This window comes from Spea bombifrons, chromosome 10, assembly GCF_027358695.1.
Source record: "Spea bombifrons isolate aSpeBom1 chromosome 10, aSpeBom1.2.pri, whole genome shotgun sequence".
Taxonomy (NCBI): Eukaryota; Metazoa; Chordata; class Amphibia; order Anura; family Pelobatidae; genus Spea; species Spea bombifrons.
In genome coordinates, this window is record NC_071096.1 from 4,872,302 (window position 1) to 4,933,249 (window position 60,948).

At 42.9% G+C, this 60,948-nt stretch overlaps 4 protein-coding genes across 4 annotated transcripts; 2 read left to right on the forward strand and 2 right to left on the reverse strand.

The window, feature by feature from the left end:
* Positions 1 to 18,249: 18,249 nt before the first annotated feature.
* Positions 18,250 to 33,499, reverse strand: IFTAP (intraflagellar transport associated protein). The gene is made up of 7 exons (XM_053449603.1): positions 33,477 to 33,499; positions 29,926 to 30,074; positions 26,877 to 27,031; positions 24,708 to 24,779; positions 24,353 to 24,425; positions 21,112 to 21,224; positions 18,250 to 18,462 (listed from the first exon to the last, which is right to left on the reverse strand). Exons 2-7 carry the CDS (start codon positions 30,071 to 30,073, stop codon positions 18,346 to 18,348), a joined length of 678 nt encoding a protein of 225 aa, XP_053305578.1. The 5' UTR covers position 30,074; positions 33,477 to 33,499; the 3' UTR covers positions 18,250 to 18,345.
* A 493-nt stretch (positions 33,500 to 33,992) lies between these two features.
* Positions 33,993 to 35,551, forward strand: RAG2 (recombination activating 2). The gene has a single exon (XM_053449595.1). It carries the CDS (start codon positions 33,998 to 34,000, stop codon positions 35,549 to 35,551), a length of 1,554 nt encoding a protein of 517 aa, XP_053305570.1. The 5' UTR covers positions 33,993 to 33,997.
* Positions 35,552 to 40,755: 5,204 nt separating this feature from the next.
* RAG1 (recombination activating 1) lies at positions 40,756 to 47,446 on the reverse strand. The gene is made up of 2 exons (XM_053449593.1): positions 47,399 to 47,446; positions 40,756 to 43,909 (listed from the first exon to the last, which is right to left on the reverse strand). The coding sequence occupies exons 1-2, from the start codon at positions 47,418 to 47,420 to the stop codon at positions 40,764 to 40,766; spliced, it is 3,168 nt and encodes a 1,055-aa protein (XP_053305568.1). The 5' UTR covers positions 47,421 to 47,446; the 3' UTR covers positions 40,756 to 40,763.
* Positions 47,447 to 52,794: 5,348 nt separating this feature from the next.
* Positions 52,795 to 59,616, forward strand: TRAF6 (TNF receptor associated factor 6). The gene is made up of 7 exons (XM_053449594.1): positions 52,795 to 52,954; positions 55,692 to 56,019; positions 56,977 to 57,127; positions 57,536 to 57,694; positions 57,955 to 58,026; positions 58,355 to 58,432; positions 58,617 to 59,616. The coding sequence occupies exons 2-7, from the start codon at positions 55,724 to 55,726 to the stop codon at positions 59,523 to 59,525; spliced, it is 1,665 nt and encodes a 554-aa protein (XP_053305569.1). The 5' UTR covers positions 52,795 to 52,954; positions 55,692 to 55,723; the 3' UTR covers positions 59,526 to 59,616.
* The last annotated feature ends 1,332 nt before the right edge of the window (positions 59,617 to 60,948 follow it).

Genomic DNA, 60,948 nt, shown 5'->3' on the forward strand with positions numbered 1-60,948 from the left:
CAATAACCTCTTGTAGATGTTCTCTCCATAAATACCCTCCCTTGCCCCGAAATGCCCTGCGTATCCCACTCCAAACCCCCCTCTTTTTACTCTCTCTCTCGCAGCAGAACCGCCTTGGTTCTATCTCGTTGTCACCTCTGAGATATGACTTTATATCCCCTCCATGTTCGAATCTTTTGTGGACATAATAGAAAAATCCAAAGTTCTCTCGCCGACGCGGTAAAGATTGATAAATGTTATTGATTTTGTGCGGAAAATGTTAATGCGGGGAAAGGGAACCCAATAAACCAGGCTCAGCATTAGGAGCGATTATTATCCGTCTCTCTGACTACCTTCTGATACGTTCCGACGTAATAACACGGGCATTTCTCAGAATGTCAATTACTCCCTCCAGAAAATAGAGCTGCAAATAAACCGTCCATCATTATCATTGGCCGACCGTGCGCGAGAAAGGACAGCGTGAGTCATCTACGCTCTGGCTCTTTTTCTTTCTTCTCCCAGAGACTACTAAGTATCGAAGCGACGTACCCGGATCCAACTTACCGATGGGGAAAAGGTCACGGAACAGTCATGGGGGGTAATTGCCGAGCTATGACAGGGATTCGGTGGAATCGAGGACGGCTATCGCGTAACCCCATGAGTGCTGCTCGTATATACGATCTGGAATCGCCAGCCTCTGCTGACTACAATCCCCATTAACCCCACTCGAGGCAGCCACTACCGTTCCAGTTGATATGGACAGCCATTCCCATCATGCCCAGCAGTGACTGTCAGCACGAAAACCCCCCAAAAAGGAGGCATCTTGTGGCATCGAGCCGCCCAACATTAAAGTACGATGAGAGGGAGCCTCTGATTAACTGCTGTGGTTTCTGCTTGGTTACTGAAAGGATGATGAGAGTTGTAGTCTACGGCGGTCCGATTTTGCCTTTTCCCAGTTGATACTAAAAGGGGTTAAAATGATACACAAAGAAAAAAAGATATCAGAGAGAAAGAACGTAATCATAGATCATTTTAAAAGAATTGTCATTTGCATAGTGAGCCGTTTGCTATGTGTTTCCATGGTGCATAAAACTAGGGTTATCTAAAGAAGTTTTACTTTACTAAACCGCAGAAACCGCCTTTCAGCAGAAGTGGTAGAGGGTAATACAGCGAGGGGATTTAAACATGCGCGGGATAGGCATACGGCTCCTGAATCTAAGACGAGACCAACGACTGATTAAGGTTTGAGTCTTTAGTCAGCAGGAGAAACGGGCGACTAGACGGGTGGCCGAATGGGGCCGATCGGCCAGCAGGCTTTTAGTTGGTGAGGACACTCAAGATGGCTTCTCAACGTGTCCTCGATGGGGCCGTAACTCTTTCCAGGAGACCTCACAACACGAGGGCGCCCGGCGTCCGGAGTCACCGAGACATTTAACTCTTTGATGGTATGTTGGCATCGGCGCGGTAATTCATCGCTATGCCCCACCGGGCCCTGACCTTTACCGCGTGGGGGGGCACCGTATTCCAGAGAAACCATTAGATTAGCGTTAAGAAGCTGCCCGCGGCGATGTTTGGCTGACAGCAAAAGACTCCGGTGGAAAACGTATTATGTGAACTTTCATGGATAAGAGGCGAGAAATTCCCAGCGCTGCAGTTTCATTTTCATAATTCCCACGCAGCTGACGGCAGAGCTGAGAGCGCTCCAGCTTTCTGCATAAACGGAGACCCACGGGGCGAGACGTTCCTCCAGCTGCCGGACGGAGAGCCGCGGGGCGAGAAGTTCCTCCAGCCGCCGGACGGAAAACCGCGGTGCGAGACATTCCTCCAGCCACCGGACGGAGACCCGCGTGACGAGACGCTCCTGCAGCCGCCTGACGGAGACCCGCGTGACGAGACGCTCCTGCAGCCGCCGGACAGAGACCCGCGGGACAGCCCGCTGGGCCAAGTCAGCGAGCGGCAGCAGAAATGGGATCTTCAATGAGATCATGGCAGGTGGAGAACCTGGCCCCTTATTTTAGGGACAGGCTGACAGCTGCTGGGATGACAGCCATCTGCTACATACCTTCCAACAGTCCCAGTTTATGCAGGACAGTCCTGATTTTCAGGTGCTGTTTCTCTGTCCTGGGTAACTGCCCCACTGTCATGCTTTTGTGGGCAATGGGGGTCATGGGTCAGTTTGAGGTGTGGGGGGGTATGACGCGAGTGGAATGCTACAATAAATACCCCTATTCGCCAGATATTCGTATTACATATCGCTGCTACCCCAAATTGTCCCCCAAAGACAGTCCATTGCCCAAAATCCCTTATTCCTCCCCGATGCCCCTCTTTTTCTAGGAGCTCAGAATGTTTGCTGGGTATGAGGATATTGCGGTGTTCTACGGCCCTAAAAACCCCGATAATGTGTATAGAAACAGCAGGAAACAGCTTTATAAATTAAACGGGGCAAATAAAATAATCTATAATAAAATAATAGCACAAAATCTGTTAATTAATCTCCGCAAAGCCCCGCCCCCAGCAATGCCTCAAACCACGCCCCCCCAAAAAAATTTGAAATGGCATATACTAATATAATTCTAATATAAGATATATGCGCATTATTATTATTTATGGCTATTATTTTATAGCGCCACCCCGTTGTACTGCGCTGCAAATCCACAAACATTTATACGGCATATAATATAACCTCCGTGTGGGCTGTTTAATTTTTGCTCTTTTTTTTTGGGTCCAAAGCATTCGGATCCGACGATGCGTTCGCCGGCGTTTCCTAGGTGAGAGCACGGATTTCTCTCGGCATTAATGAAACAGGAGAGGAGTTAAAAATGACAAGTCCTAAAATAACGCGTCATCGGAAAGCTAAAGTGTTATGAGAGGCAGAGGAGAAATCGCAGTTTAGAAATTTCCATTTTTACCTTTTCTTCGATTAATCTGCCTTTTTTTTTTTGTTTTGCTATAAAGTTATATAAAACCTGGAGAAATTCTGATATATATACCATATTTGCTCGATTATAAGACGACCCCCCAAATTTTAAATATTAATTTAGGAAAAAAGAAAATATAAGACGACCCTATAAGAAAAAAAGTTTTACTAGTAAATATTAATTCATGTAAACTATTTCTTCATATTTATTAAAAACTATGATTGCGAAAAATGTATGTTTTGTCTTTATTTCCTTTTATTTGCCAACCTGCCCCCAGTTATGCCTTATACCGCCCAGAAATGCCTTATACCCCCCTATTTGCCACTCTGCCTCCCAGATATGCCTTATACACCTTTAGGCCACTCTGCCTCCCTGACATGCATTTTAACCCCCTATATGCCCAGGGCCGGACTGGGACTGAAAAGCAGCCCTGGAAACATTTGGAGAGCAGCCCCATATAGTTTATCTCACGATTGAGCTCTTATACCCACACGCACCCCTTATACACACTCGAGTCACACTATTTGTTGTACAAATAACTATAAAACATTATTTTTATCATATTATTTGTATTAAAATACCAGAAAGCAAAACTGTTAAAAGGCCCTAATAAATGAAATATATTACACATAATGGAATCAAAACATTTACTACTCCAAACATTTTTAGATTTAGACATTTTTTGTTTTTATTTCCTTTTATTTGCCAACCTGCCCCCCCAGTTATACACATCTGCCCCAGACTTGCCACTCTGCCTGCTTTTAGCCCCCTATATGCCCCTCTGCCTCCAGAAATGCCTTATATAGGCATTTATAGAGGCAGAGTGGCATATAGGGGGTTAAAAGGCATTTATAGAGGCAGAGTGGCATATAGGGGGTTAAAAGGCATACCATGGGGCACTCCAGAAAAGCCTTATACCCTCCTATATGCCACTCTGCCCCATGATATGCATTTTAACCTCCTATTTGCCACTTTGCCTCCAGAAACGCCTTGTAGCCCCTATATGCCACTCTGACTCCAGAAATGCCTTATACCCCTATATGCCACTCTGGCATTTAGGGGGTTAAAAGGCATATCATGGAACAGAGTGGCATATAGGAGTATAAGGCATTTCTGGAAGGAGAGTGGCATATAAGGGGCATAAGGCATATCAGGGAGGCAGAGTGGCATATGGGGGGCATAAGGCTTTTATATAAAAAAAAATATTATACAGTTTGTTAAAAAAAATAAAATTGTTTATTTACCTTCTACTTCTTCCACTTTGGGGCTTTTTCATCCTGGCCTCCGTCCTCTGGTAGCTGCAGGCCGCCGTTTTCTATGCTGACAGGATGTCAGTGACAGGACATCCGGTGCTCCAGCAGTCTGAGTGTGAGGGGGCGGAGCTTTCACCCCTCACGCTCCTCCCATCACTATGCGGCCATCAGATTAATGGAAGTTTAATCTAAACGGCCGATGCGTGCTGACCCGCCGGCCGGAGCTACTTTAATTCTTTTTTTTTTTTAATTGAATATGCCGGATCGGCTTGCCATATAAAGTAAAATAAAAAAAAGTATTAAAGTAGCTCCGGCCGGCGGTGTCAGCACGGATCGGCCGTTTCGATTAAATTTCCATTAATCTGATAGCCGCATAGTGATGGGAGCAGCGTGAGGGGTGAAAGGTCCGTGCGAGGGGGCGGGTCTTTCACCCCTCACGCTGCTCCCATCAGTAGGCGGCCATCGCACACGGCCGCTGAGTGCTGATGCCGCCGGCCGGCACTGCTTTAATACTTTAATAAAAAAAGAGTTGAAGTAGCGGCGGCCGTTTAGATTAGATTTCGGGCAGCCGCCCGGCCTACGAATCTGCCGGCCCACCGGGAAATTTCCCGGTATCCCGGTGGGCCAGTCCGGCCCTGTATATGCCACTCCCCCCACACAGAAATGCCTTATGCCCCCTATATGCCACTCTGCCTCCCTGATGACTGTTATTTGCCAAAAAAAAAAATAAACAATGCACTGGGATTTAGGGGAAGCTGCAGCTCCAGAGACATTAAGGCCACATGACAACCATGCCCCGCACAATGTATTTTTATACAAAACAAGTTTGAGATGCTCACCAGGAATGGACGGTCGCTTCATAGCTTGTCCTACGGTGCGTCCCCCGCTCAAGGAGCATCTCAAGTTTTGTCTCAGGGGCAGTCTAGAACCAAAATGTGAGGGTTGTTGCTTCCCTCGTGGAGGACAAATCTGCCTCACGCTGTCGTTCTGGACTGCCCTTGGGGCAAGAACCGAACTGGTATGTCGATGGAGATGTTGCCTCTCCAAAGGCTCAACTTGAGACTCACCGTAGGACAGGCTATGAGGCGGCTGTCCGTTCTGTTTTGTATGGAATATATTTTTTATATCCTTCAAAGCACTAAGTTGAATCTAAAAGCCCCAGTTCTAAAGAACTGCAGAGATCACAAAAACGGGGCGACCATGTGAGAGCCACGTACTTTCCCAAAATACCTGACTAGTTTGGGTCTATCGTTGTGCGACTCAATATTACTTCTCTATTGTTATTTTTTGTTTATTTTTTGCTTTTGTTGCCTTTCTTTTCTTTTTATTGCTAGTCTCATATTGGATTTTCGAGGCAGAGAGGGAAAAAAAAAGGGAAAATGTCCAACATCACTTTAGTTTGGAGAATTGTTAAAGGCCACACAGATGCCCCCGTTCACCTCTGGAGTCGGGTAATTGAGTAACGGAGAATTGAACTGCCTGACCTCCGAGAACCGGCGAGTTACCCAGGCATTCGTACTTGGCATAGACGGAAGGAATCGCAGATTAGCCTTTTCTATCACGAGCAGGTCTCTGCGCCGTCAAACTCGAAGGTCGTTACATGTTTATCTACTTTTTTTTTTCTCTCTCGGGCTTCTTTTTTTTCAGCGTTCTGCCCAATTCTAGACTTCTTCTGTATCGATGATCCTTCAAAAATATATCTGCGTCTACAGTCAATGGGAAAAATAATCCAACGCTTGCCTATAGGATCCTACGAGTTGAGTAGTAACTTTTTTATGGTCATTGCTTGGTCGCCAAAGGTTTAGAATCAAGTCGCCATCGAAGATCAGGCCAGGCAGACTTCAATGATTAAATTCCCGTTAAAAATAGTCATTCTTGTTTTTTATTGAGGCCAACGTTCCTGTCTCTGGGCCACCTCGTATCAGAGAGTTCCTAGAGAGTTCCTTCTTCATAGAGCTGGGAAAAGGAAGCCCTTGGATTAGACGGTCCGCCGGCCGTAGTCCTTCTCCGTGGTCCATATGTTGGCGTATAAAGGAGAGCCTCCTCCGAGCTGCTACATGAGATAAAATGTAACGACAAAGCATTTTGGGCCCGAGTATCCAGCCTTCTTATTCTTATTCTCCACGACCGCCTTAAGGAACATGAAACGCGGAAACGTCTATAATACTAAAAAAAAATCATCTGTATTTTGTTTTAATTGTGCGAGCTGTAAAAACGGCTCGTTCCTGGAAACATTCATCACAAAGCATCGCACAAAGACTCGCGATATGGATTCCGTTCCCATCTGCTTAACATTTTCCAAAAATGAAGTGCTAACGAGCAGGTTTACGGCACTAACATCTCCGGCGTCCTTCGCTGGCAGTAAAGAATCACATTATTTATATCTGAATATTTTTTGGCCGCTTTCAATCCTCGTTAAGGGATGTCCATCAGAAAGGTCCGTCTTCCCGCAGTCACTTGTTCTACCATCTCCTCCTGTGTTTAGAGCTCTGTCTCTATGTATATTATTTTAACCTGACATATAAACCTTATTACATACCTTTTATTATATCCAATAAGATACATTATCCTACATATTTAATAAATAACAATTTCTTACATATTATTTCAGATTCCTAAATTTAAAGGGACACACGAGTGTTTGTAGGGTCCTACAAACATGCAATGCATTTGAATATACCGTGTAAGAGCAGAAAAAAGGGAGAAGCTGTAGCTGCAGCGCTGCAGCTTCCACCACCTCCGTATCCTGACTGTTCGTACCACTTAAGTGAAGCTGGAGGCAGCAAATCAGTGGCAGCAACGCTCTCTCATTTAAATAAATGGGAGGAGTTTCCACGCATGCGCCCAACAGACCCCTGCCCGCAGCGTTGGCTGATTCAGCCTTAGTGCTGATTGGCCATAATTATATCACGTGACAGGAGATGGGTTCGGCCGAACGGAAAATAGCTGGCGGGTGGGGGGAGGGGCAAATGCATTTGGGGAAATTCTGCAAAATCCCCCCAATGCATTGTCGAGGGGTCCGCAGCATAAATTTAAAGGGGTCCCTGAGCTTTAATATGCATTAAAATAATGGCTGTAAAGTCCCGTTACGTTGCCAGGTACCTTTGGTGTCTCTGCAGTGCTTCCTCGGGATATTAGGGAGTAATTCCAAAGCGAGATCGCTATAAAATCTTCTTCATAACACTATATAGAAGCGCTATTACCCCACGTGGAACGGATATAAATCTTCCTTCAATGGCATTAATGTTTCAATTTTCTACACCTGGCATCAGATAAAAAAAAAAACGCTTTGATGCAACGCTTATTAATTCCAAGTCTTTTTCCCTGCAACATTCGTAAAAAATACTGCAGTGGGGCCGAACGTATTATCCAAGAAAAAAAGAAAAAAGAAAAATGATGTTTGTACTCGGATTCTGGGCAAGGTTCTGCTATTATGTCATTAAACCGCATCAATATGTAATCCTGTTTAGTGCAACATAATCATCTGACACATTCCAAATGACAAAATTCCAGCAGCGTGCCAAAAAAAAATGTATGCGCTTATTTTTAGCAGAGAAACTTAACGCCGTCGTTTACTTACCAACCCCCGGCTCTAGACTTACGGAATATATGGAGGTGGAGGAATCCAAAGTGGTTGGGATTATAGATGGAAGATGAGCCAGGCCTGTTGGGTTTTTGTAGACCAAACCTTCCTGTCACACCATACGGCCGTATATCGCTGCTACGTCAACCCCAAGTTTGGGGAGTCCTGTCTGATTTCTCATGGCTTACCAAGGACCAGAACGCTCCCCAAGGAGCTGAACGCTCCCCAAGGAGCTGAATCAGTGGGACTGAAGCGTGTTAACCCAACGAGGCCTTCAAAGGAGCCAGTGATCCAGTCCTAGACGGTCCCTCAACGGGCCGGTTCCGGGGCAGATCCCAGCGCAGCCTCCATAGACTACATTGTAACCTTAGCCTGTAAGCTTCGGAAGTCCAGCGTATGCCATCGCAACCTGGCGTTCTGTGGCTACCAGTTGCGGAGGGGACGGCTAGGAGTACATTGCCGAAAGGAGGACTCCCGTTGGTCTAATTATCCAATTGTCCCTTTCCGGACGGTTAATGAATCTACACCTACAAATGAAAGGAATGTTGGCAAATTATTCCTCAAGCTTCAGAGATATGACGAGCTGGAGCGTTTATCATGATTAAGAGTTTCCAGCTGGATGGCGGAGGCATATTTATGAACGATCCGCCATGGAGGGTTCCCAGTAGTGGTGTTTGCAGACTATGTAAGCTGTATTTATGTGCAGAGCTGCTAATCCACGCTCCCAGCACCGTCCTTGTAAATCTCTTCTTGTCGAAGGATCTAATTCACTGATTGTCACCCACGAGATACTTTATAAAACAACTCGGAGAGCGAGGCGCAGCCAAGTGTTCCAACCGCATCTCCAGAGCTCTGTACCGTCTCCAAAGCTCAAATCTGTGTTTACTGGACTGTATAATGCCGGAGAAAAAAGAAATTCAGAGGCAAAGGAGCTAAATGTACAGTGCGGGTTAAAGCAGACTAATAGCTATATAGCTGGGGAACGACGGGGATCACGCAAGTTTGCAATAAGCTGGTGGTCATTTGAAGGACCGCATTTGGTGGGTCACTCACAGTCAAATGTTGACCTTCATGGCAACGTTTGATGAAAGTTACTTGTATCAATGATCAAAAATGGGTAATTTTTTTCCCCCTAACAATCCTAATATATAAAATCTGGAATCTTGATTTCTCATTGGTGCCCCCCTCAAAAAAAATTATTTAAAAAAAAAAAATTTAAGGATGTGGCTATTAGTTGAATAGTCAACTAGGAAGAAATTTGCTTACGGGGGTTCCAATGAACGTTTCCACAAACGTTGGCCAAACTCCAACGTCCAACTAAAGTTTGGAGCTTCCACCCGTCCCAGTGCTTGAAAGCTATTTATATAGTTTGGAAAGTTCTTTAGAACTTATTTAGATTTTAAATAAGGTTGTAAACCCATTATTATTGGAGCGTTTAAGGCTGTAGAACCCTGCGATACCCTCATACCCAGCAAAACATTCGGAGCTCTTAGAAAAGAGGAGGAAAGAGGGACATCAGGAGAGGAAAGAAGGGCATCAGGGGAGGAAAGAGGGACATCAGGAGAGGAAAGAGGGGCATCAGGGATTTGGGTTCAACAAAGAGTGGAGAAGTGTCGTTGACACTTCAAATGTATGTCCAATCAATTGAAAGTGTAGCATTTTTCACAACCTGCGCATGTAATTATCACCGTCTGTACAATTACTCCTACACTCAGACGGTAACTCCGTGTGAATCTGTGGAATGTTAGATGAAATATAATAACCTATACTTATACTCGTGCTTCTGAGACAAATTGAAAGAGGGTGTTATACCAAAGGCAACGGGGGGGCTACTCTCGTTTACTGACTAGCATAAAAATATAATTATCGGCAAAGATACCCCTGGCCACGTATCTTTCTGCGCCGTCTGCTCTCCATCACAAGCTCCATAAAGACACGGTTAGATGAGTTTGGGGTGGAAGAACCACACAGAGCCCTGACCTCAACCCCTTCGAACAGCTTTGGGACCGTCTCGTCCAACATCAGTGCCTGATCTCACAAACGCTCTACTGGATGAACGGGCAAAAATCCCACAGAAACTCCCCAAAATCTTGTGGAAAATCTCTCCAGAAGAGTGGAAGCCGTTACAGCTGCAAAGGGGGGACCCACTTTAAAGTAATGTCTATGTATTTAGAATGTGATGTCATCAAAGTCCCTTTTGGTGTAATGGTCAGGTGTCCCAATACTTTTGTCCATATAGTGTATACGTGTTGTCGCTGTGGAAACCGGGCAGGGTTTAATGTTCAACACTCAGTGTTTTAGGTCCAAGTGTTTCCTAGCTTCACCCCCCCTCTATCTGGGTATGGATCGGGGGGGGAGATGGTGGAGCTGAGAGACGGGCATCGGGGCAAGTGTGGATGCTGACTGGCGTGTCCCTTTAAAAAATATTCACAAATGTATCAAAATGTTTAAAATGTATCAAAATAAACATGGAAAACCAACACAACCGTCTTTGCTTCGCCCCCCAGATCACGTCCCCACAACGCGCCGGTCCTGAAGAAGCCAACCGCTAGCCATTACGGGAGATTTTAATCTCTCGGCGTCCTCCGAAAACCTTCCTGCGTTATGATTTATGAATTTGGGAGTCGGGGGGATTGACAGTTTGCAATCTAACGTCTTTCGCTTGTTCCAAGTTCCACCAACAGCTGATTGAAATGTCATCGAGCGCAGCCGAATCCCGCCGTTTTCACTCCTTCTCCGCTTCTTTTTTTCGCTGCTGGTTTGAACTTGCTCACATTTTCTTGGTTCACTCATGAAGTGTTGCATTTTGGTGACAGCATAATTCTTCTCTTTGTAAATGACTTCTTTCAAACCAAGGTTGACAGGAATGGCACGAGATAAAATAGCTTTTTTTTTTTTTTTTTTTCGTTAGCAATTTGCATTTCCCAGCCATTTGTAAGCAAGGAGAAAATAGAAATCTATGAAGTGATTGTTCCTTTAGAGATATGAAGATGGACGGTGGGGAGCGGGTGGGTGAGGAGGGGTATCAAGCATGCTAAGAAACAGCGAACTATGACTCTCATGATGCTAAGCCGGCGTGATGTCACTCCAGTTCCTTTGGTCCCGCAGCTCCACGAGGCTCATGCAACCCCCTATCAATGTACGGCAATGATTGTGAATAACGGACTTAACCTTTCCTAATAACATTTTCATCTATTTTTTTTTTTTTTTTTTTTTGCTCGGTTCAATTTATGTAGAAAAAATGCATGAAATTTCACTGAACAGAAATAGAGATTATCGTTTGTGTTACAAAGACAGGTTTTACTTTCAGAAAAGCCGACATATTTGTTTCTGGACAATCCCGGTATCTTGGGATCTTTAATCCGGCAGACAATCTTGTGACTGGCAACCTCTGTCTTCCTATCTGCTAAACACCACAACCCCCATAATGCTCAGCCAGAAGTGTGTGTTTAATACATGATCTATCTATCATCTATCTATTTATCTATCTATCTATCTATCTATTAAACTATCTATCTATCCATCTATCTATTAAACTATCTATCCATCCATCCATCCATCTATCTATCTATCTATCTATCTATCTATCTATCTATCTATCTATCTATCTATCTATCTATCTATCTATACATTTATCTGTCTATCTATACATTTATCTATCTATCTATCTATCTATCTATCTATCTATCTATTTATCTATCTATCTATCTATCTATCTATCTATCTATCATCTATCTATCTATCCATCTATCTATCTATCTATCTATCTATCTATCTATCTATACATTTATCTATCTATCTATCTATCTATACATTTATCTATCTATCTATCTATATCCCTCCCTCCCCTTTCTCACCTTACCTCACTTATCTCTCACTCTCCCTTCTTTCACTCCCCTCCTCTCTCTCCGCTGCAGTACTGGAACTGCAGCTTCTCATGAAGGTCATTATTTCTTTATTTTTTTTATTTAGATAAATGCGTTAAATGTTGTTTGGTGAGAATCTTGTCTGATTCACCGCCGTGTCACCTATAGACTCCCTTACGAAAGAGAAATCGTGTCATAAATTTCACCCGAGGGGAACGATAGGAGGAAGCTTGTGGTTTCTGTCTCTGGTGTGTGAGAAATACCAGAATGACTCAGTAGAACGTCTGAGGAGAAACTCATTCAGGTTGAGTTGACAAGAGTTTCCTCCAAGTTCTTCAACTCAAGAAAACCGATCGTTGATTGTGAGAAACTCCAACAACCATCGGTGGTGAGAAGGGTTAAACTGAACTTTTACAAGTTTTACTGAATATGGAAACTTAAGGAACAGTAAGGAGGCTGCTTTGGAATGGAGTCGGGTGAAACATTTTGAAAAGGTTCCTATGGAAACTACTTCAGACATCTCATATTCTCTCCCGCTTCCATAGATCCTCACGGTTTCCTCCAGCTGATGTCACAAATCATGGAACTGTTCCTGAAATGACGCCTGCGCCGTGACATCACAGTCATTTACATGACATCACTCATGACACAAAAAAGAGTGGATATCCTGAAGCAAAAACACAAGGCGCTTCTGGTAGGTGTTAAAGTTTTCACCCAGGTCTACATGGGACCTCGACACCCCAACAAACTAACTGGGCAGGTATGGCAACAAGGTTCACCCCCTCTTTAAAAACACCTGCATACCTGTCGATATACCGTACATTCACGTATAAACCCTCTATGTGTAGCATGTTAGTGGTCCTCCGGGGGCCGAGCTGGACATCCCTTCTATTTGACCTTTAAACAGGACTATCCTCCAAAACGTGCTCTCCGGGTAAACCAAACATCTTGCGAAGGGGTTAAAGCAATTCCCTCCCTAAATAGGATCATAGCGGGGCAGGAGACTATTAATGGCACCCGGTTGCCAACTCTACAAGTCTAACCACCAGAATAAGCCGGGTGGGGGGTATTAAGATAATTATTCCTGCTTGCCCAAACCGCACATTTCTTCTCCAATAATGCTGAGCGCGCTGTAACAGCAAGCGTTCGCAGGCACAAGCGATGGCGCTCGGCCCTGCTACACGCTGTGGCTATTGGTGCAAAGCCGCATGCTGCATCTGCATTGAAACACAGCGCAAACACTATTATCCGCTCCAGCATTTGGCTTCATTCACTACAGCCTCGTGCTTTACAATTTCGCTTGTACGGAATTCTTCTCAAAGTCCCCGGGGTGTTCTTGTAGAGACCAAAAAAAAAAAAAAAGTGTTTTGGTTTTTTTTGTCTTCTTTCTTTCTTTTACAGTAATAACGAGAACAACTATGATGTTAACTAATTAAAGCGCGTTTTCTGTCTGCCTGCGTTCAGAAAAGCAGGGGCGCCGCTGCCGAAGCCGAGCGATGGTCACTTGGCCTATTAACACGCGGTGCGCTGCTGCGCCCTAGTGGAGAAAAGCCGCATAACGGCTGCAATCAGAATTCTGCCGGCTCTGGGAATAATCAGCGGATTAAGTCACTTTACTGTATGATTGGATGCAGATAAAACTGAAAATATTGCGACACGTTTTTGACATGATTCTTACTTATGACCAATTTTAGGAATCGTTTGCAGAGCTGCGGCGCTCCAATCCGCCTTTCAGACCGTACAGAAAGCACATTCAGTAAGCGAATCGCTAAAACCGCTTTGAAATAGGAAGCATCGTTATAAAGAATGCTCGTAGCGATGAATAGTTTAATGGTAGTGGGTATCGGTAAACTTGCCGTTGAACATTTACATGAGATAAAATATCTGGTTTTTTTTTTTTTCTGGTTTAAAGATGCAGTTCCACTTTTACAATTAAAACCAGCCTTCCCAGAAAAAAAATTCAATCGTGTATTATATACATATATATATATTTATTTTGATATATAATTATTATTATTTATGTATTTTTTTTTATTTTTTTTTGCCAGGAACACTTAATAGTCATGTGACACAAAAGCAGGCACTGATAGGTTGTTGTCACAGAAAGAAAGTTTCTGTGTTTTTATGGGTTTAAACCCATAAAATGACAGATCTATTAAGGTTTCTTTGTTTTAATGTTTTGTTTAATTTATTAATTGTTGTTTAATTTTATTTATTAAATCTCATTAAATATGTTATTTTGTGCTAGCTTGAGAGTTGTTAATTTGGTATTCGTATTTATATATATATATATATATATATATATATATATATATATATATATATATATATATATATATATAAAACTCAATTTACAAATCAATTTTATGGTGTCTCCTTTTTTCAAACAAAATACATACAATACTAGGAAAGAACAAGAAAGCAATAAACATACAAAAAAATTAAATCTTCCTCAAATCGGACCAGTTTACCCCAGAATTCCTCTTTCATAAACCCTGTTTTTTTTTCTCTGTTCAAAGAAAACACAACTTGAATTTGGACATAATGTTATTATTGTGATTTGGCCGACCCACACATTGCCGAGCAGCGTTTTATTTCCCAAACTATAATTATTTTGCACAGGAACCCATTAATTAGCATGGGTGGCTCTTTGTGTTTAGTTATACAGCAGATCCGCTCTTTATTTTTACATTAATCCCTAAATTCTACAGGATATTTTTATTTAATGAAAATACTCATTACTGTCAATAAAATATTAATGTTTTGGTATAGTAAACATTATACACATTTATTTCATTGCAACATTTTTTTATTTCTTTTATTCAGGACCTTTTTATATATAAATTACAAGAAAATGTGCATATGGTGAGTAACTAAGGAAACTGAGAAAAAAATAATTCAAAGAAATGAAATCTTGCTGTGTTTTTAAGACTCATCTAAGGAGCTGAAATCAAAGGAGCTTAAAGGGACTCTTTTGCCCGCCATCTGCCCTCGGAGACTTCAGAGGTTCTCCTCCTTGGAGGGTGACCTCCCCCCCGGCTTTGGCCAAAGGGCGTTAAGGGACCACATATATCTATTGGGGCAAGCGTGGTCCCAGAAGATGAAGGCTAGGGACCCGGGTCCCCTGTGGCCATAATGGACACCATGGCAAAAAGCACCATCATCTTGTGATAAGGGGAAGCCCAACACTTTGGGTACCATGAGAACATTGTCTTCTACCAGAGAATGTATACCCATACGAAGAGAAGTGTAGCTGCCGACTGTCTCGTGTTAATTGCCAGCCACTAGGCAGGTGAAGACTGATGTCTGATATGACTGTCCCTTTAAGAGTCTAGTAGCTGTCACTGTATCGGGCAAGGTATGGTTCTGAAGACCACGCTTTGGATTCCACTTGATATTACGGCACTTTTCCTTGTAGAACACCAGCAATCATTGATTGAAAAAGGGTGAATGCAAGCTGCATCGCTCGAGTGCAAACAGATCGGATCAGTGTAACGCTGTATCCCCGTGATAAAGTGCTGACGTCGGGGATCCCATTAATTACTTGATACGAGACTGCTCCGTTCCATCGGAGCTAAAATGCAAGCAATTTGCTTCCGCATGTAATCAGGGAACAGTACGGCAAAAGCCAGCTAAACATTATTGGCCATTATTTTTCATGCGGAAAGTTAATTGATTTGATATCGGGACGCACGTAAATCAAGATTTATAAACACAGAGCTTGTCAGGCTACGGGGATTTTTATGACCTGGTAAGGGGGATGAAATATCGCAGTCATATTCACATGTTCCCTGGGAAGAACATAACAATCAGTTTAGGTTAAGTGTTCTAATCAAGAATTCTGTAACAAAAAGTATTCAATCAATATTTACATAAAAAATTGCAGGGGGATCCAAAGCCCAAATATTATTATTATTATTATTATTAAAACCACTCCTGATGGACCAAAAATTATTCGGACATTATTTCAGTCTTCCGCTTCTCCTTCCTCGCTGATCCTTTCCTCCAATCTTGGGAGAGGTAGTCCCCGTGGGGTTCATGGAGGTTCCGTCCTGTTGTGGAATTACTCAGGAGAGGAGAGAATACGTTCAGCAGAGCAGGAGAAGCGGAGCATCAGGGAAGGAGAAGCGGATCTCTAAGGAGGAAGACGGAGGAGCGGAGCAGGACATGGAGACTGACACATGGAAAGGGTTGCTGAAGAAAGAAGGGAGAGATTGGGTGCGAAGAAAGTGAGAGAAAAGAGAGAGAATTCAGCGCTTTCGCCTTCGTTTTTGTTTTGTTTTGTTGGGGCATCCTCCCCGTTTACAGACAATTAAAATTTTTACAACTCTGAATATTATAGTTTTAAGCGTTGGTGTTCCCTCGTAGCTTGTAACATGACCTAATTAATGTAAGATCAGCTCCTTTTATGACGTTTGACAGATTTCTAAAAATAATAAATCTAAGAGGTGCAAAAGATAAAGTACCCAAAACTTTCTAAAAAAAAAAATTTCTAAAAATAATAAATCTAAGAGGTGAAGTACCCAAAACTTGAAGTTTGTTGGGAAAAAAATAAGGTATATAATAAAAAAAAAGGTGCTTTTAGTGTTAACTGCTGTGAACAGGACCAGTTCTTAAACGTATATTTATTATATAAAACAAGCCTATGTTTTATAAATATACCCCACCGTTCAGGAGTTTGGGGTCACTGAGCTGTTTTCATGTAAAACAAGGACATTTCTGGCTGTAACAAAATTGCAAAAGGGTTTCTAACGATCAATTAGCCTTTTAAACTTCAACTTGGATCAGCGAACACAACGTGCCATTGGAACACAGGAGTGATGGGAGTGATAAAGCGCCATTGGAACACAGGAGTGATAAAGGCCATTGGAACCCAGGAGTGATGGGAGTGATAAAGGGCCATTGGAACCCAGGAGTGATGGGAGTGATAAAGGGCCATTGGAACACAGGAGTGATGGGAGATTCCATTAAAAATCAGCCATTTCCAGCTACAATAGTCATTTACAACATTAACCCCGTCTGTGCTGGATTTGTAATCCATTTCATGTTATTTTAATGGACAAAATTTGGTTTTCTTTCAAAACCAAGGACATGTCTAAGTGACCCCAAACTTTTGAATGGTGGCGTATATATATTTGTTCCAATCTTTGCTTCGATTTGATACGTTGTCTCATTGGATAGCGTTTAGCTATGATTCTGAATCAGCCACTTCATGTCACAGCTGGCTCTTGGGTTCCAACCACATCTCAAACTGCCTCAGGAACTCGGTAAACCAAACTCTTAAAACCTCGTATTATGCGAAAAGCCAACGTCTGCAGGCAGCGAGGTGTTTGTGCGAGCACTTTGTAAACATCTGGCAGCAATTCCATGACCTTTCACCCAGGGAATTACGACCCAAACGTCAAAGGGGTGAACAAACCCAACATTTGGTTTGGTTCTGCTCACCTGTGCCAACCGTCAGCCGACCACAACAAGGTCTCCATCAACGGGAATGCCCTCCTTATCAACAACGCTCATCTCTGAGGTTCATCTCATCAGAGATAAGAGAGCCTACATCTAAACACGCACCGAAGATCAGCTTGTTATGTTTCAAATCATACACACTTAAATTATTCCAATTTTAGTCCATTGGAATAAAATTAATTTTCTACTGGAGCATTAACCCCAGCGCTGTATAAAGTAATGTATCTCATCGATGAATTTAAACTTTCTTAGTCTGCAGACCGTCATTGCTGTCCGTCATGGGATATTTTGAGTGACTTTCCTGGCTCAAACGCCACACTGAGCTGCTGCTTTATGGCAATGCTAATGAAGTCCGTTCCTCCATAGACCTTCATTAGTCAGAGGGTCCAGTTGGGTGGTTAAGACTGAGGTATTCTATTGTTTCCCACAGGCAGTTTGATAAGGAGTCAAGGTGTTTGTCTAGTAGATTGGAAAAAAATATGGAGCAAAAACTACAACTGGTTTAAGAATAAAACAGAGCAACATTTTTTTATTTTGTTTTTTGAAAACATTTTTAATCTGATGCTAGGAATATTTTTTTTAAAAATTTTTAAATTGACTTGAAAAAAATAAATTCACATAAAAGAGTCAACCGGTTGTAATTGAAATAAATAAAATAAATTAAAAAGTTATTAAAAAATAATTAAAAATCCAAATTGCAAAAAAATAAAAATTGAATAAAAGATATCGCAAACCAATAACCTTTAACGCTCTTGTGTTTAGTAAGCTCTTAAGTTTGAATATTTTTCTAATCATGTTTAAGGATTATGTAGAATGCCTGTGTCTTATTGACATTATGCGCTAAAATGCTGTCAAATAAATACCCTTGTTTCCCATTTTAATTTTTTTTCTACTTTATTAAATAGGTCAAGCTATTAAAAAAATAAAAAAATAAAAAAACACAAAAAAAAACATAATTATTGATAAAAAAAATATGTTTGTGGATGAATTAACCCATTGTGTACAAAAATATAGAAAAATAATAGTGTTTATATACCTGTCAGCCTGAATCAGGGACATCAGCTAAAGAAAGCCGATTGAAACCTAGCCAAATACTAATTGCGTTATACGAACTCAATATGGAAGGAATTCCTTCATCGGTTTAATTACATTGTATCCGCTGCCGCTGTTGGATTCAAAACACAGGCTGTGAATTTTGGGCTTTAATTTTGAAGATCGGTAAACAAAGAAAAATACATTTGGTCGGGAAGAAGAAATCCAGTTTTCGGTGGGTTCGATGGTTTTCAGCTTTTTCTCCTCGTTTTCAGGAGGTCTAGCTCAGCCTGAGAAAACTTAGGGCTCAGAACCACGCGATCGTAATCGAATCCTTCGTCCAAGGAGAACGATTGAACTTCGTCAGTCTGCATTTGATCAGAAACGGTTCATAAGGGTTAAAAGAAGTGGTGGAAACACTGATAAATCAAAAATACAGGCGCGTTCGACATCTCCTGGAGGTATCCGTTACCTTCGGTGATGTTTAGTGGGACTCTATGGTACCATAGCTCAGCTCACCATAGGGACTTGTACAAGATGTAAGGCCGCAGGTGACATAAAGTATCAATAATTAACAGAAATTGATACATAAATCATATTTCCCATCAAACTGGTTCATACCCAACGTGGGGTTTCCAATAAGTAGCTTTGGAAACAATGTTCCCCATTTGGCGATAATCAGTTGCCCTTCCAGCCCAACAATGTTTCCATTTGCTCATCACGATTGAAAGCGGAATACATTTCGGAGACCAAATGCTCCCCAAAGCTACTGCTGCCTCCTAAAAGTGACTTAATACAGGGTCGTTGGGTCTATGTGTCCCCCCCCCCTCATACCTCCATCGAGTAGGACACTATTTTAGTGGGTCACGGCAAAAGCTTCCGGAGGTTTCTGGTGTTGACCCAGAGAACTTCACCCGGAGATCTTGGGGTCAAACCCGGAGAGTCCCGTGCCCTGGTGGTCCTGTATAGGTTCTTAAAGGGGACACTCATGTGTCCCAGGGAGCCCCCGAAAGAAAGACGTACATCTTAAATACTTTATTGCATTCTTTAAATCTACCTTTAAGTAGAAGCTACAGTTCCTGCCTCTTCTGGGGTCCGATGACTCATCTTACTGATTGGCTGCTTGAAGCAGCCAATCAGTGGCAGAAAAGAGCTCCCATTGAAATCCATATAGGGTGGGTGGGCAGTCAAATGCATATGGGGGATTCTGTAGAATGTGGGGGATCCCATGAGAATTTAAAAGGACCATGCAGCTATCACATGCATTAAGTTGCGTATTTTGGCTGAAATGTCCCTTTAAACTGATCTTGGTGGTGACCTCATGGACCGCAGCAGATCGACGTGCCGACAGTTACATTCCCTCCGTTAATAAATACAAGAAGTATATCCCAAGAGAAGGAGAGCGGCAACCGGATGAAACCCGCAATTACTCGCCACTCCGGCCACACACAAGAATAATAGCGCAATATGAATCAAAAAGCCAATCTTCTCCTGGCGTAAAATGTTTTAAATGCCCGCTATTACCGCGTAAACGCAGCGCCGCTAATTATAAAGAATACCTCTTACACTTAATAACAGTCCGGGGAAAAAAAGAGAAAATCAAATGGCCGCCATATGAAAATTGTCTATTTATAAATAGCGCATAAATCCGTTGGTAGCCGAGCCCCGGTATTATTATGCAGACGGGGACGCAATAAACTCTGCTCTCGAAATTTATGAACCTCTCCGCACAGCTTTTGGAAACACTTCATCTGCTGAGCTTTGCACACAGAAAAAAAATGGATTAGATTAGGCCGGATAGAACGGGCTACGACGCAGAGAGAAGCCGTGCATGCGCGGCTAAGCAAGTGAAAGGTGCGGAATTCTACCGAATAGAACCCTGTGAACCCCTGAGAAAGAGGCAGATCGGGATAAAATGTACAGTAATCAATCAGCGAAAACTTAATGGGGAGGAATAACACTGTAGATCCTGAAAAACAGGGAGTTAAGATGGCGGCTCCTACGGAAAGAGCATAAATATTACGTGTTTTATTACATAAACACCATTATCTAAGTACAGAACGGTAAAGCGCAGGGTTTGCGGAAAATGATCCGGATCTGATATTTTTCCCCAAAAAATTCTACATTTTAAAAATCAATATATTAATAAATTAACATTAATAATTAATCAGCGCATTAAATTCATTAACTAAATGATGTAGTCCCATTATAAAGCAAAAACACCTTATGGCATATAAGATCCCTAATTATAGTATGTTGTACAATTATTCCTCCCCATTAAGTACTTTCTCCAGCTTTTATTGGGTTAAAGAAAGCAGTGATGAAATGCGTTAGCCACCTTTCTGGCAGTCAACGGGTTAAACAACTCGTGGTTTCAGCTTAAGGTTCTTAAAGTGAGACAAAATAGCACCCGGGCGCTCCAGACGGAGGGCGCGTTATAGGTTGATTCGCTCGCAGCCGGGGAAGATATTGTACATACATTTGCATATTTCGAGGAGTATGTGTTATTCCGGAAAGCCTCGAGGGACACCTCGCTGGTCTCACATTTTTATTTTCTGTCGGCTTTCAAAACATCCTAAAGGCCAAAAGGAGATGGCGCATCCTTCACCGCTCCCAGGGGGCTACTGAAATGCTGCGGCTCGAAGCCCCCCGGGGGAGAGAGAGAGAGAGAGAGAGAGAGAGGTGCCAGACGTACCCACAGCTGCAAAATGCTGAAAGAATAGCAAAATCTCCCCCCTGTCACAATAAATCAAACACGTATTTAGGGCATAAACACCTCGACGACGCGTTCATCCCACACACGCAGATAGACCCTCGACTACTAACAAGACAGAGGCGCCGGCAGATCTCCTGCTATGTCCTATACTTGCCAATAACAGGTCGTCGTCGTCGTCGTCATAACGCTAGCGTTGGAAGAAGCATTCCCAGGTTTTTCTCCGGCCGCGTTTCTCCTTCTCGGGGAGAGAAAAAAACTCAGCCGCGACCTGCTGGAAAACAAACGGGGGCGCTCCGCGTACCTGATGTGCCGGAGGACTCCGCCGGTTCACCGAAGCGCTCTGGAAGTCCAAGCACGTGCTCCTCGAGAATGATGGATGGTAAAATGCCACCTCTGCCTCTCCCGGGAGCAGTTCTGTAGGAGATAAACAAAAGTAATCGGCCTCATAAGTCTCATAACTCCTTCAATTTGATATCAGTCGTAGGGAGGCGCGAATAGATTCTTTCTTCATCGTGTCTACAGAGGCATTCGCAGCACCTCCATAACTCAAAGGCTCAAACAGACACCCAGGTTTTGCGGTCTCACATGCAGTCATTGCCTAGGCCACCAAATTATAGAGCTTCTTCACCAAACTGACTCTTTCTTCCAGAGCGAAGAAAGAGGGACAGGAGCGATAAGACTCAAACCGGCTTCTTCTGTCTTGGTTGAACTTGTGTTTAGTTGACCAATCAACTGCATGACTACGTAAGACCATCCTGTGTGGGTCGGATACGATGGCCAAGTTCTTCTGATTTCTGCGTGTTATTCAAGAAAACCGTACGGTTTATTTACACACCTCCCCCGGTTCTTCTATGAGAAGAGGTCTGGGGAAACTCTACAAGTGTTCGTGTCCACCTGGTTCCTACTCAACAACGAAGACTAAGCTCGGGAGCTCGTCCCGGTGAAACGTTTAAACATTCTTAGTCTTTACATTAAAAGAATAATCCCAGGTCGGACCAACTGAGGCTTTAGTGTTCCTAAACTACTATGTCAGCAAGACATCTCATAAAGGTATGTCTTAGCTCAGGAGCTTCTGAAGAAGGCCAAGCGTTGAGGTTCTTACAGTAAATCGTAACAAGTTGAAGATTCCCTTCGATCCAGAACACTATGAGCGTCAACAACTATATCTCTAAATGAATTACATCTGATGACTTCATAAAGTAACAGCGTCTTCTTAAGAAACGTTAACACGACGATTGTCCCCAGTCATGGCCGCAAGAGCGGAGCGATCAGACGCGGTTTACAGGAGGGACGCATCTGGAAGAAAAACATCTCTGCTCTAAATTTAGACCGCGTGACAGTAAATAAAAGTCTCTAATCTGCGGTCTCCTCTCTGCCTGGTGATGTTTAATCAAGCGACTCCGTCAGGCATAAAACGTGTTTTGTTTTGTTTTTTCTGTTACCGGGATCGGAGCGATGGAGAGAGACACGCGGAGGAAGACATTTCCACGCGGGATCATTCATTCGTCTCCGGTGTTCCGGAATGGGGCAAAGAACGGCAACGCTTGATACATTGGCTCTTCGACGCATGATTAACATAAAGTGTCAGGTGTCCCAATAAAACACGAGACCCGTTGATACGTTATATGTGCAAACGCCTCGTAACGGAACGTTAACCAACAGCAAACACATTATGATTAAGGAGAATTCAGTAGGATCTAGCGCTCCTTGGAGAACCATCACGCGTCTTATCCATCAAAGTAAACTGCCGTCTCTCAGGGCGGGGAATCCTCAGCTCCCTATTGGCTGTCGTGGCGTAAAAACCCATCCAGAAGCCAATAGAATTGGCCCAACGTAGGACATGGAAGACCCAGGAACATCTCCTGGACCCTTCAAGCGGGGTTAGGTCTCAAAACTCCATAATGAGAATCCCTACAGTGTTATTTAGGACCATGGACTATACTTTTACACCCAGATGCTCTCCCTGGCGCGGTTTGATTTTAACTTTGGCTGTATGTACTATCTGTTAAATGATGGACGGAGAGAAACCAGGTCAAAAGCGGAGCCGGGGCCAAATAAGCAGTTGTGGAGATTCCAGCTAAATTCATTGGCGTCCATTAATTATGTAGATCAATTACCATGATCAATTACCGTGATCAATTACCGATCTGCCGGCAAATTCCATGTTTTCAGCCATCAGCACCCTCCATGTCTGGCGTTATGGATCTATACTGAAGTTGTCTTCATAGAACTCATGAACAGTTGATTATTTTTTTCTTATATTTTTGTGGTTATTGGCTAATTAAACATCTTAATAAAGGTTTATTGACTTTTCTACCCCTTTGATAAATATTCCCTCTCTCTCCCATTGAGACTTCTCCTTGGGGAGAGCCGCACATCGAGGGTCTGTAGAAAGTAGCTGTATCCCCCGAAGTTAGCTGTAGGCGCTTCTGCGGCACAGACCCCGCGATGACTCTAATTAGGCTGTTAATTACGTTCTCGGTGGAGGTGATTAATGAGCGAGAGAAGCGCTTCGCCTGCTGCCAATAGCGGCAATGAGGGAGACATAATTGAGTAAGTATTGACATCGGATGCTAGACACGATTTGGAAATTATGTTACCAGCTCCAAAACGGAAGCTGAACCGATGGCATTGGGACATGACACGGCCGCAGAACATACAGACCAGGTTCTAGCGGGACCCAGATACTACCTCCAGACAAAGAGCTGACGTAGGAAAATATAACAATAAAATACACATTTAGCTAATCTTGCGTATTTAAAAATGATGTGGTGCTTTGGGGGGCACTACGCATGCGCACAATGGCAATGCTTGTCCTAGAGGCGTTAGTCTGCTGTGTGCCATCAAGGTATAAGGGGGTAAGGCGTCAGACCTTGAGGAGGCGAAGAATGAAAAAGCAGAAAGGGAAGTGTTATAACTAGCCTAGAAATGTCCCTGTATTTTTAAAGAAAAGCATATTTTATATTAAAATAACATGAAATGGATCAGAAATCCAGCGCAGACGGGGTTAATGTTGTAAATGACTACTGCAGCTGGAAACGGCTGATTTTTGGAAAGGCCCTTTATCACTCCTGTGTTCCAACGGCCCTTTATCACTCCCATCACTCCTGTGTTCCAATGGCCCTTTATCACTCCCATCACTCCTGTGTTCCAATGGCCCTTTATCACTCCCATCACTCCTGTGTTCCAATGACCCTTTATCACTCCCATCACTCCTGTGTTCCAATGGCCCTTTATCACTCCCATCACTCCTGTGTTCCAACGGCCCTTTATCACTCCCATCACTCCTGTGCTCCAATGGCCCTTTATCACTCCCATCACTCCTGGGTTCCAATGACACGTTGTGTTCGCTGATCCAAGTTTAAGTTTAAAAGGCTAATTAATGGTTAGAAAACCCTTTTACAATTATGTTACAGCCAGAAATTTCCTGGTTATCCAGACTTTTGAACCGTACTGTACTGAAAAAATGTCCCCCGACCCTGAGTATGTTATAAGGCGAAGCCAGCTCAGGGTACACTTATAGTCAAAAGCAAGGAACTTACCGAGGTTTCTAAATATTTCTCCACTGCTGTCTTCATCTGGATCAAAGTCGGGCGGCTCCATGTAATTATCAACCTTGAGAGAATAAAATAAACATTTAAAGCAACATTTATTCTACAGGATAACTCATCGGCGGACCTCGGAGGAAACCCACCCTTCGGAATACAGAGATAAACCGCTTCGATGTCATTAACCTGCAACTCACAGCGCAGCGAAGAAACAAAGGTTTCGTTCAAACCATGACACGTTTTCAAACACTGCTGACATCATTGTTTATAACGGTTCTTGTGAAAAGAACGGAGACGTTAATGAAAGAGAAGCGAAATAGCTGAGAGAAGACACGTAACGGAATCTCACCTGAACTCTGCATGGATGTGTACGTTCAATGTTGTGACAGCCACCAACTTTCAGTCCATCGTCAATGAAAATCTAGAGGAAAAAAACCATTGACCAACTACTAATGGTGCCAAGAAACCCAGCATAGAATTCGTGATGTAACTCGGGGAGAGGCTACAAAATCAGGGGGCAGATCGCCCACTTGGGCCATGAAGCCCAATAATGCCCCGTTGCACAATGGACCAGTTCCAGGCAAGATCTCCCCAACCAGCCAGTTTTACGGTGAGTACGCTGTGCCGGCTCAGCACAACCTCCATAGACTGCATTAAAAGGTTAAAGACACGGCATGCTGTAATATGACATCATATTAGGGCTGCAACTAACGATTATTTTAATAATCGATTAATCGGCCGATTATTTTTTCGATTAATCGATTAATCGGATAAAAAAAAACAATATGCAAATTTTTCGTTTATTTAAAAGAATTTAATGAACTGGATGTTAAAAAACAACTTAAAATTTACATTAACATTCTTATTTTGTTATGATGTAATAAAAAACAATATTTTCAAAGTACAAGAACCCAAACACAATATTTATGAAACAAAATAACCCCAAACATTCTGAAAAGAGGTGGACTATTACTGTTCAAGAAACTTTGCCCCAGCACTTTGCACTTTGCACCCAGCACTTTGCACCCAGCACTTTGCACCCAGCACTTTGCACCCAGCCCTGGCACTTTGCACCCAGCACTTTGCACCCAGCACTTTGCCCCAGCCCTGGCACTTTGCATCCAGCACTTTGCACCCAGCATTCAGCACTTTGCACCAGCACTTTGCACTTTGCACCCAGCCCTGGCACTTTGCACCCAGCACTTTGCACCCAGCCCTGGCACTTTGCACCCAGCACTTTGCACTGTGCCCCTGCACCCAGTCTCTAACTCTGCCCTGCACCCAGCCCTGCCCCCACATTCTGCCCTGCCCCCACACTCACACTCTGCCCTGCACCCACTCTGCCCTGCACCCACACTCACACCCTGCCCTGCATCCCCACCCCCACTCTGCCCTGCACCCAGTCTCCCACTCTGCTCTGCACCCACACTCACACCCTGCATCCCCACCCCCACTCTGCCCTGCACCCAGTCTCCTGCCCTGCACCCCCCACCCCCACTCTGCCCTGCACCCCCACCCCCACTCTGCCCTGCACCCACACTCACGAACCGCTCTGTGCGAATGGAGCCACTCGCACAGAGCGAACCGCTCTGTGCGAATGGAGCCACTCGCACAGAGCGAACCGCTCTGTGCGAATGGAGCCACTCGCACAGAGCGAACCGCTCTGTGCGAATGGAGCCACTCGCACAGAGCGAACCGCTCTGTGCGAATGGAGCCACTCGCACAGAGCGAACCGCTCTGTGCGAATGGAGCCACTCGCACAGAGCGAACCGCTCTGTGCGAATGGAGCCACTCGCACAGAGCGAACCGCTCTGTGCGAATGGAGCCACTCGCACAGAGCGAACCGCTCTGTGCGAATGGAGCCACTCGCACAGAGCGAACCGCTCTGTGCGAATGGAGCCACTCGCACAGAGCGAACCGCTCTGTGCGAGTGGAGCCACTCGCACAGAGCGAACCGCTCTGTGCGAGTGGCTCCATTCGCACAGAGCGATTCGCTCTGTGCGAGTGGCTCTGTGCGATCCGTGCACATAGACATGAAGAATACTTACCTCCGGAACGCGTCACATCCGTCACGTAGCTAAAAGAAGGCGGAGACTGCAGAGCGTGTAGCAGAAGCGGGGAACGCTCGCGGAGGTAAGTAAAAGGAGCCGAGTGCTCCAACAACGAATTGATCACTCGATTAATCGATAACGGAAATCGTTATCGATGATTTCCGTTATCGATTATTATCGATTTTATCGATTCGTTGTTTCAGCTCTACATCATATGACATCAGAGGTGTCAGGATCCTGACTACTGAGGGGCAGCTGGGGACGCCTCCGGGGGGGGGGGGACACCACTGCATGGTATGGAATAGATCCCCAGGATAATCCAATCTCCCTAAATGATCCCACGTACACGGGGAATACATCTTAATCTCCACGAGCGGACAGGTTGAGCGAAAGCTCGTCACAAATTAGCGAGTTGTCTTAAATGTCGCCCTGTATATTTATTTATATTTAATATATAATATATCTACCTGCTCCTCGGATTTCTCCGGTTGGGCGTGATTTGTATCGGTGCCGTCTTCCTCAGGGATTTTCTCATTTTCTACCATTTTCCTGAAATCCGTCCCCCGAGGGCCAAAGAATTGTCCTTGCAGGCGGTCCGAACGGGAAGACGGCTCTCGCCTTTCTGTTTGGGGGAATAAAAATATTATTTGATTAAAGGGACAATAACAATAAGTCGTTTCTCTGGAGCATTAGCTACAGTATAATACGCAGTGATGCAGTTTTATTGTTTCATATTGTTCTGATAAACACCCCTTATCTGCAGACCTGGAGGCGGCCATTGCTGTCAGTCATGTGACCTCCGGGTGTCATAATAATAATATACGTAATAATATATTTATATGATTATATTTTTTATTATGTTTATTTTTTTGTTGCACCGAAGGGGGTACGGATCTACCCCGGGTATAACATTGTAGCAACATATGCTTATACAAGGAGGTGGGGGGTCTCCTTTCCACTTTACGTGTGATTCACGGCCCCCCCGTTAAGCTTCCTCCTCCCCCGCTGCTAGATACCTTCTGCTAAGCGCCATATAAAAAAAATATAAAGTTTCATCCTTCTGTAAAGACAAAAAAAAATAAAAGACATCTGCTCGGAGCTGGCCCCTCACAGCCAGAGCCGGATCAGGCATGAAAATAATATTCTTCACGAGCTGGAAACGTCCGTCTTTCAACATCAAACAATAAAGCGGATGAGGCTGGAGCTGCTGCCCCCCCAAGTATTAAAGCTAATCATAGATGCCCCCCAGTGCCGCTCGGCTGTAAGAATTAATGGTCTCGATTCGGGCTTTCAATAGAATACGTTACCCCCCCCCATTTGATTTCTGGCCCCCCTCCTCACCTACCTTTTTGTTATTGACGGGATAATCTCATCATAACGGCACAAAAGGGTAAAAAAATAAAAAGATACCTTTTTGGTCATCTCACCATGAGACGCTGTAAATGGGGGATTGAAGAGGAACCCAAGAGCGACGATTCTTCGGGGGGTCTCTCCGTTAAACAAAAGCGTTGTTAAGGATCTTACGCCACGCGTTTCATTCGACATCAGGAGGAGCCGCTCCTATTCTTCCTCGGAATATCTATTTCTTGTGCGCCCGACATGCGGTCCTTTTGTAAGAATCCCGCTTCCTTTCAGAAGCACAAAGTTGGGGAATAAATGAATTTACCAAAAGCCTGCTTTTTTTTAGCGAATTGGGAACGGGTCTGCGTGGCAGAAAGGTGAAGGCTTACAGCCGCGACGCTTTATTTCACGTGTTTCTCCGTATGGACGTCTAGAAACACATATATATATATATATATAACGTGTAGACGGGAGATGATGGGGCCGCTGATACCCTACGGGAGGTCGGCCGGCGGCGAAGTCCTTTTTTAGCTCATGGACAAGGGAGAAAAGTTTTACCGGCTTCTAAAACAGGGTCGGTTCTTAAAGCCGAGGCGTCCACGTCCCACCCAAGATCCAAGTGGTCCGCAGATGATACTTATGCCCCGAATCCGCTATTTCCGAGGACTGTCGGGGGGGGGCTTTACCGGCTCTTTAAAGAGATGGAAACGCTCCATGCTTCAAAACGGAATAGTAGAAGAACGAACCTTTGGGTCTGTATTAAGGAGACTTAACGCCCGGCTTTAAGGCGATAAATTAAAGGGACCCCCCAGCCGCCATATGCACTTTAATGACAGCTGAGAGGTCCCTTTAACTTGGCCCCTGCCCCCCCCCTTACAAATGCATGGAGGGGATTCTGCAGAATACGTTTTCTGTAAATAGGATAAAAAAATAAAAAAAAAAAAACGATAAATTCTGTAATAACTGGATAAATAAAGGCAGGCTGTGATAATATAGAGCATTAAAAAAAAGCTTAATTATATAGAAACGGGTATCGGCCGCTTTTATGAATCTGGATCGCCGGGAATGTAGTCTCAACGGTTTTAATCTTTACGGGGAGGAAAACAGGCTTTGTTTTGGTGGCACAAAAAGTGGAAGCGTTGGGGGTCTCGGCTCGGTATCTGCAGCCAGCGACTTCCCCTTCTCACCGGACCCAAACCACGTTTTTTTTTTTCCCTTCTTGGACGAATGGTTTTCGAACAAACAATTTCAGGTCGAAAACAAGCGGCCCCCGGACGCCCGAGCGCAGCTGTGATCGCGCAAGTTCCCCAAAACAGGGGCCAGGAAGCCATTAAAGCGACCGTCCGCTATCCCCGGAAACAGCACAAACATCACAAACATTTAAAGGGACCCCGCAGCTGCCATGGGCATTAAAGTGTACGTGATGGCTGAAAAGTCCCTTATGGCGGGGTTTATAAAGTCCACGTTGAGTGCCCCCCCCATGCAGACCCTCGTTCTGTGGAGTGCGGAGCCCATTCCAGTTTTAATCGTGATGCATTAAGACACTTTTACAGAGCGCAAGGAGATAAAAGGGTGACTTTATTCGCAAATAAAGGGAAAAATGGGGGAAAAAAAATGTGATCCCCCCTCCGTACAGAAATACTGTGGGACTCGCCGATGTTTCTGAAGCACTTGTCCCTAACGCTCCCCTGGAACCGGCGTCATTTAATTGCTCCGATCGTTATGCTCTTCCCGGTGAGTTTCTCCGCACGCTTACGGGGTTTGTTTTTTATGCGTAATGTAAAAGGTGTTCTCCGTGGCTCGGCCCGTGTAAAGCTTTCTAGTTATTTTGTGCATGGGCTAGCAGAACAATAACACGCAGCGACAGAAGAAGCAGATGTTTGCCGAGCGAGGTGTGAATTAAAAAACAACTTGTAATTTTCATGTGGGATTCGCCGCGGTGAAAACCACAACCTCCCACCTGGAAGCCGAGAGCAGTTCTCCGCTGCCCCCCGTCTCGTCCACGCACACCGCGGACCTGCCTTAGAATATGGCATTTTAATACAAATTAAATATATATATATAGCATTTAAATGCCTAATATCGCTTAGAGGGTGGTGAGTAAGTGGGACCGCCTCCCAGCAGAGGTGGTAGAGGATAATATAGTGATAAAACATGCATTTACGGCAGTTTCACCTGTAGGAATACGGCTGAAAGACCCAAGGAACTGTTCGTAAGTCTGATCCGGAATACCGAGGAAGCGATTCAAGATGTCACAAGCAGACTTTTCTTCTGATCTCAAAGGACGTTCTGCCTGAGGACTCGGCATGACCCCCTGCTTCATCCTAAAGGGGGGGATTGGGAGTACGTTAGCAGATATTATATATATATTCATTATATAGCGCCATCATATTCCACAGCGCTGTACAACGGGGTAAACAGGACACACCTAATAATGCATAGCTTAATAATATGGATTTACAGAAACAAGAAGGTAAGGAGGAACCTGATCAAAGGAGCTTACAGTCTAAAAGAGGCTGTGGTAGATTACACCAGAGGCAAAAGTGCCAGCCTTAGTAATATTGCCCCAAAACATGAAATTACATATAAATAACGTCAATTCCACTTTCAATCATTTAGTGGTTTCAATATCACGTTTCATGGAAAAAAAACGTAAAAAAATAAATAAATAAATAAATAAAAAAGCCTATAAAACCACTGAAATATATAATTATTACCCAGCTTTGATGGTTGAACCCAAGTGCAATTCCACACGTACTGCCCCTTTAAATCTCTATCTATAATAGAAACAATCATTTTAGATTATATATATATATTTAGTTTATATACTTTTTTTTGATCTATTTTAATCTATTAATTATTCACCAAATCATAGCCGTACGCGCAGCTCCCACGAGACAAAACCCACCGACTTCGCCAACCACAGCATCTCGGTGGTTTATATGCAAATCGCGGCGGTTCTCGGGCGGAAACGATGTCTATTTAACCGTACAGATTTTGGTAGGGTTTTTTTGGGTTTAAAACACGGGGTCCGATACGTTTATTTCATTTATTACAGAAAGAAAAAGCAGTTTGCAAGATATCGTTGCGTGATCTCAGAAAGATCGATCATTACATCACAGGATTAGAATCTGGATACACTGAAAGAACGTGATCATGTGATCATTAGATTGGATGTTTCCGAATACACGTGAAAAACGTCTATTATATCAAAAAGCATTATTTCCGTGGAATATTTTTGGATCAAAAAAAAAAAATGGTTAAATAGATATACAAATCAGAAATACTCTTTCCAATAAAAAACATCCATGAGTCCATTTCTTTAAATATTTTTTATTAAATATTAAAACATTTATTAAAATATTCTAAATAGTTTTATTTTATTCATTTTTTTTTATTATTATAATTATTATTTAATCCCTTTGTCCCCTTTTTCCTTCCCTGATGCCCCCCTTTTTTCCCCAGTAGTTCAGAATGGATGTTTAATTAATTTTATGATGTTAATACAGCTATCAAGTGTCCCTGTTTAGGGGGGACAGTCCCTAATGCCCCTTTTTCCTCCCCGATGCCCCTTGTATTAGGCGCTCAGAGTGTGTCCTGGGTGTTATTGTATCACAGGGTGCGATACAAAGATACAATAATATAAATATAAACCAACAGATAATTTGTTTACAAATAAAAACACAATAAAACACAATAAAAGTGTAAATAAAACACAGAATTCTAAAAGCTTTTCTCAATTAAGGGTCACACCTCATATCCATCCAACATTCGAAGGATCTAGAAAAGAGGGACATCCGGGGAGGAAAAAGGCATTTGAGGCATAAAAAGGGGGGACGGTGGGTATGTTATGATGGTACATCATTGTAACTAGGTTAGTCCTACAGGGGTCTACAGCCCTTATATATATATATATATATATATATATATATATATATATATATATATATATATATATAAACAATATTATATCTAAAAAAACAAAAATATAAAACAATAAATAAAAATAATAAAATAATAAATAAAATAATAATAATAATTAGATTCCATAAATAAAATGCATTAGTCTTCTACTTTAGTTACATGAATAGCTGTCAATATGTCATAAAGTCACAGCCCTTGGACACATTATATATATATATATATATAGTCACAGCCCTTGGAACTATACCATATACGTACATCGAAACCCCCTTACACAAAACTAGTAATGTAACCACCTGTTCTCAAGCAGGGATGAACTTGTATGCAGGTGTGCATCGGTTTAACCCCTGCTTTTCACTGAAGGATTTTATCTCCGGAGACAATCATAAGATAATAATAAAAAGGTTCTATTAGATGGCACGGTGTCTGTGTAAAGCATCGGCATTCTATTGTTAAATGGAGATGAAATGGATGTTTTAGAGACATAAAGTATCAGAAGCAGATCAGAGCACCGGGCTGAAAAGGGTTAAGGAAGTTGGCAAGTTTCAACTGAAAAAAAAAGAAAAAAAAACAGAAGCCACATCAGTCTCTGGTTGGTAAAACATCTGTTTAGTGTCACCGAAGTTGGCTCAACATCACAAATCTAAAAACTGCAAGCCATCAGCTCACAGAGGATCGCGGACCCCCCAGGTACGTGGAATCGATCAATACATTCCCGGGGTGTTTATTGGTCTAGAACTGGATTAACCCCTTCTTCAGTTGGCCTAGGGGTTTATAGCTTATTATTATTCCCTGCTGTAAAGACTCAAACCTAAATCGGTCGTTGGTCTCACCTTAGATTCAGGAGCTGTATGTCTAGCCCATGCATGTTTAATACCCTCGCTGTATTAACCTCTACCACCTCTGCTGGGAGGCTGCTCCGCTTATCCACCACCCTCTTCAGCAAGCCAAAACCGTTGCAGTGCTAGGCTATTTCCCCACACGCCTCCCCCCTGATAAATAATCCTGCTGGGGAGGAATAAGATATTGCGCAAGTAACCTACAATCGTCCGGGTTCTACCTGGAAGATCGTAACAGCGGAATATTGAAGAGAATTAAAGTGAATTTATCCCACGCGATTCGTAACAAATGATTTGTGAACCTTCCCCGCATCTAAATCTAAAGACTTTATAATAAGGACGGGATTAGCAAAGCCGGGGGGAAAAAGGAACTTTTTCCGTGATGAAGGCGTGTGACCTTTCTACACATCAGAACAGTTATTTCACAACCACAATAAATTGAATCCAATAAATTATTCATCACGTAACATTTCCCATAACGCGCAAATTTCCGCAGGAACGTATTCAATTACGTGTAATGTAAGGAAGTTTTACTTTAGTGAGAAGGTGGTAAGTGGAACAGCCTCCCAGCAGATGCGGTAGAGGCTAATACTGCGAGGGAATGTAAACATACATGGGACAGGCGTATGGCTCCTGCACGTAAGGCGAAGCCCAGGACTCTGTGGGCCAGAAGGTTCTCAGATGCCGTCTAATTCTGTGTTTCTGTGTTAGGGTGCATTGCAGCCAAGGGACATTTAACCAGCTGTCTCTCTGAGCTGCAACTCCCATCACTCCCAGCCCAAAGTGTGAGCTGCAGCCACCATGTGAATGGCAGATAGCACACCCTGTATTGGGGTAAAAACAGGTCACATTGCAGCTTTAATCTGTGCAAATTATTAAATCTCCCCCCTAATGCATGTTCTGATTCCCCCTATATTTTTTTCTCTCCGTAATGCATATATTTGAATCTAGACGGGAACCTACCAAATCTCACTGTCCTGGATGCACTCAGCGATAGGAAACAGGCTATTTTCTACAGCAAGCGGAAGGCCGCACTGACTGCTGGGAAATGTAGTTCTTTTCACTTCCTGAAAGTTGGGAAGGCGGTATTGAGGGACTACATATCCCATGAGGCACCGCGCAAAGCGTCTTTTTACGACGTCTCTATGGGTGCTGTTGCTAGCCTAGCGATGGTGTAACCGTTTCACTGCCGATGAGGTGCAGATGTGACTGCATTCTTTTTCCAAACTGTAAACCATGTGGAAATATATATCGTACGGGATTTCTTACCAATTTTATAATAAAAATATATGAAATGAATGCATTTTATGAAGCTATAGTACGCTTACATCTATCAAGTGTCCCAACAGTCCCGCTTTGCGCCAGACAGTCCCGATTTTGCCACTCTGCTGATAGATTATGGGTTATGATGTCATATCACATGAACAAATAACTCAAATGGCCTGACATGAGTTCTTTCTTTATTCCAGACTCTGATAATTGTGATGACCCTACAGACAGTCACAGCCCTGAACAATGCCTTGTGTATCCAGCCTGGGTTTACACTGCTTCGGTTTGGGACGCATGTCTTCTACTTTGGACAGAAAGGTTGGCCCAAGCGCTCATGCCCTACGGGGGTCTTCCTCGTGGACCTGAAAAACAATGAGCTTAAACTCCGTCCCACCATGTTCAGCAACGACTCGTGTTACCTGCCCCCCCTGAGACAACCTGCTGTATGCAGCCTCCCGTCGGAAGGCGGTGAGGTCAAGCGGTACCTGATCCATGGTGGAAAGACACCAAATAATGAGTTATCTCACAAACTATACATTATGTCAAACGCGTCCTTGGCCGGAAAGAAAGTCACCCTGTGCTGCTCAGAGAAAGACCTTGAGGGGGACGTCCCGGACGCAAGGTATGGTCATTCCATGGACGTGGTACAGAGCAGAGGCAAGTCGGCCGTGGTGATATTTGGAGGAAGGTCTTACTTGCCATTAAATCAGAGGACCACGGAAACATGGAACAGCGTTACTGACTGCCAGCCGTTGGTCTACTTGATAGACCTTCAGTTTGGATGTTCTACTGCTTATGCTCTCCGAGAGCTGCAAGACGGAATTTCCTTTCATGCCTCCTTGGCCAAGAATGACACAGTCTATATTTTGGGTGGCCACTCCATTGAAAATAATTATAGGTCCCGAAATATCTATAAGATTAAGGTCGATCTACCCCTTGGAAGCCCAAAGGTGACTTGTACAGTCTTACAAGGAGGTATCTCCTTCTCTAGCTCTATCCTAACCCAGACAAACCCAGACGAGTTTATTATTGTTGGCGGATACGTATCGGACAGCCAGAAAAGGCTAACTTGTAACAGATTGTGCCTGAGCGAAGATACCATAGATATCCAGGAAATGGAGGCTCCTGATTGGACAGGAGAGATTAAACACAGCAAGATGTGGTTTGGTGGGGACATGGGGCATGGAGTTGTGTTAATGGGTGTTCCGAGTGACAATAAACATCAAAATTCAGAGGGGAACTTCTACTTTTATGTATTGAACCTTGGACAAAATGAGGATTTGATGATACAGTCATGCAGCCAAGGATCGACAGAGGAGCAAGAAGAGTCCACACCTTTGGAAGACTCAGAGGAGTTCACATTCAGCAGCATCTTTGATGAAGATGTATATAACGAAGATGACGAAGAAGATGAGTCTGAAACTGGATACTGGATTGACTGCTGCAAGGACTGCAACGTAGACATAAACACGTGGGTGCCATATTATTCCACCGAACTAAACAAACCAGCCATGATCTACTGCTCTAAAGATGGTGGCCACTGGGTGCACGCCCAATGCATGGACTTGTCGGAGAGCACGCTTATCCACTTGTCTGAGAACAACGTCAAGTATTTCTGCAATGACCATGTCCAGTTGTCAAGGGGCCTTCAAACCCCCAAGAAGACGATGCCTCCTCAGAAAGCACCAATGAAGCCGATTAGGAAGAAAAACTCTATTAAGCGAATATCAGAAGGGAAGAAATCCTTCCTCAGGCGTTTGTTTGAGTGAAGGCATGATTGGTTGTTACCATAGAAAATTAACTCGTTTTTCTTTTTGGCTATTAAATTCTACCTGATAAAATAAAACGCCGAGTAGTATCCTGGAAACGGGTGCATTTGTGCTACTTAAGAACTAAATCTGATGTCCCATTTATGAAACGATGTTTATTGTGAAGTATGACGTTATTGTTAATATATGATGTTTTTTTATTGTTTATCATATTGTACTAAATTACCTCATTTATGTAATCCATGCCAATTGAGAAAATTCAATAAAGATGGCTAAATAAATACACTGTGTGGACACAAGTATTGGGGCACCTGACCATTACACCAACAGGGACTTTGATGACATCACATTCTAAATACATAGACATTAATATGAAGTTGGTCCCCCCCCTTTGCAGCTACAACAGCTTTCTCTCTTCTGGGACGTTTTTGACAAGATTTTGGGGTGTTTTGTGGGAAGTTTTTCCCATTCATTCAGATGAGCGTCAGGGGCTGATGTTGAGCGAGACGCCCGGATCGCAATCTCCGTCCCAGTTCATCCCAAAACATGTTCGATGGGGTTGAGGTCAGGGCTCTGTGCTCCCGATCAAGTTCTTCCACCCCAAACTCATCCAAGGGTCTTCCCCAAACTGTTCCCAGAACTGCAGAAGACCCCAATACATTTACAATGTAGACACCATGACAATTTAAAGGGATCACTCAGCTATCATGTACGTTAAGGTGCATATAATACCTAGAGTGTCCCTAGATTAGGTTTCGAAGACCTCCACTTGATTGATCCACCTGTTTTTTATCTCAGAATATCCCAAAATCCAGGATTGTTCAGGATACCCGGAAACCAAAATGATCTAGAACGTCAGGTTCGACGGTTGCCAACCAACGCGCTGCTCATTCCCGCGGCAATGAACGGGTTAAGCCCCCCCTCCCACCGTCCCGGATCTCACGCAGCTCTCTTCAAACGACCCCACGGGCGTCAGAAGATTTGTAATTAATCTAATCCTGATTACAATAAAAAAGAATTCCAGATAACACGAGACGAGAAAATGTTCCGAAATTGATTCCGAGGGTAACGTTTCCTGCAGACAAATGTGATTTGTTAATGGAATATGTTCTAGCCATTGTTGTTTCCATTCAAACCTTTAGCAGTTGTTTCAAATCTCTAAAGCAATTACTTAATTCTCCGACTGAGGACAGAGAGTAGAGAAAGCTTTGTAAGAACGTCATCTGATCAATGTGAGCCCACAAAGCTATTAATTAAGCCGCTCGTTTGCGAGACCCGCGTTAGTTTACCTTTGTAAAAAGCTGCTATAAGAAAATAAAGCCTTTTGGGTTTTTTTCTGGATTTTTTTTAACGTATTGATGAAATAAAAGTACATCTGGACGTCTTCTCAGTTACAAGATACATCGACAACCAGCACTTGTTTATGGAAAGTAGGTATTTCCTTGATACACCTTCTGCATCATTATCCGCGTGTTCTTCTGAGCCGGCACAGAGGCTACAAATGAAGCTTTTTATGCTGTAAAAATGACTGGTTTGTGTTGCTTTTGTTTCCTCTAAATTAATCGCAAACAATCTGGTGGAGAACACATAATCGGTGGATGTTAAGATGAATTGTCGCAGGGAGCAATCAACGTTATTGATTAACGTGACAAAGCATGGGTTCAAACCGTAAGTGACTGGCACGAGCTTCCATATCTAATCAAACTGTGTTAACAACAACAAAAAAAAAGAGAACGTGGACCCATTATTCTACCAGGTGTTCCAATTCAGAGCCAAAAAAACTAAAGTCTACGTGCAGGTGTCTGGAATGAAAGGGACTTCGAAGCCAGGTCTTCCAGAAAAGTAGATGCTGCCAAAGGGAATAGGTACAGTGTGTCCCGAAAGTCTCGCGGCACAGATGGAGCAAGAACGTGGTGATCGTGTTTGGACAAGGGATCTGTGGTCCAGCTTTGCTGTTGGGGTGGCCATTGGAGATCAAGTCATTAGCTTAGAGGTGTCCAGCAAGCAGGGGTGTGATATCGTCCCCTGCCGGCTCTTTGGTGTGAAAGGTTCTCAGGTTCTTGGGGGCTCTTACCGGCTTCTTGGTGCACAAAAGTGGACCTTTTCATGCCGATGCTAACATCTGCTGCCAATTAATTGTTAATTATTTGTTACCAGGTAGACATCAAGTATTAGCACAATCAGGAAAATTAAACATGCATGGGATAGGCATACGGCTCCTGAATCTAAGACAAGACCAACGACTGATTAAGGTCTAGGGTCTTTACAGCAGGAGAACGGGGCCGATCTGCCGGCAGATCCAATGTTTCTAGGTTATCAATGGCTTATGTGGAACATTGTCACATACATTTTATTTCCATAATATTATTGCCCATAACTGAATTCCAATTACTCCCTTCTAATGACGTATTTGGAGACAAGGCATTTAGATCTACAATAGGATTTATATACGAGAAGACGGAGCTTGAAGGGGGTCCCGAGAGTTTGTGTTTTTCCCATACCTGGCAGCTCCCAGAGTTTTTACCCCAATCTCAGGGTCACACAATCTGGAGCTGACTCCTTCATATATAAGACTCCCCATTTGTGCTTTTGCTGCTAGAATGTTATGGTTGATATCCCTTCTTGAAGGCAGGTGAGTCAATTAAGTGTATCTTGAAATAATGACAAGTAGATGTTGTCATTTGAGCCATTTCAGTAACGGATTTAGCGGGTCACTACATGGAATCTTCTCGTAGGGCTATTAAAGGGTTAATAATTAAAGAGTCTCAGGGTCAGCTCATGTATAGAAACCAGGCACAGTTATGTCTTTGCCACCTAAATGGGGCATTTAGTAGGTAGCCATGAACAACACGCTTACACCTTACAAAAGGGCAAGTAACGGGGCAAAAGACCTAACTGCTTATACCCCTCGGCATGCTGGGTCAAAACCCCACTCGAGTTAAAGTATTTTATTTCAGCGCCCCGTAAACGGCACCCCTGAATCACAGCAATCGAGTAACCGTTAGTAACACTGTGTGCGTTTTATATATATAGCCACAAAGCAGACAAGACAGGAAAAGGTTAATTATATCCCTTCACTTCCCCGATACGGTTCAGCGGTTCCCCTACGAGAAACTAGAAACACAGAGGCTCCGATGTTCAAACCTTTATTGAAAGTCAAAGAACAACAAGACAACAAAATATAACAAGGTAACACAATGCTATGTGTGTGAACGCCGTTTCCGTGTACAACTGAACGGTAAAATGAATAAAATATGTATTATGTTCCAATAAAATGCACCCTGGAGTCCCGAACTGCCTTATTCCTCCTCCTCCGACGTTCCGTACTGTGAGGTTTATTTATTGCATTTCTAAAACACTTAAAAAGCATAAACATATAGTGTAGCTACACCTTGAAGGAACAACGGCACATAATAAAATCATATAATCAAGTATCTGAGGTAGCCTAGGTTTCATTATTAGCAAATAACTCTTATAACAATGAGGAGTCGATGACTTAAAGTGACAGATTAAGGTAAATAAATGATCAGCACATTGAGGTAATGAATGAAAGTGATTGTGGTGAAGGGTTTGGGAAGTCGTCTTATCAGCCTAGGTCTCTGGTGTCTGGGTCAGTTTCTTCTTTCTCCAATGCCGACCTCCCACCCATGTTCTACTTATTCCCTCACACTCTCTCCCTGTACGCTGTCTGATCCAGCATGCAGGAAGTGACATCACATCCGTTTCCTGCATGCTGGATCAGTCTGCACTAAGAGAGACACAGGCGAGCTGTTTGGGGTCAAAGATGGAACTGGCAAGCTTTTTGGGGCTAAGATGGCACTGACAAGCTGTTTGGGAGCTACAAGGGCACTGGGAAGTTGTTTGGGGGATAATACAGCTTATCATAAAATCATAAAATTCTCCAAGCGCCAGACAGCCACCCTAAATGTTCTGCTCCTGGAGCGGCAGTATCTGACCCCGGCCATCCAGGATGTTCGTTTATTAACCCATTTAATCTAATCTAATTAACAAATCTTAATTAACATTAACTATTTCAATACCTAAGGGGAGCACAGCAAAAGGATAAAGTATATCATGCAAAAAATATGACTCAGAGATTTATCTAGCCTTAACAAACATATTATTTGTGATTTGTGATGTAATTCTGTGCAATATGACTTTTTTCTGCTCCTATTACCTAAATTGGTGAAGGTCATTGCCAGCTTTGTCAAAATGGCATTAACAGGAGACAGGTCTTTACAAAGAGCCCAGAAGTGTCTTTTATTATAAAAAAAAAAAAAGATTGTTTTTATCTTTTGTAGGGACGGTAAACTCAGGGTCACCTGTCATATTTTGGAAATTGATTTTTAAGATTGCCAATTTTTCATACAGTTGAGGCAAATTGGCTTCTTTTGTTGAATTTAACTGGTTGGTTACCTTTGAAACAGAAAAAATTGTGAAAAAAAAAAAACTTGAATTTTGTGACCTTTCATAGGAAAAAGTTTGAAAAGTTATGTTATTACCATAGCAACCAATGGAAAATTCCATTCCGCTATAGTATAAGATCACGCAAAAGTAGCCCCCCCAGAATTTTACCTCTACAAGTACTTGAATGAAAGTTTTTACAGCTCTTTAACGTGCAATGGTGATTTATAAAGATTAAGTTGTCACATCACCATAGAAACCAATAGTTTTTTCCTCCTGATCAGACTATTCCATTGATTTCTATGGTGATATGACCGCTTGGTCTTTATAAATCATCATTTTGTATGCTGCTTATCATTCATTCATTCATTCATTCATTCGAGTAGGTAATATTCGGTAGGATTAAGTGTAACAAAGAATACTCTGGTGCAAATTACAAATTTAAAAAACAAAAACCCAATGTGCTCCTGTCAAGGTGGTTTTAGCCTTCTAGAACTATCCGGGCTTACTAACTCAACGGTCAACGAAATGGCCAAACTTTGCTCTTCTAAAGAAATGTGGAAGCAACATGTTAAAAATGTGTTTTTTTTATATATCCCATTTTTCTTAAAACTAATAACCGTACAAGACAATTACCTATCCTTGGATTGAAAAAGTCCTTATATATTGTATGTCTTGCATTGAACCGTTGACTAATGATTAATAAAGAAGATGTTAATTTGTGTTACAATTAACCATTTTATATAGGAAAAGTGTAAGATATCGGACCAGTCCAGAAATAAAGAAAAAGCCAGATTCTCTATAGTGTTCAGAACTCCATTGGCTCTAAAGTTTCCATAGAACAGCCCAGCTCTTCTTCTTGAGGCACTCTTTGCTCAACATCTAAAGTGAAGCCTTGGTTTTTTAGCATAATATGAGCGTTCATAAATTTCTGGAGGTATTTAGAGGTATACAGCCAATGGTGTTTCAGTACGTCTTCCATTTCATAAAACTTAGACTGCCTGGCGTTCATTTTCCTGAAGCGCCTAAAGAGCTTGTTCCCAGATTCATTGCCTTCACTGGCCCAAGCGCCGATAGAGCCATCACGCTCTATGATCTCGGGGACGTGGGCAAGGGTTTTGTGGAAGTAATTTGTGATCTTGCCGTCGTATCGGTACTTAAACTTGGTGGACAGGAGTTCTGCAAAGCGCTGTGAGTGAAAACTGTACTGACATAGAAGTTCTGGGCATTCTTTAGCCGGGCATGAGGACCTCCAAACTGGCTTCATTTTGAGATACAGATCCATCAGTTCTCTGAGAGCCTCTTGCCGCTCCTCGTTATGGACCAACTCGCATACAGCTTCTACTGTCTCTTTGCTCATGAGTTTTCTGGCAAAATTTCCATTCATTCTCATGATGGGCTTTAACTTCATTTTTTTTCTAATATGTTTGTCCAAAATGACCTGCCACCTCTTCCTCTCTTCTTTGGTTGAGTTGGAGTTTTTGTAGACCTCGCCAATCTCCAGCTGGAATATTCTATAAAACTCAGCTGCGTTACCAATGTCACAGTGCAAAGCATCGATGGACGGGAGGGTTTCAATAAAGGGCTTGGCAGAAACTCCTTTGACCCTGTCTCGCAACTCGTCAACGGATTCACGGTATGGGTTTGCTCTCCATGTCTCATAGCGCTGCAGGTTCTCAGAGTGGCTTCTGGTGATGGAGTGGAAAACCAAGTTTTGGGAAGCTTCCGCACGAGTAGAATCACATAACGTACAGATATAATGTGAGCCTGAAGCTTCAAGTCCTTCCACTTCCCTCACTAGCTTCTCATCGTACCCGGTTCCCCGGAATATGAATTTGAAATTCCGAAGAATTCCGCCGACCTCTAACATTAGCTCACTTGTTTTCATGGCCTCTCTTTCTGCTACGAGAGGACTCAAGATAGCGGTCAAAGTCTCGTGGTCCGATTCATCGGCCAACATCAGACAAAGTGGTTTGCAACAAAGTTCAGAGTTGGGTTTAGTCTCCTCGAAAATCCGAACAGATCCATTAGTATCGAGAACACTGATTGTCATGATTGTGAAGGAAAAACGGACTGCCTTTTCCGGTACCGCTGGGCCGCTCCCATGTTTCTCGCTCACATCTCCCATCCCATCACAGGACTCTTTAATAACCACAGTGAAGGGACCTGTCAGATAATCATCTAGATCGTGGGATTTTAAGCCCTCCAAGATATCTTCCTCCATATCCTTTAACGTAGAGACCAGGGCTGCATCGTATCTAAACCTTTTGGAAATTGCATCCACAGGGTACTCATCCATAGATCTGTTGAGACCCGAGAGGCCATCGATGATCCCAACATCTGTACGGGTAGAAACATTCTTTAGCGGTGGGTTCCATTCAAAAGGATGATAGCCTGGAAGCAACGCCTTTTCTGCGTTTCTCAGAGCATGGAGTGGTTGAAAGATCTGCCTTCCGGTGGTAGCTTTGACAGTCCTGTACATTTTGTGGTACTGGCTGCAGCTCAGAAATGTATTAACTCTTATTGCAAGACAAACAGCTGGATGAAGACCTGCTCCTCTGCCTTCCATAATGGCCTCCAGCTCATCTGCCTGCCTGTGCTCATTTCTGGCTCTCAGGGCCAGCAGAAAAAGTGTTAAACACACCGATTTAACATCTCCCCCTTCTTCTTTGTCAGCAAAAGCCCTCACTTGCATCTTCAGCTCTCTAAGACGGTGTTTCTGAGCCCTTCTTGTCAATGAGAGCAGGTGTAGCCTGGGTCTGCCCCCTTTGTTAATATGAGCGTAAGCTTCTTTGCCTTTGGTTTCTTTGTGTTTGGAGATGTGAGCGCCATACTTTTCTAAGGTGATCTCCTCGTCGCACCCAGGCACCGTGCATTTTATGACCAAGGAATTGAAAATGTTGAGGTAGGATTTTACAGGGGTCGTGAGGTCAGTAGGGAAGCAGGTGTATCTGCAAGATGGGCAGTAGCAACCCATGATCTTGATGTATTTAAGAATGCAGCTTTTACAGAACAGGTGCTTGCATGATGCTTGCACGGGGTCGGAGAGGATGTGCTCACAGACCCGGCAGGAGATAGACTTAATGAAGTCAGCTGGATAGTCTACCACCAGCAGACTGGTGTCCAGGTGGATTTTCTTGCAATGAACTTTGATCTGGTTAAAAGCTTTGTTGGTCTTCACGTGGTGTAAGTTCTTAGCCTTTTTGACAATATCAACCCCCGTCTTCTTCTTTTTGGCAAGCAGGGCATTTGTTTGAATTCCTGCTTTCCTTTTCCCCCAGGATTTGGTGGACTTGCAAACATTGCAAGTCTCCGAGTGAGGCATCCACTCAACAGTTTTGTTATGGGGAAAATAAACTTCGCTGGAATTGTGGCTGAATCTCTGGTTCATGATATTCCAGCAGTTATGGCAAAAATGCGTCGGGTGGATGGTGTCTAGATCGGTCTTTACATCGATTTTGAACACCTTGTAGATGAGGTCCGGCCAGGAGGTCGCCTTCTTCTCTCTTCGCCTAAGTACCTTCAAGGTTTCGCTGTCAACAGGACCATGGACAGGATACTTTCTGTTCTGTCCATCCATCTTAAAGGAAGCCCCACAAATACGACACAGCTGTTGCAAAAAGGTTGAATGGGCTTCTCCTTCCAGTCTTTGCACTTCTGGTTCATGGTTGTTATCTACGGTTTTCTCTGGCCATTTGATATCTGTAACTGGTCCTGGTTCGGACCTCATGCTAAGGTCTTCTGAGTCCTGCTGAAGACCCGGAGATGCCTCCTGAGAACTGGTGCACGATGTTTCCCGGGAATATTGTTCTTCCTCAGACGATGTGCTCTCTAAGGATCTGACCCGGAACAGCTTGAACTTCCATTCTGAGAATTTAGTATACGGGTGTTGAATTTGGTTGGGCGTTGGGCAGTGGTGCACATTCAACAATGGGCCTTCCATGTCATCACAGCCTAAAAAAAAACAAATAAAAAATAAAAATGTTCATAAAATACATTTCCTTAGTAATAAAACATCACTGTATGGGGTGAAAAAAAATTCATCACAACTTTGTATCCAACAGAGTTAAAGAGGCAATTATATTTTGAAGGAGATGGAATGTTAACACAAGATCATCACCTAAAACTAGAAGGTTAGCTGAAATGTAAGGTTGTTTTACTTCCTGAGAGGGCGGTAGATACGTGGAACAGCCTTAAAGCAGAAGTGGTAGAAACTTGTTGTTTCTGTAAGTCAAATTGTTATGTTCTATACTTGCTATGTCCTGTCGACCCATTGTACAGCGCTATGGAATTTGATGGCGCTATATAAAACAATAAATAATAATTTAAAGATGCGTGGGACAGGCATAATGCTAAACTGAAGACAAAAGGACCAAATAATATCAGTAATTCTTACGGCAGGAAGAAATGAGCAGATGAGATGGGCTGTAAGGTTCTTATCTGCCATAAAATTCTATGTTTCTATGACAACAAAATAATTTGCACTTTTGAGGTCAATGCAAGTACAAACTAATCATTCAGTGCAGCCCTCGCTTTATTACTTCTCTTTTGTTATAAATATTGAGACAGATTTATAATAAACAGCAGCCTAAAATGCAACAATAAAGATTAGCTTAAAGACGAGCCCCCATAAAACATATATATATATAAATGCCGGTATATATTATATCTGTGGATATGGTCCTGCAGTTCTGTGCAGGTCTGTAGGCTTTCTGTCTGTTGGAAGAAGGAATAAAGATCTCATAATTATTTTATCATTATATTAATGACCGCAGACATGCTGGCGTTATTTCTCAATAATACAGACAGCTGCCCTGCATCACCCTGCGGGAACGACTGCCGCCTGCCTCCTTAGGACTAATGATGGACTGAAGCCCTGGGGACATATATATATACTGTATGTACATGACTGGTTAAAAGTTTGGGGTCACTCAGCTGTTTTCATGGAAAACAAGGAAATTTCCGTCTGTAACGTAATTGTAATTAATGTAATTGTAAAAAGGTTTTCTAACAATCCATTAGCCTTTTAAACTTAAACTTGGATCAGCGAACACAACGTGCCATTGGAACACAGGAGTGATGGGAGTGATAAAGGGCCATTGGAACACAGGAGTGATGGGAGTGATAAAGGGCCATTGGAACACAGGAGTGATGGGAGTGATAAAGGGCCATTGGAACACAGGAGTGATGGGAGTGATAAAGGGCATCTGTAGGCCTATGAGGAGATTCCATTAAAAATCAGCCATTTCCAGCTACAATAATAATTTACAACATTAACCCCGTCTGTGCTGGATTTCTGCTCCATTTCATGTTATTTTAATTGACAAAATAAAAAAGGAGTGAAAGATAAGCTTTTATGATACAATGTTACCAACCACAATTGAGTACACCAGGAGAGTTACAGAAAGACACATTCAATGATGCTGACTGAGAGCGTGGTAGCAGGGCCGGCCTTAGGGGTGTGCGACCTGTGCGACCGCACAGGGCGCCATGGTTGCCGGGGCGCCTGACCGGGACTTAGATTAAAGCATCGGTTTTTTTTTTGTTTTTTTTTTTAAACTTTATTTAACATCATTGATGTTAAATAAAGTTTTTTAAAAAAACCGATGCTTTAATCTAAGTCCCGGTCAGGGGCGCCGAGCGGTTGCTCGTGAAGTTCTCGGCAACCGCTCGGCGCCCCTTACTCTCCGTGACTCCGTCGCGGTGCCAGCATCTCATGTTGAGCGCCGGACTATACCGGCGCTCAACATGAAATGCCGGCAGAGCGAGAAGACGGATGCCTCCCGCTCTTACCGCAGGACTCCGGCAACAAGGTAAGTGGGGGGGGGTAGTTTGAAGGGGCAGAGGGGAGGGGTAGTTTGAAGGGGCAGAGGGGAGGGGTAGTTTGAGGGGGGGTAGTTTAAAGGGGCAGAGAGGGCGGGTAGTTTGAAGGGGCAGAGAGGGGGGTAGTGAGGGGGGGGGCGCCAGAGGAGTAGTCCGCACAGGGCGCCACAACACCTAAGGCCGGCTCTGGGTGGTAGATAGGTGGAACAACCTCCAAGCAGAAGTGGTCTCTACCACTTCTAATACAGTAAGGAAATTTAAACATTCAAGGGATAGGCATTTGGCCAACCCCAGTGAGCTTTAAAGGCAAGAAGAGTTTGGTTGGCCCTGTATAATGTATACTTAAACAAGCAAGGCTCCTTAAAAGTTGAAAGGATGATTTTAATAACCATTTCGCAGGAGAAACATTAAAATGTTCAACTAACCTAAAAACCCTTTTTTTGGGTAATTAAAGAACCGAAAAGTTCCAGTAAGTTGGAGAGCACATCGATGACCTGTGAATATAACCGTTTTTCCCAGTAATTCTAGTAAAAACACCATAACATCTATTATTACTCCATAATACCACAGTATAAAAGATAATAAAATTAACATTTCTGGCATATTAATGACATCATAAAGATAACAGGAGAGCTACACAAACGTGTTTAGTAAATAAATGTATTTGTAATAAAACATTTTCCCAGTAAACCAAACGAAACATTAAATAAATGCAATAAATAACATAAACGCAATAACATCATAAACACCATTAAAAAAAAAGCAGACAAATTGCACCGGAACAATTACTTATTTTATAATGTCAAAAGTGATAAAATACATGAATTCTAAACTGAACACAAACAGTCTGTAGATTTTCAAAGTATATCTCAAAATGTTAAGATCTTTCCTAATCACGCTTTGAACCATAGGCATCTTTACAGGTCAGAAGATCCCCCCTCGTCTGTAATCATAAAACACTAGACACTAAAAGTGGAAAACCAAGATCAAAAAAAAATCAATAAATATTGCAGAATAGCAAAAAAATAATAAATATTTAGGATTGGCCTATAGATGTAGTTTAACATCATTGCACTTTCTACTGGCATACATAGGGTTAACACCGGTGGGAATTAAAAAAAAAAAAAAGGGAATCTTAATACTAAAGCAAAAGAAAAAATAATATTGCAGAATAGCAAAAAACAAATAAATAAAGAAAGAATATTTAGGATTGGCCTATAGATGTAGTTTAACATCATTGCACTTTCTTCTGGTATATACAGGGTTAACACCGGTGGGAATTAAAAAAAGAAGAATTTTAATACTAAAGCAAAAAAATAATTAAAAAACATATATTTATATATTTAGGATTGGCCTATAGATGTAGTTTAACATCATTGCACTTTCCTCTGGTATATACAGGGTTAACACCGGTGGGAATTAAAAAAAAAAAAAAAGGAATTTTAATACTAAAGCAAAAAATATGTAACAAAAGTTTGGGATTTAACAGCAAATAGCAGATAACTCAGATAGCAAGGAGTGGAAAGAGTCACAGGGATCAGGGTCATATCAGGGGGCGCAGAGACCCCCTGAAACCCCCTCTTTTCTTCTATATGTTCTTAATTTCTATAGATCCCCTACCTGGTGCCAATGTGTCAACCATCACACGCGTGTCACACGGATTCCCAGCCTTGGATGATGAGCTCTATCTAGAAAGGTGATCTGTGCCCTTTATATAGCGCCAGCGCTGGTTGGCAGCTCTCGGATTCTGGATGTGGAGCAGCCAATAGGAAAATAAGGAGACAAGCTGACCCCCTTTTTGCCCCACCTGTTACCCAGCCCAGGGCATCTTTTTTTTTTCTGCACCTGGGGTGTTTTTGGTTTTGGAGGGTGAGAAGTTTTTTAACCCACGTCGATTTAAAGGACCCTCTCAAGCAGCTGGAGGCAGACCGTGCATGACAGTCACAGCTGTGTTATTCTCCGCCACTTCAAAACACGTAACGATTTCTGTTATTGTGGGTCAAACGTACCTCGACAAACAACCACATGTCAGGGCAAACACATTCAACCCTTTCACTGCCAGCACAGAAAAAAATGTAATATATTTCAATTTTATTTTTTTTTTCTTTGCAAATTTTCTTCGCAAACTCTGACTCCCATAAGTCTTAGCCGGTGGTCAATCTTTAAGATTTTCCTTAAACAGATTTATTTCATGAGCATTTTTTATTTAATGTTTTTATTTTTTTATAGCCAATCAATAACCTTGGAGTAATTCTGAGGATAATATATATATATATACATATATATATATATATATATATATATATATATATATATATTATTATTATTATTATTATTATTTTATTATTATTTTATTATTATTATTTTTATTATTATTATTATTATTATTATTATTTTTCATCTGGAGCAGAAACAGAATGTTTTGCTGAATTTTTACACCTTACATAAATTCATCATTAGAAATATCATCCCAAGAGCTATTGAATGATTAACCCTTTCCCAGAAATACATTTTTAACCATGTAAAATCACATCTTTAGATTTCGATGAACGTTTTATCTAAGTGGAACAGCAGCTTTAGATTAGGAGCTGAGCCTTTTAGCTTTTTCATCAGAAGCGGGAATAAGGGGGGCATGTTGGGAAAATCTGCTGCTTGCGTTACCTGGAAAGGAAATATTTGAAACAAACTGGTTCCCGACATCCGGCATCCGCGGGAAAAATTACCCCGGGAGTTAAATTCGGGGGGGCTTCTTGAAGACCATTTTTTTGCAATCACGTGCAGTTACCGGGGGAAACGTGACCCTTCTGCTTAACCCACCGCCAGGGACTGCGCTGCATGCAGAATGTCATGTTTTATTAACGTAACTCACGGGGGCCTGATGTGATCCTCCAGCGTTTATAGACAAGCGCTAAGGAGTCTGTCTGATTAGACCATCGTGTCTATAAGCGATGGCATTTTAATTGGAAAATGCTGATCTTTATCAGCGAAGATGCCGAAATCTGCTTTAAATCAGACTGACAATAAAACGAGCATCTCTACAGATGGAAAAGCAGGAGCCGTGTTCCGGGATGAGCCATAAAACAAGCCGACGTCGATCATTTAAAGGAATCTTCGCCATTTTTTTATTGCTAATACCAGATAAATAAAAATATGCTGTCAAAATATTTTTAAAACTGCTGAGGTTTTTGCCCCGTAATATAATGTTTATTGGCAGCTGCATATCAGCCATTTGTATGCGTTCTCCCTCTGTTATCTGATCCCCAATCTACTAAACACCCCGACTCCTTATCATACTGCGTGTGGGAACAACAGAATGACTCAGTCTTAATCACCTAGCTGGACCCTCTGACTAATGAAAGTCTATGGAGGAACTGACTTCATTATTATTGCCATAAAGCATCAGCTCAGTGTGGTGTTTGAGCCGGGAAAGTCACCCAAAACATCACGTGACTGACAACAACGGCGGCTCCAGGTCCAAATATGATTAATTGTAATTATATACATTATGTTTACATCAGATGTGCTACTGATGATGACCATACCTGCGAACTCTCAGGGTTTTTCCACGACTTCTTTCCCGGCGGCCACAATCATGTAAATTGGTGTCTGCTGGCCTTAAAGTGCCAGGACCCCCTAATCATCTCCAGTCCAGCCCTGCGACCCAACCATATACACCCTAACATCCGAAAGGTCAGGGACACTTGAGATTTAATCACTAAATACAGAGTTTGGATGTGCGTTGACGTTGGGCATCATACTAACATTGAAATTTAGTTTGAAAAAAAGATCCATGAAGTTCACACCGTCTACCGATCCTTCCTGCTTTTCATCTGAAAGAAGGCAAAAAACCCCCAAAAAAACCCAATTAAGCTATTTTTCAATTTTTGCCACTTAGGTGGAAAAATTCCTTCATGGCTCGAAAAGGCAGTCAGATTTCTCATTGGATCAAGAAGCTCTAAAATATGATATATATTCAATTAAATATTTTAATATTTCAACTATTTACAATTATTTTCAGTTATTATAAGAAATAATGGACCCTGGTGAGATCTTCCCGCAAGAATGGGTTGAGTTCTTCCAAAATGACGTACGGTGAAATCAGAGAGACTTGTTGGCGTTCTCCTTACTCGCTTGGGTTGGCCCTTCATAGTGAAATAAGTGAGATGGCACAGAAGAAATCTCGGCAATGTAAGTACACATTATGCAGAGGCAATCAGCCCTATCGCAGAGGTGTAAATCTCATAGAACGTTAGGCGGCAGCGCCAATATTTTCTGAAACGAGCCGTCAGATAGCGGAGGAGCGCGCTGCTCCAGCGACCTCCAGCGCGTACAAAGGGCTTTAAGAAAAGTAGGTTGGTGCACTTAGGGAAGGGGCTCGTAAATATCACAGAGACACCATAATCACAGGTTTCCTAGCTTGGCAAGTGACGCTTGTCACAGTGTTTCAATGCAAAACACGATAATAAAGCAGCGTGCTCGGAGTTAATGTCTACGTAGCTGCTGCCCTCAAGAGGCATTTGTGAGAATGGCCAAGGTTTTGGGTTGTCCTTAAGCCCATTAGAAACAACGTATTGTGAGCCTGTACATGTACGGGCTTTGTCATTAAGGGGTTAAAGCCCAGTGATTAAGAGGTGCTAAGCGCGAAACACGTCTGGCGTTTCACCTCTCTACCTGAGTCGGCCTCTATCTCTCTCCTCTTGTGGTGGACATCTGCTTCATATATGGGACCGATGATGGATCAATAAATAATCTATTTCTACTGGCCTGATCTTCTCCGTGTGTTTTCTTTGGCATGAAGTTTAGCTCACCTCCTAAGTGCTCTTGATTACATCATCCAAATATGTATGACAGAGGGGTAGGTGACATACGGGGTCGAACGGGGCTATGTAGACTATTACGTCTGAGCAATAAGGGACTTGTGAACACATTCTTTTTACAATGCAGGTTCCAAAATGAAACGTATTCAATCCATATTCCGGCTGCCGATGTTAGAAGAAAATGGGCATTGAGGAAACAAAGCAGAATCCTTGTTGTAACATCAGTTAGATGTGGAAAATGTGTCTGGACCAGGAGCGGATCTACCGGTGTTGGGGAAGCATACCTGGGAACTTCCTAACTGAGCTGCCCCTGAGACTCTTGAAATGTAGTCCATCGTGAAGAATCTATGTAGCAACTGGCCAAATGTGTTACCCAAATGGCTTGAATAATGGAAACCTTGACTTGTCATAATTTAAAGATGTACTCATATGAGCCACCTGTATTCAGGCAGGGATATCAACCAAACCATACTTGCAGCAAAAGCACCTCCACCGCGAGGAGGTTAGAAATCAGCTCCAGACTGTGTGACCCTTTGGCTTCACCTAAAGGTAAAGTGAGCTAATATCCCACCATAGTCTGTCACCATCACTGCCTTCCATGGCATAGATCTCCCAAAAACTGCTCCCTTGAACGGCATGAGAGTATATGCAGAGTGCTGGGATTTAATGTCATATCCTTGTCACTGCTGGACTTTTTGTCAGTCTGGAGCTGAAATCTTTGATGGGACTTTATGAAAAAGAATATATAAATCCCGCTCTTCTACCCAGACATAGGAGAAGGTGACCCGGAGACCTAGTGAAGCAGCTCTTCACCTGAAGACTCCGGGCCAAACCCAGAGAGTTCCCAGGTATGTCCATACTATACTTTTTTAACAATGTCCTGGCGTGGAGGAGAACCAAGTATCTTCATGAAGTGGGGCCAAGTATAGGACCTTAAGATAACTTTCATCTCAGCGTATGCATTTTTAAGTGTAAGCGACTAACTCAGCTCATCTTTAGAAGGTTGTTGATGTTGACTCTCCTGGAAAGCTCCATCCATGCGTCTGTGATCGCTCAGTGATGAATGAGAGCGCGCATGCTTTTTAACATGCCCAAGCCCGTATATTCTGTGGAGAAACTGGTATTGGAATTCTACCCAAACCTTAGAAACATCAGAGAACCTCCGAGCCACGCTTGTCAAATGGAAGTTACGTTACAGCGGTGAAAGACGAGGATCAATGTCGTCCATGCTTTGGAAGTAAACTACGAAACATTGTTACAGGCGGCCTTCAAATCAATCTTGTCATTTTCATGATTGGTCACGAGAGGACTTTTTCGTAGCGATCACTCGCGATTATAGAAACCAAGTAATAATAAATTCACATATCTGAAGCCCAAAGCCAAAGACGGGCAGAAAGACTAAAAGCCTGGCCTATGATTCATTAAACTGGATCTGTCCCTTTTACACAACACAATTGCATGCCTCCCAACTGTCCTGATTTTGCCACTTTCCTGCCGAGCTCTCATTCTCCGGTATCCCCCGCCATTTTATGTGTCCGAACTGGGGATTCTTTGTTGGGCGGCGGGGTAGAGGTGGGGGTGTCTAGAGAAAATTGGTACAGTTGGGTTGGGGGTCAAGTGGGACCTCTATTGGTTTCACAGATCGCTGGGCCAGTCAGGGGAGATCCTCTGACGCGCCTTTAGGAGACAGTCCCGCAAAACACAGGACAACCGGGAGGTATGGGTCACACTGATGTTAATGCAGCCCTGAGACTTAAATATAGTATTACCGTAAATATCAATGTAACATACATTTCTGTAATGATCTAAAAGCAGCAATCTAATCACCATATTTGGAACAATATAATAAATATTATTATTATTATTTTAATAATAATTATTATAATAATCTTTATTATATGCAATGTATTAATTGTTTCCAGTGTAAATGTGTTACATAATGCAACATCAAGCATGTAGAAGTGATATCTAATCATGTAATATATGTATGGCTGAAGCAGAACAGTTGGTTTCCCACTAAATGTTTTCCACCAAAATGGCGCCGCGCTTTGGCGACATTATGGCTCTTCTTGGTGTTTTTTCTCGTTCCAAGACGTGGCTTTATAACTCAGTGAATTTCATGCGCATGCGTGGAACGCATACAGGACCTGAGCTTTAGGACGCATCGCGGCAAGACGGGTGTAAGCCGGAAGTTATACGTCACTGCCCTTGCGCAGGCGCAGCGGTGCGACCTGAGAGCCAGTCTTCGCGAGCTTTTTGGGTTTTTGGGTGTGACGTAGAAGGAAAAAGTCTTCAGCGCCCGAGAGTTCCTGGAAATGGAGAAGAGAACGAGGTTGCCCGAGAAGTAGATTAGAAGTTGGTAAGTGTTTTGGTTTCCCGCGGTTTACGTTACAGCAGAAAGAGCCCCTCTCCTGTAGATCAATCTCCTCACAAAGTGACTCACTCAGGGGCAGAAAACAGTGACAGCCAGAGACAGTTACACATAGACTCAGTGACAGTCACAGAGAAAGAGACAGTTACACATAGACTCAGCGACAGTCACAGAGAAAGAGACAGTTACACATAGACTCAGGGACAGTCACAGAGAAGGGGCGTTACACATCGTCTCTTTCTCTGTGACTGTCGCTGAGTCTATGTGTAACGTCTCTTTCTCTGTGACTGTCGCTGAGTTACACAGACAGGCACAGTCACAGAGAAAGAGAGTGACAGACCCACAGACAGCCAAAGAGACCGTGACTGCCACTGATTCTGAGTCTTTGGCAGAGACATAGTGCAGCCAGAGACAGTCACAGAGAAAGAGACTGTCACACCCAGACTCAGGGAAAGAAAGGGAGCCGCCAGCAAATGCTACAATCAAGGCCCAGGAGCAGCGACAGAGAAAGAGACAGTGAGACCCAGTTATAGTTGTTGCAAGAAACACTGATTTTGGAAGAGAGTACAAGAAAAAGTGACAGAGACAGGAAGAAAGAGTGTCAGGTAGACGGCGCGAGCGGCAAATCCAGTAACAATAACCAAGAAAGTGACAGACCTAGAAAATAGAGATACAGCAAGAAACAGAGACAGAAAATAGAGGAAAAAGGGAGCGGGAAATGGACAGTGACAGCAGCAGAGACAGCCTGCGGGTGACGAGAGCGTGACATCCAGACCCAGAGACCCGTCCCTGGGGACACCAATGTGAATACTACAGGTTAGTGTTTTGGGCCCCCAGATGTCTCCTGCATATGATAGCTGTCAGTGTGGCTCCTTGCAAACGCACAGGGAGGGTCTGCACGATTTTGCTCTTTTCCCAACCCAAATTCCAATGTTGACGTAGTGGATGCTGCAAGTAGGGGCCATTGGAACACAAGAGTGATGGGAGTGATAAAGGGCCATTGGAACACGGGAGTGATGGGAGTGATAAAGGGCCATTGCAACACAGGAGTGATGGGAGTGGTAAAGTGCCATTGGCACACAGGAGTGATAAAGGGCCATTGGAACACAGGAGTGATGGGAGTGATAAAGGGCCTCTGTACACCTATGGAGAGATTCCATAAAAAATCAGCTGTTTCCAGCTACAATAGTCATTTACATTAATTTGTGATCCATTTCATGTTATTTTAATGGGCAAAAATATTTTTTGCTTCAAAAACAAGGACATTTCTAAGTGACCCCAAACACTTGAACGATATTGGTAGATAAAATAAAGTAGTACTTTGGGAGAAATTTAAATGTGTTTGTAAAAGTTATGAGATTTGACTGTTCTGCCTTTTATAGCAGAAGGGACCCTGCGTTATAAAACAAATCCCTAGGCAGAGAAATCCAAAAGAAGAAGAAAACCTTACCACACTGAATGAAATTCTGGCTTTTGTTTTTTCTGTGTTTAAATCGTGGTCGCTGACCAAAAGTTAATATGATGAAAATTAACTATATTGGCTGCGCCGTCTGCAATGTAACAAAACTGAACAGGATCTCATCCCGCGCCACGTAAACGTTTGTAAATGTAATCCTTTACCTGTTTGCCGAGGATTAAACAGAAACCTCCCTATACAGCAGAAAACCCCGGTGCGTGAATTACTGCTCTGTAAGTGATTATTCTGCCGCGTCAGACTCCTCGGCCAATAGGAGCTTCGCTTACGGGAAGGAATGCTAGGAATTCTCTCTCGGAGTTCCTTTGAGAAAAGAAAATGTTTGGAAATTCCCAGCGCATGTCCCACTCCCTTCTCATTCTGCGCGTCCCGGCTTACTGTCAGTGTTTTCGTTCTGTATACTTGATGGGATGATCAGGAGGTTACTTTGTATCAGGTGTTTTGTGGGTTAGATATACGGATGTGAATGTCCACAATGCTGAGTTTAGGAAGAAGTATCTTCTATATAGTCAGTTCCTTCTTATGCTTTACTTTTAGCACCCGGATACACAAGCTCTTTGGTATATATATTTGGTACTCGGTTATCTGTTAAACAATAGACACTTTATTCCATCTGTCCATTCGTTTTATTAGTAATGTGTATACATTAAAAAATCCAATAAAAATATATATATAAAAGTACAGCTACTTGAAATACTAGATTTTTATTCAGCCTAAAATTCTCACTTAATTTTTAAGAATATTTTAAATGATCATTTCCATCTTAATTGCTACTGGACTGTAAATCGAGGCCGGACAAATTCCAGCAGCCGGGTAGTCGGGCTCCTCAAACATTAATGTAACCGCTCACCTCCATGTAATTATGAACGCTCGTTTGCTCAATAATCACCGGCTGCTAGAGGTCATGGATAATAATAGCAAATTATGGTGGAAGGAGAAGAATTCAAGCTGCAGTCCCAGGGATATATTTGTCGTAATGGTGGTGTTCTCCTGCCGCCGTTACTAAACTGTTGCTTCTGGTACTCTGCTTTGCCTTGTGTTGGTGAATGCATCGGTTCTTGGCTCCTAAGTTTAATACGGGTCAGTCCGGGATCCAACAAGTTGTCCAGGATAGTGCGGTCTTGTGGAAAATCTAAAAGGTGACTACGTATCAATTAATGTGCTTCAGATATACATTAATAATTGGGAATGGAGTAATAAAAGGATATGGGATCACGGCAAATGTACTAACCTGTTATCTCTTACGCGTAGGTGGTGTGGAAGCAGATCTCAGTCCCATTACTATGAGTCTCCTGAACACCAGGACCAGCTACGAGGCCCGAGACTCAGACAACGCATGCTGTGCAGCAATGGCCAGCGCTTGCTGCTCGAAAGACGAGTCCGTCAGCACTCCGGTGGGGACGCCGGTTACCAGCCCCTCGAGCTTGGTAATGGATGACGTGGAAGGCTATGATGTGGACTTTGATCCCCCGCTGGAGAACAAGTATGAGTGTCCCATCTGCCTCATGGCTTTGCGCGAGGCTGTGCAGACGCCGTGCGGACACAGGTTTTGCAAAGCCTGCATCACGAAGTCTTTGAGGTGGGAAATGTTACCCGTAATATATGTCATGTAATCGGATAAATGGGGTTGTCATGGAATCAAGTGAAATGACATCTCCATGGGGTTTTAGATTTTAAAATATTTTAGAAAAATTTGATTAATTGCTACGCTGGGGAAGTTTTAACAGTCTCCAAACTCATCACCTCCACTGTTTATCACTTCCAAAAATATTTTAAGTACGTTAGTGAGTTAGTGTTTTTGGCAACACATTTTTTTAACGCAAGGAAAAGCTGGCTATGGACTCCAGAAGAAGCCGGTCAAGAGGCTCGTAAAGCACCAGAAAAGGTGAAAGCTACGTCTACAGGGCAAATAATGTCATACTTATTTCTTATTTAAGAACTGGAGATAAAGCACCCTGCGTATTCAGAAAGTTCCGCTCGGTAAAACCCAATCCATTGCTATTCGCCCCGATAAAAAATACTTAGATAACTAAACCGCTTCAGGGAAAGGGAAAGTCATTTTGTTGTGACTCTTGTGTTTAAAACAGTAAATCGATTGCGCCATCCCCGCCGCTGACAAGCAGGACATTCTGCCGCGCTTAAGTTCTTAGTCAGCGTTTACTGCCTGATGCCGTTTTTATTACAACCACTGGGAACGATCAGGAAACACGGGAAACGCGGTGCTGCGTACGTCCTCACCGGGATTTCAAAGGAAACCAGAGAACAATTGGATTACAACTCAGCTAGTTTTCAGAGGGGGTTTTTAGCATATTTTAAAAGCCTTTATTAATAATGGGTCCGTCCTACGTGAATATTATCACCTTTTTAGGCTTTGTTCCTAGTTTTCGTGAGCACCTTTCACCGTGCCTCCTGTTTGCGCCTTCACGTGGCTCGTAACCATTTCCGCTCAGCACTGTTAGCCGCCGCCAGATGCGAGGTCACTGATATCGATACATTTCCACTATGGAGCTCTTTCTTGTTCTTTTTTCCTCTTTAGGGATGCCGGCCAGAAGTGCCCAGTGGACATGGAAATTCTACTGGAAACCCAGCTTTTTCCAGACAACTTCGCCAAACGGGAAATCCTCTCGCTGACCGTGAAATGTAAAAGCCAGGGCTGCAACGCAAAGATGGAACTGAGGCACCTAGAGGTGATGAGGAGGGGTTTGACATGTTTGTTATTACAGATGTTTACTCCACTAAATGACATTTATGTAGCTCCATAACCCCTAAGTTATTTCCTATTTTTTTTGAGTGTTTTATTGTCATTTTACAGCAATGTTCTGCATGGCCTAAAGTATCCGACAATGTAATGGCCATTAGTGGAGCAAAATAAATTCTATGGTTACAGATATCTGAACTAGGTGACCTTTTCAAAGGGTGTCATGTAACATAATACAATTAATTCCCTTTTCAGGCTAATTGTTTATATTGCGTTGGTTTTAATTTTACTCACGATAGCACTTTATGTCTAGTATGGAAGATTTTTAAACATTTTTTAAATGTGATTTTAATGGTATTATACAGATGATATTCATTTAAAACTGTTTTTTATTTAGCATCACAAAGCAGTGTGTGAATTTGCCGTTGTGGAATGCAGACAATGCCAGCTACCTTTCCAGAAGAAACAGCTAGACCAACACATGAAAGAGGATTGTCCAAGGCGCCTGGTGTCCTGCGAAAACTGTGCCTTTCAAATGGCGTATGTGCATAGGGAGGTACGGTCCTGTACTTTAGATGGTCGTTGCTCCACTTTAAAAAAAAAAAAAACCTATTGGTGGTGTTTTACAGACATCAACTATGTAGAAGGATAAAGGACAAGCCTGTGTTATAAGTCACCAAGCATAACAAAGATTGGTTGGGGTTTTTAAAATGGGATCTGGGCTCAGGTTTATCCTCTCATGATATCCGTCAAGTTAGAGCTCATCATTGATGTAGCCGATGTATATCTAACCCACCCTGTTACTGTACAATGCAGGACCATGAGCAGACCTGTCCATTGGCCTACGTGACATGCGAATATTGTCAAACAAATCTCATCAGAGAGCAGGTAAGAGATTTTCCTTGGAGTCAAAGTTTAAGAGACCCAGTGAACTCACGTGGTCTTTAGTGTTTAGTCTGAATATACACCAAAGTGCAAAAAGAAACAGACTTGGTGTTGGATGGGTTGCGCCTTTACTTTGCTGTACAAAATGACAAACTAAGGGGGATTTAGATGTTTCAAAAAGTTGTATGTTTTTTCACATAGAGGAAAAGGTAAACTTTGAAATTAAAGATGAAATGTGTCTTAGGGAGTTCAGTCAGAATCGCATGTTGAGTTTTTTAGTAAATTTTGAAGGTTCAGGTACAGTCAATAATTGTTGTTGTTGTTGTTTCAGCTGCCTAATCATTACGATATGGATTGTGCGATGGCACCGATTCCTTGCACATTCAGTGACTTTGGATGTACAGAAAAGGTACCTTATTCTTTAATTTCTTTTTTTCTTTTCAATTGTGCTAGGTACAATGCACAGACCAAAACAAAACGCATGATGGCGATCTTGATTGAGTGGATATAGAAGTATTTTCTATGAGATGTTAGATGTAAACATTGCCTTTTCTTTTTCTGTAAAGTTGCATTTTATTTTTATGGTTCTACAGATGCAAAGACACGAGCTGGCGTTGCACCAGCAGGAATTCACCTTAGCGCACATGCGGATGATGGCACAGGCCCTGCGCAGCATCAGCATACCCTCGCCCAACCATCTGGCCAGGTTCTCCTTCTGCGATCCGACCCAGTTTGAGCCCGGGCCTCCGTCAGTGATCCCCCCTCACTCCTCTATCATGCCTTCCCAGCATGAATGCAGCCAGGAGACACAGCACCTCAGGGAGACCATTGAACAGCTGGAAGGACGCCTCGTGAGGCAAGACCACCAGATCCGTGAACTAATAGCCAAGATGGAAACTCAGACTCATTATGTAGCGGAGCTTAAGCAAACCATCCGAGCCATGGAGGAGAAGCTGGCCGAGGTGGAGGCTCAGCAGTACAGTGGCATTTTTGTGTGGAGGATTACTAATTTTAGTATGTATCTGAAAAACCATGAAGAGGAGAAGCCGGTGGTAATCCACAGCCAGGGCTTTTACACAGGGAAACCTGGCTACAAGCTTTGCCTAAGGCTGCACCTTCAGCTTCCCTCGGCGCCTCGCTGTGCCAATTACATTTCCCTTTTTGTACACACCATGCAGGGAGAATACGACAGTCTCCTTCCCTGGCCGTTCCAAGGAACAATCCGTCTTTCTATCCTGGACCAGTCCGAAGGATCTGTCCCTCAGGACCAAGAGGAGGTGATGGAGACAAAACCGGATCTTCTGGCTTTCCAACGGCCTATGGCCCCTCGGAATCCCAAAGGCTTCGGCTACGTCACTTTCATGCACCTCCAGAATTTAAAGCAGCGGCAGTTTGTTAAAAATGACACTTTGCTGGTGCGTTGCGCTGTGACCGCGCATCTTGACCTCAACAGCCCGCGAAGGGAAGGCGTTCATCCACGAAGCTCGGATGGACCATCCTAATTTTAGTTCCAGTGGTGCAGGACTAACATGAGCTGTGTTTTCCTAAATGAAATAAGGTTCTCAGGACTGACCGACACGCTGATAACTTCGGTAGCTTTTACTTCTCATCACTAAACCTTCCTTGCTGCGTAACTAGATACAATCTAGCATTTTGCTCAGTATTTTGCGAAAGAGAAAGTAGAGAGTCGTATCATTCTCTGCTAACAACTTATAAATGTTTTTCTTTAACAGATATTCAGCGGTTTCCTAATGGAAATTACATGATTGTGCTTCCAGTGAAATTTTAAAATGGCTATACGTTATTCTATAGTGTCAGGAACACGTGTAGACTTGGTCTCTGGTGTTCTTAAGCCAAGACGTTTAAGGTTGGCTGCCCCTAACAATCCAGTGCATTTTATAAAAAAAAAAAAAAAAAAAAACAGCTGCTTGTCTTACACCGACATTGATCTTCATTGAGGATCCTTTGGTTCGCATTCATAGCTCTGTGTGGGGGTCAAAGCTGTTGCCCCCATAACTTACGGTGGATTACCTGAAACAGGAGTTCTAATTCTTTATATCACCTGCTTTTGGCTATACAAATAACCATATGAGCCAGAGTACCGCCATCAACTTTTATCACCTTTCACCAGTGGATCTGTTGCAGACAGTTTTAATCATCCGTGTCCTTGAACTACAATTCCCAAGATCCTTGTCATGGCAGTTTATCTTCAGAGAAGGTGCTCCATTGGTTGGCTGCAAATCCAATGTACATGTCTGCTATTCGGAACAGAGTGAAAATAGCTTGCGTTTGTTTACATCCTTCTAAAGCGGTTCCACCTCAAGGTATCGGGTCAATACTTGGAATTCCTGGCCGTCCTTTTGGCAAGCTGTAAGTACGTGGGGCTGTAGCAATGTGGATTTTCTGGTGGCTTATCGCCTACTGTGACTATCTATGCCTGTTTACAGATTTCTATGAATTATAATGTAAAATATCATTAAATCATTCTATTTTATTGGCTAGCCGCTTGGTGATTTTTAATCTGTTTCTGTGCACGATGTGCGCGTTAAATAAAAAGAGACGCTATTCATTTTTACAACTGCAAATTCATAGATTGCCTGCAGAGGGCAGCATTTCCCCGGCAATGAATGTGCTCTTTTATAAAGGGTATTTGCAAATGACAAAGGCCATGAAGGAGGTGAATAGGATCATGACAACCTTTTCATTAATTACTTTAAATAAAACTATGGAATATTATTAACTGCAATGCACTATTTTTAAAAGGTAAGCAACTTCAGGACTAGTTTAAGAAAATTTCAGTGTGCCTTAATTACCACATCGATTGTGACTCTACTAGGCGGCTGCCTAGAGTACTCAGCTGGTAGGGGACATGGATATACTGCGTTTTTGTTTTTTTTTTAGTGCCAAAATAAAATTGTAATTTTG

What these genes read in the sequence shown, in the direction of transcription:
- IFTAP (XM_053449603.1), bottom strand. Translation starts at nt 30,073, where the DNA reads ATGAAGCAGGGGGTCATGCCGAGTCCTCAGGCAGAACGTCCTTTGAGA. An exon ending in CACATCCATGCAGAGTTCAG is followed by an intron (nt 24,426 to 24,707) that starts GTGAGATTCCGT and finishes TATTCTCTCAAG; the next exon opens with GTTGATAATTACATGGAGCC. An exon ending in GGAGTCCTCCGGCACATCAG is followed by an intron (nt 18,463 to 21,111) that starts GTACGCGGAGCG and finishes GATCAAATGCAG; the next exon opens with ACTGACGAAGTTCAATCGTT.
- RAG2 (XM_053449595.1), top strand. Translation starts at nt 33,998, where the DNA reads ATGACCCTACAGACAGTCACAGCCCTGAACAATGCCTTGTGTATCCAG.
- RAG1 (XM_053449593.1), bottom strand. Translation starts at nt 47,420, where the DNA reads ATGGTTGACACATTGGCACCAG. An exon ending in GGTTGACACATTGGCACCAG is followed by an intron (nt 43,910 to 47,398) that starts GTAGGGGATCTA and finishes GTTTTTTTTTAG; the next exon opens with GCTGTGATGACATGGAAGGC.
- TRAF6 (XM_053449594.1), top strand. Translation starts at nt 55,724, where the DNA reads ATGAGTCTCCTGAACACCAGGACCAGCTACGAGGCCCGAGACTCAGAC. An exon ending in CAAATCTCATCAGAGAGCAG is followed by an intron (nt 58,027 to 58,354) that starts GTAAGAGATTTT and finishes TTGTTGTTTCAG; the next exon opens with CTGCCTAATCATTACGATAT. An exon ending in ACTTTGGATGTACAGAAAAG is followed by an intron (nt 58,433 to 58,616) that starts GTACCTTATTCT and finishes ATGGTTCTACAG; the next exon opens with ATGCAAAGACACGAGCTGGC.